This window comes from Malania oleifera, chromosome 10, assembly GCF_029873635.1.
Source record: "Malania oleifera isolate guangnan ecotype guangnan chromosome 10, ASM2987363v1, whole genome shotgun sequence".
NCBI lineage: Eukaryota > Viridiplantae > Streptophyta > Magnoliopsida > Santalales > Ximeniaceae > Malania > Malania oleifera.
The window spans coordinates 36,955,755-37,027,843 of record NC_080426.1 but is presented as its reverse complement, the minus strand read 5'-3'; the positions used below and the strand labels follow the sequence as shown (position 1 = coordinate 37,027,843).

Sequence of the window (72,089 nt, the reverse complement as noted above, 5' to 3'; positions counted from 1 at the left end):
CCCCCCCCCCCCCATATAAATGCCCATAAAATTTTATAACCCCCCCCCCCCCCAATAAGCACAATAATGTGCTCATTAATACTGGATCAATGAAGGGTCAACCTCCACCACTATAAAAATGAACTTGGAGAAGAGGTAAGACATCTCAATCATATTCACTTTTTCTATTATTGCAATTTAAAGCCTCTCATTAGTCCCTTACTTAGGCATCGGAATGATCCCCCGGGGTATTCTCCAGGTCCTCTAAGTCATTCTTATTTTATCCTTTTCAAGTAATCGTGATCAAGGAACGTCCTCGAAAGTCATTTGATATTCAGGCAACAACATCAATAAAGATTCATTGTCATTGCTAGACAAAGTAGGAAAAGAAATTAAGTTTCAAAAATAGAGATCACCTTCACATGCATAAGATGTGCAAATTTCATTTATTGGGATGCTTCTAAATTCAGATGTGTTATACACCACATGTTTATGATGACACGATCTCATATGATAGGGATCAATTGGGTAATGCAGTATGGGCCCACACTACATTACCTAGTTAATCTATATCACGTGGGTCCATATTATCACAGATTCATGGCTCTCTGTAGGGGTGTTCTTGATTCAGTTGCCCAAATCAAATCTCTAGAAACCAAATCAAATCGAAGGTTTTGGTTTGGTATTTTTGTGATTGAAATCACTCTGAACCGATTTTCAAATCATTATACTTTTTTAAAAGAAAAAATGAGATATTTTACATGAGTTTTGATTTAGTGTGTGTGCATTTTCACTTTATTTATATAAATTAATCACCCAAAAAATATTCTGTGCATCCTATTTTGTAACTTTAAGATATATTATATATAATAATACATAATCTCTAGGATTAGAAAGGGGACTCCCCTTTCTTGGTCTGATTTTTGACATCCCCAAAATATCCCTATAACTACCTTTCAAAATTTCAAAAAAGTCCCTCTAACTACCCAGGTATATTTAAAAAAAATATTCCTATAATTACCCATAAACATTTCAAAAATTGTCGTTATAACTGTGCTCATAAAAATTCCAAAAAGCTCCCTTTAACTACTCACATGTATTTAAAAATATCCATATAACTATACATAAATATTTCAAAAAAATGCCCCTAATTATCTATAACTTTCCTAAAATAATATTTTTTACAATATAAATATTTATTATTTTTTGAAACTTATTTTATTATAATTATCACTTAAAATCTGTGGAGCACGCAAGTGACTAGCATAAATAATATATATTGTAAATGAATACATATACTTGTTCAGTTCGGATAACAATTGGTTCATGAATATAAAAATTGAAATCAAATCAATTTTTGAAAATTATAAAAATAAAATAATAATAATAATAATAAATAAATAAATAACCAAAATTGAACCGAAGAAAGCAATTAATCAAAATTTTGATTTAATTTGGATCGGATCCATTTTTAAGTATTTTTTTAATTAGTTCTAAGTAATATATATTGTAAATAAATACATATATTGGTTCAGTTTGAGTAATAATTGGTTCATGAACATAGTAACTGAAACTAAATCAACATCTGAAATTGTAAAAATAAAAATAAAAAAAATGAACCCAACAAATCGATAGATCAAAATTTTGATTCGATTCTGGTCAAATTTTCGGATCAGATCAATTTTTAAGTATATTTTAACAGCCCTAGTTGTATGCATTTTCCTTCTAGGTTTGGCCGCAGAGGAAGAAATTTAGGCATGGCGGGTAACCCACGTTATCCTCGAAGCGGGTCATGCAGAGCAGAGCAGAGCAGGTCCGTTCAAATGATAAGAGCAACAAAATTTAATGAATAAGGACTATGGACTAAGGACTGAGCATGGTTTTCAACACGTCGGGTTGAAAGTTCTGGAAGTCCACCAAACACTATTTCCGGTGGAATTTGCAAAGCTTGAGAAAATCATTGTCCAAAGTAATTAAAAACATCAGTTAATGCAATTAGATCAATTAAAACGATGTATCATTGTGATTTTTGAGTCCATATTTTATATCTTAAAATCATTAGCATTTTTAGAAATGTGCGTGTAGGGCTCACACCGCATATGCGTAGGATTCATATTCGATTTTATGTCTTTTCGAAATGTCTCTCGATACATAATGTATATTTAGGACTCACACCATTCTAGTATAGGGTTCATATTCAACTTTATGTCTTTTCAAAATATCTCTCCATACATCATCCCCGAAAAGGTTAATATTCTTCATTTGAAAAAGAAGATTGATGTAAATTCTTGTATTACTCAATCCACATCTATTTATCTGCGAGGATACTTTTTGGACTTTGGATTTGAATTTAGTTGGATTTAAACAAATTTCAATACAATTTTATATTTATGTCTTATTCAAATTCAATACAACTTCAAATTCAGAGTCATGTTTGGATCAAAAAACTAAAAAGAAAATTTAATTTTTTGTATCAAATACGATTATAAATGAAAGAAAAAATATTATACATCTGCATACATATGTCTTCTTTAATAATTTTTAAAATTAAATTAGTATTAACCAATGTACAAAGTAGATCAATCATTAATTAATAAAAAGAAACTTCCATGAAAAACCATTATTTGACCAATCAATCATGTTTAAGCTTGAATTATTCATGTTGGACAGTTGACTTTATAACTTAATTTATCTCAACTATGTCACAAAATTGAGTGAAAGATAAATAGTTTGTATTTGCGTTTAATCTTTAGGTTAGATTAACACTTATTTACACATATGAAGTCTGCTTGACTGGAATTTTAGGTGACAACAAAAAAACTATGAGAGAAATTTTTAAAAAATATTGCTCTTATTAAATTAGTACAAAATGTAGGAATTCAAGAACGAGAATATTATTTTGTAAATTACTGAGTTGCAAAATTAACAAAATTAGAAAGGATATTGAGATTCTTAGCAAATTAAAAATTTTAGATTTAATTTGAATATCTTGAATATATTATTAACTAATAAGGGAGCTCGCTTTAAAGAAAGTAAATTTCTCTTGAAAAAAAGACTTTTTTAAATCATAATTTTGAATTATCAAACAACAAAAAAGAAAAAGAAAATAAGAGAATCACAAACAAATTGAATGGAGTTGATGGGTAGTTGGTGGATATTATCAAATGACTTGATTTCATTCGGTGTTGGCAGTGGGAATGAACTCTCTAGAAGGCAATTCGTCTTCATCTTCCTTTTGAAATTGGTTGAGAGAGAGAGATGTTTTAATGTCTGCACTTGGAAATTGGGGGTGCGGGCCCGTTTGGGGGTGTTGGGAGAGAAAGTGACCGCCAAAACCGGGCTCTCCAGAGATTGGGCCGGCCGGGTCCCATTGCTGCTGGACCCGGCTCAATATTTTAGAATTCGGTATGACCGGTGCATGACGTGTCATGATTAGACCACGCTGTCGATGGCCCCACCCGCCCGTCACGCTGAGACAAATTCAACCGCCCGGCCCCACTTGTTTTGAACCCCAGCGGTTGAGGAAGGTCACGCAGTCCGTACCTCCCCCATTCCGTACGGAATTTGGTACGTCCTTCGTACCCTCTTTGTACGGCTTGTGCTTCTCCTTTTATTACATTAGGAGTCCTCTTGAGGTTCCATTTTTTTTAAATGCACCTTGATATTTCCGTGTAGATCAACTAGTCAAACCCTTTTAAGACACCTAAATATATTTAAAATATTAATTATTTAATTCGTAATTAGAGGTATAACTGAGTCGATCTTACTTGCGAGTTATTCGGACTCGATTCGTCCCCTAATTCAACTCAACTCGATTCTACTCAAATTTGAATTGATTTCGAATTATTTTAGTATTTTAATAAGTCGAATTCGAGATCAGTAATAGTACTCGAGTCAAGTTTCGAGTCTAATCGAGTTTTTTTAATTTTATTACTTTTATGTTACATATGTAATATAATATATATTTTATAAATATATTTAATATTATATAGACATTATATATATATATTTACATATGTATTTAATATTAATTTATAATCGAGTTGATCTCAAGATTTAAAAACTTATAGTTGAGTCGAATTCGAGTTTAATAATCATGAAATCAATTGAATTTGAGTCGGGTTTCGAACTAAACATTTTCGAGTCAAGTAGAGTTCAAGTATTTTACTGCGTTGACTCAGCTTAACTCAAATACACTCTTTCGAGAAAAATTGAACATTTTACCACTTTGTTGTAATATATAAGAATTTGATGTGAAATTTTTTTTTTTTTTTATGGAAGACTTAGTTCTAGAATAATATATTATTCTTGAAATCATCTTTTGACTTTATGCCACCCTTTATGCAAGACTTAGTTGTAGATGGAAACCCTGTGGTTGGTGATATTTGACCATTCATGTTTTTTTCTTTGGGCAAAGCATGTAATACTTACTAGAAACAAAAATTGTATCTTTTTAATGCAAATATATTATTGAGAGTATGAATAAATAATATACTATTCATGTATCTTTTTATACTATATATAGAAGTATAAATAACTTGATCATTTGTCCACAAAAATATCATTGTTGATTGAGAGTCTAAATAAATATTTTTTAAAAAATAAAATTTATATTATTGAGAAATTTGGCCTAAATTAGATGAAATTACACTTAAAATATTTACAACTTATCGTTTAAACATAAAATAAATAAACTTTTATTTGGTTTTAAAGAAAATAAAATAAACTAGCAATATATATAAACATAGGTGTTTTAGATCTGTGGTATAAATTAATAAAAGTACAAATACAAGAATCATTTTATGAGAAAATATCCGTATATTTTAAAATTAAAACAAAATATTTTTAACACAAAAAAACTTAAATTATTTATTATGTATGAAGAGTGAATACCCTTTTCTCTTGTATAAATTAGATACAGGAATTGACGATGTTGTTTTTGCACAATCATTATAAACAAAAATCAAATAATGAAAAATCTTCTTCAAAACAAATATTTCAATTAATTTGGTGAGTTCAACATTTCAATAAAGAGAAGTCTGATGTGAATCAAAAATAAAATAACCTCAATATAATGTTTTGATTGATTCGAGATTACTTAGTATATGATACATAATGAAAGGTAGACTATCTCTAATCTCTCTTAAAATTCAAACCAAAGATCTTAAATATAAAAGTTTAAACTATCGGGATGTCCCCTGAAGGGCAACTTCAAATGCAATTGATTGCATGGAATGAAAGGGGAAAACTTACTTGAATCAAAATAAGGGAATCCAAGTTGCAAAATATTTTGACTAGAGCTCTACCAAACACCAGAAACAAAATACCTAAATTAAAATTTGTCGGCAACAAATTACACCTAATCGAATTGCTAGATATAGCCTCATGTCTTCTAAAATTAATTGGTCCCTTCCTTCAAGTCATCAAGACCTTGTGGCATATATGTTTTTCCTTCAAAGTTATTCAATAGTTCTTTCCAACATAATCACTGTATAATGAGGTCATAACATTATAGCCTAAAAATTTTATAGTGTTTAATCGGAGACATTGCTTTAATTTTTATTTCAATAAAATAAAATCTTAAATAACGATATAAAGATTTAAGAGTCTAATGTTGGCAATTAAAAAAAGGTTAGGTATGCTTGTGTCACTTGTTCTAATAAAAAATTATCATCATTAGTTGTCTATTTCAAAAAGTTTAAAGGATGTCTTAAAATATGTATCTCACATCTCAAGGATGTTGCTTGTAAAATGTATAGTTCGAAAATAAATTGAGTGATGAAAATGTCATTGCCTTTGTTACTATCTCCGACTTATTTGAATAAAATAGTTAAAAAAATAATAATATTTTTTTAATATATTTATCATTAGTTGATGTTAGAGAACTCCTCCTCAAAACTTAGGTGTTAAGGAGAGAGAGTTAAGAAGATCTTATATTGGTCTTGAAAGTGGACGGACATTAATACTTCCCCTCGAACCCATAGGAGAAATGAGGCGACGAGAGCCCATGGGGGGAAATGAGGCAAGGAGAAGCTAGCCCACGGAGGAGCTAAGCAGCGAGGAGAAGTCCAACCCACGGAGGAGTCAAACAGCCCAAGGCTCAACTCTGATACTATGTTAGAGAACTCATTCTCAAAATCAAGGTGTTAAGGAGAGAGAGTTAAGAGAATCTTATATTGGCCTTGAAACTGCTCACAAAGACGATGTGAGACTGGAGGAACATTAATAGTTGAAAATTTTGCCTTTTATAAAAAAAATGTACCGTACATAAAAGATGATTTCCACCACCAAAAAGAGTTTAAATAACATTCAAAATTCCTAAAGACCATCTCTTTTCTTCTAATAGGGAATAGCCTTGTATGCTCTAATATTTAAAATAACGTATATAAAAGAAGAATTTTCAAAATATTGATATTTTGAAAAGTATAATTAGATAAAAGTAGGTTGCGAGAATTATAATGCAACATTTTTTCCAATTTCCTCCTGCAAGCACATACGTATTTACCTATTTTGCCAGCTAATTCTTTATCTTGTTGCGGTAAAGAGGAACACAAGTGGTGTGGCTATGCTACATAAGGGTGAAAGGCTATGACGGCTAAATTATTGCTTTTGTTGAATTTTGTTGCATTAATGGAGTAATTAATTAAAAGGAAGCTTTTAATTTTCTTTATGCTTCATTTTTATTTTATTAATCTATATAATTGTTTGGTACCTATAGGTGCTCCTTTAAGTTACTCCAGTCTCACAACTCGGTATCATTCTTATATTTGAAGTAGAGAGTGAACGATTTAAGTCAATTAGAACCTTAAAAAATAGAATTGAGCTATTTATGAACAACTTAATTTGTTTGCAACCCTATGTGCGGGAGACTTTGTGTACACCTGCAACGAAAAAGAAAATTGAAAACGAACCACTTACCATGAAAATTATTTTCACTTAAAAAAGAAAATTCATTCGAACATACTTTTAAAGAAAATTCATTTAAATTTGTATCTGTCTACATATATTTGAATAAACCATATTAAATTTTATATAAATTTAAAATAAATCCTGAATTTTATACTTTTAAATACAATTCATACATGATTTATTATGTTTTAGTCAAAATTCTATCTTTGTTTTTGGGGAAAAAAAATCTCGAATTTAAATATATAGTTGTCTACTCAATGAGTAGGCGGCGACAGTCGCCGTTCCTTCACGTGCACGATTTTTTTCTGGTGGACTAAAATAGTAAAATCGAAATCCACGTCACCTTGAATCATGCAATAGACCAAACGAATACAAGCCGTCCGATCATCGCTCAGCGCGTGACGATCGCACCTCGTCAGCTCCTTCCTTTCTTCCCCCTAATTACCATTGGGCCACGTGGTCCCTCATTTTCACTCCAAAATTAAAAAGGTGATATTGCATGTTCACGTGAATCTTATATTTTTTTTTGCCCTTATCTCACCATATTGTAATATTACGTTTGCACGGAAAATAAATTTATTTAAAATAATTTAAATATTAACATGTCTTTAAGCTTGATAAAAAAAATACATAATATTTTTTTTGAGGTTTTAAAATTTTTACATATGCCTTTTAAGCTCTGTTTGGACTTGGAAAATGTAAGGGAAGGAAAAAAAAAAATAAAAATGGAGGAATCCACTTTTTTATATTTGGGTATCAAGAAAAATAATAAAAATATACCAAATTAATGAATGAAAATTTAACTTTATGAGCTATTAACATTTAATTTTCTTAATTTTTAATTATATTAGAACAACTTAATTTTTAATTATATTAGAATAACTTCTCATTTTTGTATTATTTGGTCTAAATTAGAGAAAATATAATGAAAAATAAATTTCTCATCAATTTTCCTTTCTCCCATGAAAATCCTTGATCCAAATGGATCCTTAACGTTTGGCAAAAAAAGGTTTCTCTGATTTGCTTTGTCAGCACTTAATTTTTTTTTTTTTTTTATTACACTTATCCCTTATACCTTCTTTTTCAAAGACTTGAGCAAATTTAGGAAATGTGCCTATTTTTTTTTTAATTCTCAAAATGATTTGTGAATTTTTGAGGCTACACAGGTGTACTCGTTTAAGTAAAATTCAAAAATACATATATAAAATATATAAAAGTTTAGGAGAGGCGTGTATTTCTTCATCAAAATTTTAAGGAAAATCAATATTTTTTTTATCTTAATAAACAAGATCGAGTTAAATTGCAGTTTTCAAATTTAGTGTTCGAGTAATTTTGTTTGGATATGCAAGCATATGAGCTTGCTTTTTACAAATTCATTTGTTGTCTCACCTAATGATTTAAGACTAAAAATTTTCTTCCTTTTTGGTATGACTAAACTTTTTGTTTTTGTTGTTGCAGCCTTGGCTTTTGTGTGCAGTTTCTAGGAAGCAATGTTTATACATTGTACCACCAAAAAAATATTTAAAATAATAAAAATGAAACAAAACACACAAGACCAAAAGAAAAAACAAATTCATTAGGTAGATTTTTCAATATGTTCTCACTATATATTTAATTTTTATAAAATTCACTCAAAGCATGTTGTGGTCACAAGATTAATAGTTATGAATCGTAATCATAACATAATCTACCGTAAGCTGCAGTAATCATGATGAGCAAAATTTATAAAAATGGATTGTATATGTTAAAAATTACTGTCACATATTAAACAATTTATTTAATGGATAGAAAAATAACTAAAAAGATTTAGAAATAAAAAGATTTGCATAATTTTTATTATTATTTTGATTTGTTAAGTATGTTTGAAAAATAAATAAATATTTGTTTACTATAATTTTAAAAAACGAGGTCCACAAATTATTTATTTTCATTCAAGATTTCAATCGTCAATTATATATATATATATATATATATATGTATGTATACACGCGCACGCACACACAAGCACATAATTCTTTAATCTAATTGAGAATATGTTTTATTTACATTATTTAATTGTACATATTTGTTAGTTGTAAAGTAAGAAAAGTATTAGTTTATAAATTATTATTTGTTAAATAATAAATAGGTGTGACTTACAATATATTGTGCATAAAAGCATGCATAGTTATAGATTGTCCTAATGTTTGGTATTGGCTTTTGACAACTCTAACATTAAATACTGCATTTTGAGGACACTCAAAGGAAAATTGACACTTAGATTTATTTCTCTGATGTATTAAAATACAACTTTTTTTATTTGAACTTTAAAAGTGAAAAAGTATGAAAAAAAAAAATTTTCATTTCATTAAGCAAATAATAATAATAATAATGAAGTGTTGGTGATATTTTTTTGTGGTCTCCATAAGGCATACGTTTTTAAATGGATAGTCATTAACAATGTAAAGTCACATTTAAATGTTAAAATAAGATGTGAAAAACGAGATAAGGAAATTCAAGTTGTACCCTTAAAAAATTGCATGTGCCTTACGAAAATACCTTATAAATAGGGAGATGGAAGGAATAAGAATCATAGAATTCATACAAACCATAGAAGGATGATTTAAAATAAGTTTAGAGGAGGAAGAGAAATAGATTAGATTAAGGGACAACATAGAAGATTACATAATGAAATTTACAAAATGGAAGAGAAAAGAAGAATATTAAGATAAAGTAATATCGGGTCATATAGGTTTGTATTCTTGATAATGGTATAGAAACCTATATTTTCTATGATGACAAAGCTATTATAGATTGCCTAGTCAAACCTCACAATTTCTGCTTGCTAGGAATATAAGATTCTCCGAAACTACACATATTATATATTTCAAATTCTTTGTTTCCTTGGAAATTGTTTGACAAAAAAACAGACATTGTTTTAAAGGATGGTGTGTATTTAGATGAATAGATGTTGGATTTGTTGAGAATTCCACTTGTGAGTTTGTCCCACATTGAAAAAATTGAGTGGATGATAGTTGTTTATGTACATGGTTGGACCTAAGACTCAATAAGCTTAAGTTTTTTGGTCAAGTTGGTGTTCGCTCATGTGTATCAAGTTCACCCATAGACTCCTTCGGTGCTAACAAGTGGTATCAGAGCTAATAATTCGTAACTTTAGGTGAGCGACATCATAAAAAGTCGAGACATGAAACTAATTCTCCTGATGTGTTAACAGTTGGAGGACCAAGTGTGTGGTCGAGGCCAATAAGGATCATCTTGGCTGGGGATGGATTAGAATAAGGTCAAGACGTGAGAGGTGGGATTGGTTCAGAGGCACGTGGAATGCAATACGATGCACGTAAGGCGCCAGTGGTAAGGCCCACTTGAACAACTGTTGGGGAATTGAGCTTACTCCTAAAAGGAAAACGATTTCCTTTCAAGGGGAAGCTGTTGAAACTCACAAGTAAGGGGAGATTGTTGAGAATTATGTTTGTGAGTTTGTCCTACATTAAAAAAATTGAGTGGATGATGGGTGTTTATATACATGGTTGGGCCAAAGATCCAATAAGTTTAAGCTTTTGGGTTAAGTTGGTGTTCACCTATGTGTATCAAGTCCACCCATGGACTCCTCCAGCGCTAACAAGATTTGGTGGTGAGTTGATTTACTATGTTAACTTTTATTATAAGTGTAAGAATATGGATAATAAGAACTGTATAAATTGTAGAAGGAGAGAGAAAAGATGGAGTTGAAAATACTTATATAAGAATAGGTAAGGAGAAATAGAGAGGGAAACGACTAAGGGGAGAAGAAAGTTAGAGAGAAAGAGATATAGAGATAAAGAGATAAGAGGAATAAAAGAATTTAGAATTATTTTGCATAGTTTCTTTGCATGATGTTTGTTAAAGTGAGTTGGAGATCTTACAATAACTATTATACATATTTATACCTTTCTCGAGTCAAATTTACATTAATTATGTTGTTATAAGCAAAAATTCAAAATATTAAATCCAAATAATTAAGGATGTTTCTAAACATGAAAACCTAAACATAAATGAGATCATTTTATAACAGTAAATGTCCAATTATTATAGTTGAAAAAAACTTAATTATAATTGATATGCTTGCCCAATACTTATTCGCCTTGATGACTAGGCGACTATCACTTGATCACTAGGTGATCTTCGCCTTATGAGTAGGTGACCATTATCCCTTTACGTGGCCTTTGTTACCTGAGTGGCTACTTGATATTCTTAGGTCGTCTAGGCGACAAGTAATTCACCTCATGCAAGAAACTTTCTGTAGTAACACCTTAAGCGATTTTCCTAATTGGGTCACTATCACCATTCCACAAGGGAATGCACAAAGATGGTACAAATAGTGTCTTCCATGGTTATTCCATTTAATTCTTTTTAACAATTATAACTAAGTAGTTGTAAATTTTTTTTTCTTGTCGGCCTAAAGTGTGTGCTTATTTTCTTAGGCCAAACAATTTCCTTATCATCGATTATTTATAGATAATGCTCACTAAGTAAGTTGGAGCATATTTGAGTGATCAATAATAGGGAATAAATGATGATTACCCAACATCGGATTTAAGCCAAGCTGAAAAATGGTCCATTCCTAACTCAAATTTTTTCCCGTTAAGTTTGCTAAACTCTATATCAAGCTTGAGATCATCCTCATTCTTAAGATTTCTTTGGCCTTTGGTGAGCTTTTAGTCCTCTGACAAAAAGAAATCTTGAATTCTTTGTGTTTGGCCGGGCTAGAGTCTTCCTCTTTCTTAGTATATATCATTAAGGAATCTTCATAATCTTTAGGTTCAACAAAAAGGAGATTATCCATTCCTCATGTTTACTAGAATAAAAAACTTCCTCTTCTTTAGTATGTTCAGTTGCTAAGGAATCCTCATAATTCCTGTTGGTAGTGGGCTCGACCTTTTCATCTTCATATGTAAAATTAGCCAATAGTTCATCCTAAAGATCTTCATAGCCAATGTTCAATATATCAAGAGCGTGCTACCCCCTATGTTGCTGTGTATAGCTAAAATCATCATATGCGATGCTTCGCCCAAGAGGAGATTATAGGATAATGACATTTGTCCCCAATGTTCACCTGCAAAAGGAAAGATTCAACTAATCCATCACAATATTTGTAGAAGATGATTTAACCACTCATATATATAGAAGGATTGTGGGTGATCTATAGTAGAGGCTTTCATGAGAGTTTTTGTTAGTAGTATTGAACATCAAACATGTACTTTTGCAAGTTTTTCATCTAATATTTCAACTTACTCTTTAAATAGCCCACAATTGTCTTCATCGTTGTTGTTATCTTATGCGACTGTAATGATCATATGATAACTTTTTTCAACAAATTGTTTGTCGAATTATTGTCAAGTCACCATTGGCACGTCTAATAGGCTTTAGTGACATAGTGGCTTTACCTTACATTATTGGTAACTGATGACATAAAGTATCCCATGCAACTAGAAAAAAAATGTTTAGTAAGAATTGTAAAAATTATAGATGTTGTGAATTAAATCGCATTTGCACAGCGGAATACAAACGCAGCAACCAATGAAGGAAAAATATAATACATACACGTAGTATATAAGAAAGCAAGAACAAACGCACAAAGATTTACGTGGTTCAGCAATGCCTACATCCACGAGAGCAATCAACAAAGGTTTTCACTATGTAAATGTCAAAAGAGAAAATATAATACAACTCATAATGATCTCTCTTTCTCAATACACTCAGACAAGTGTATAAATAAAGTTTCCTTTAGAGGTTTCCCCCCAAAACCCAACCAACTTAATGTTCAAATTCAAATTTTGAATTTAGCTTCGCTGCCTAGAACAAAATTGTCGATGGTTTCAGGAAATTCGTCGACGGAATAAAATACCGAGAGCAAATTTTTGAGATTTCAGTAAAATCGTCTGCGATTTCAGAAAACCGTAGATTTCCCCAGATTACTGATATTAACTATGTTCTCCTCCTTGTGTATGTTAACCATTCCAAGAAATGAGCCACCAAACACAACAATCTTCACCTTGGTGAACTTCTGCCCCTTAGGAGAACCCGAAAAACATAGCCTGATGCTCCACCTTGACCTTAAAACATTAGGTTGGGTCCGTCTCCCTTCTAGCACTTGGAGACATAAAGCAAGTCCAAGAAATTCTTGAACTTTTCAGTAGTAATCGATTTTGTCAAAATGTCCACTGCATTTTTAGATATGTGAAATGATATGAACCCACAAGCTCCAATTCCACATGTTGATCGAATCTTATTTTGGGTTTGGGGTTTTGATAAATCTGATTTGGGGTCTCCGGACGTTTATTCTTGGGGTTCCGTATCAGGAACCTTCTCCAATACAAGTTCACCTGAAGTAATCAACTCCTGAACCCTGTTGAACCTTATATCAATATGCTTGGTTCTATCATGGGACACTTGATTCTTTGCCATGTAAATGATACTTTGACTATCACAACACAACACAACCCCACCTTACTGTATACCCAGCTCTTTGACCAAATCGGTAAGCCATAAGGCTTATTTTGCAACTTCGGCAACTACCATGTATTCAGATTCGGTTGTAGACAAATGCTACCAAGGATTGTACCATGGACCTACAACATATAGGTTCTCCCACAATAGTAAAGACATAACCCGTTGTAGACCTTCTGTCATCCATATCCCCTGCATAATCAGCATCAACAAACCCCACAACTGATGGACTATCCTGTTGCTTGCCGAACATGATGCCATAACTAGAAGTACCCCGTAAGTATATGAAAATCCATTTGATGGCTTCCCAATGCTATCTACCTGGATTCGATAGAAATTTATTCACCACACTCATTGCATGTGTCAAGTCTGGTCTTGTACATACCATGACATATATTAAACTCCCTACGACACTAGCATAAAGGACCTTTGACATATCCTGAATATCATCATCCGTACTTAGGCATTCAACAGTAGACAATTTAAAGTAACTCGCTAGAGGTGTACATACCATTTTAGCATCAGCTATGCTGAACCTTTCAAATACCTTCTCTATATAATCACCCAGATATAGCCACAACCTCCCTACAGTTCTGTCCCAATGAATTTCCACCCCAAGTATCTTCGTAGTTGGACCAAAATCTTCATGTCAAACTCTTTATGCAACAGATCCTTTAACTGATTTACCTCAGTTAAATCTTTTGTAACTATTAACATGTCATCGACATACAACAATAATAAAATAAGAGAATCATCATCAAGCTTCTTCACATACACGCATCAGTTATACTCACATCTTCTATAGTGTATCTTGATCATATAGGAATAAAATATTTTATACCATTGCCTTGGAGATTGTTTCAGTCTGTAAAGAGATTTCTTCAACTTACAAATCAAGTGTTCTTGCCCCAGTTCACTGAATCCCTCCGGCTGTACCATATAAATTTGTTCCTCTAAGTCACTATAAAGAAATGTTGTCTTGTAACGACCTGCCTATTTTACCATTTTTTTTCCAAATTAATAAATCTTGCAGATCATAATCCACCTGTACCTGTGGGTACCAGGGACATATCGAAAATACAAATGCGGAAGCTTAGGCAGCAGGAAAACATAAAATCATACATATATATATATATATATATATATATATATATATATCCTAAACTATCATTAAATACGAAACCAGAGTTCACTATATCCATAATACAACTCCCAAAATCTCCAAAGACTAGTCCTAGGGTCATATCCCACAACATTCATCTGACCCTACCAAAAAGACTTACCCTTCAGAAAAGGGTAGACCAGCGATAACTATCTTAGTAGAGCTTTATCCTCTCTCCTAACCGGGGCCCCTAAAATAATCAAATAATTTGGGGTGAGATACCTCTCAGTAAGGGAAAATAAACTAATACTAATGCATGACAACATGAGTATTTCGTGTTATACATAAGAGCATACATGAACATATTTAGTAAAACTATCTATATTATTTCTGGGAAAACCTGTATAATCATAGCATAATCGAACATACTGAGTTTCCATAAACATAATCCATCTTTTATAATGATAATAACACGAAAACAACCCTGGTAGGTTAGCTGGCTAATGTCATGTATTATCCCCACATGACTAGGTTGTGAGGCCCGAAGGTAGGACCTGACAATGGCTAGCCGATCACTAGAAAGTCAAAATAAATGTTTGTAAGTACGATGGGTCTGCCAGATTAGTCCGTACACTAGGGCGCCAACACTTCAATAATCACATCGACTATCCATCCTCACGCTGCCTCCGTACGACAGCGATAACACAAATATCACGATCAACGTGACCACATAGCTACGGTACTGTGTCTAGTGTAAGCCTAAACGAAGCCAACCAGATTCTGATACCATATATCATATTACAAACCGTGATACATCATTATTCCATAGTAATAATTGTCAATTCACTATCATTATATCACATTTCATATACAAAGTGAAAAATCATCGGTCCGTACGCCGGCATTTCATATTTTATCAATCATGGCCTGTACACCACATTACATAACAAATAAGAGACTCAGCTCGTATGCCGGCTCAATCACCTCATTAGCTCGGCCCGTACACTAGCATATCATATCAGTAGCTCGGCTCGTATGCCGGCATATCATAACAGTAGCTCGACCTATACGCCAGCATATCATATAAAAATATTCTCAAAAAACAGTATTTCACAATAAATCTTACTTATGCCACACAGAATGGGTAGTAGGTATATTTAAACACATCGCCATTTATCACAGTATTTCCCAACATAAAATATACATATATATTCATTTTCCTGAAACCAAGTATTGTAAGATCATACATTCATTTTCATAAAATTACTGGCTTAACTTATTCCCTTACCTGATTCCAAAAAAGCCCCTAAAATAATCCTTTATAAGAGTGGTAACTAGATTTTCATATGTGTGAGTCGCTGGCAAGGAATTCAATAGTATCAATGCCTTATCATCCTCTTCAAATTTCACATCAACACGCATTAAATCACTTATGATTTGATTAAATGTGTTGATGTGTTGATTCAAGTTTGAACCATTAACCATCTTAAGCCAATAAAGACGCTACTTAAGAAATAATTTGTTAGTAAGGGATTTGGACATGTACTGGCTTTCAAGCTTTTGCCAAATAGTCGCAAGAGAATCTTCCTCCATGACATGATAGAATACTTTGTTGGCCAGACACAATCATATTGTAGCAACAACCTTTACCTCTAATTCTCTCCAATTAGCCTTATCTATACTTTCTGATTGAACACCATACAAGGCCTTCACCATCCCTTGTTGCACAAGAAAATCTTTCACTCTCCTCTGCCACAAATCGAAGTTTTCAGTTCCATTAAATTTGCCAACATCAAATTTCACAAATGAAGTGCCTGATGCCATAACAATAATGCTCTGATACCAATTGTTGTGAATTAAATCGTATTTGCACAACATAATATAAACGCAACAACCAACGAAGGACAAATATAGTACATACACGCAATATATCTAAAAACAAGAACAAACATACAAATATTTACGTAGTTTGGCAATGCCTACATGTAATGCCCCAAACCCTCCAAGTAGGGCCCGAAGGTTACGTGTTTCATTCACTTGTTTCTAATACCATACACCACAATCATGCAGTGGAAATAAATATACAAACTCAATTTCAAATACCAGAGTTTATCTATAAACCCCGAAAAAAAATTGCATCCATCTGTTTATATTACATCCTAGTATTTAAAAACATAAACTATACATAAACTTTTTTTACATTCACCCCAAAATTCTTCAAAATTACTACCCTACTCGGAGCTCTAAGCTCGATCACCTGATGGACTTGAAAATATAATCATTTGTTGGGGTGAGACACATCTGAGTAAGGAAGAATAAATCAAAACAGTGTGTGACAAAAAGTTTAAATAAATACAAAATATATATTCATTTGCAATTCACTATCAATAGCAGCAAAGAAAATGCATCATTAATAACAACATTGACATCTGATATCATACGTACATACATAATTATTTTTAGTGATAATTCCCTGGAATAAGGAAGATTACCTGCCCATGCAAATAGCTTCCTTCTGCTCTAATACTAATATCAAGGCACTCACCTTACTCAGTAAGCCCTTGGGTTATGTATCCAGGCAAAGTCTCCAAGAATAGGGAAGATTACCCGCCCATACAAGTAGCTTCCCTCTGCTCTGGTACCAACTAAAAATTACCAAGGCACTTGCCTTTCTCAGCAAGCCCTCAGGTGGAGAACTTTACTTTGCCATAAATACTTTTGTAATTAAATCTACATGCATCCAATGCTAATCATTTCACATAGATCCACGTATATACGCATATCACAACCAATCCACATATGATACACACACGCTTCATTCACACCCACACAGGGTCCATATCCACATAAGAAATACATGGTCCACATAGGACTCATATCCACACAGGATACACAATTCACACAGGACTCACATCCACATAGGATATATAGTCTGCACATGACTCACATCCACACAGGATATAACGTGGTCCACACAGGCACCACTCCGACCTCTGTAACACGTGGTTCACACAGACACCACAAATCACCAGTACCAATCCCCTTGACCTACCCGTAGTACTATATCAGTAGAACTCCTCAAGCCTGTCAATGCTCTACCCTAATATATAATGATAATATACGAATTCCTCAGGCATGCCAACGTATATTGTGATTATATCTAGGCAATATAACGAACTCCTCAGGCCTGCCAACGTTATATTGTGATACACACGAATAACCACACAAAATGACTCATTCACACACATCACATTATTTGTCGCACAGTAATCACAAGTAGCCAATATTCACAACCAATCTTTATTCAAAATAAACTGTATTCACATCTAGCCAATATTCACAATCAAATAGTATTATTCACCGATCAATACCCACAATGACCCATAATCGTATCTAGTTAAATTATGAAAGTTGTATCTCTGCCACACAATTTTACCTTATATATATCATTATTTTTCAAATGCCTTTCTATACAGAAAATCATACCTATATATATTTGTAACCTCAAATTTAAGCGGTTTAAAATTAATAAAAACCTACTTATAATTAACTCCCCTTACCTGGTTTCTTAAATTACGCCCGCAAAGACCCCAAACGATGTCCGCGGCACTCACCTGATCCCTAATTCAAAAACCTGAGTTTATCGACTCAAATATCAATAAAACACTATTTTATCATTCCCTAGGTCCTATATACATCATATTCATAATAAAACTTAAAGTACACTACTTACCTTGATTTTGGGATGGTGCTTCGGAACCCCAAACTGAAAATCTACTCTACGTAGGTTGCAAAGAATCTTCTTAGGGACCCCGTGATGGTTTCTGATTGTCAATCTAGGCTTTAACAGAGCCAAAATCGAACGAAGAATGGAAGGGGTTTCGTAGGGTTTGGAAGAGAGAGAAAAAGGAAAATTTTGTTTTCCTTTGAAAAATGCTCACAGGACTTTCTTTATATCCCCTCTGCATAGAAAACTGTCGTCGATTTTCTCAGAATTCTAGAAAAGCATTGTTGGTTTTCTCTTTAACCGACCTTGTTTTTATTGTCTACCCCGTTACTGACCCAAGGTAATTTCTCATAACCGTCATCAGTTTCCTCCTCATTCTAGAAAATCGTTGCCGATTTTCTATTTAACCGACCCGCTTTTCACCGTTTACCTATTACCATTTTGAGGTAAATCCAAAACCGTCGCCGGTTTTCTATTCACCGGTTTTCTGCCCTTCCAGCCAAAAACTTCCTTTTCTAAATTATTTTTACTATCTAATTTTTTTGGGTCTCTACACTACATCCATAAGAGCAATCAGCAAAGGTTTTCACTATGTAAATGTCAAAAGAAACAATACAGTACAATTCACAATGATCTCTCTTTCTCAATATCCGTTGACGAAATAAAATACCGAAAGCAGATTTCTGAGATTTTAGTAAAACCGTCTACAGTTTCATAAAACCGTTGATGGATTTCCCCAAATTGTTGATATTAACTATGTTCTCCTTCTTGTATATGCCAACCATTTCAAGAAATGAGCCACCAAACACAATAATAGTAATCATAGGAGGAGGTAAAAAAGAAGGAGTTGAAAATATTTAAATTAGAAGAGGTTAGGAGGGAGGGAGGGAGGGAGAGAGAGAGAGAGAGAGAGAGGAGAACGGGAGAAAAAGAAAAAGTGAGAGAGAAAGAGACAAGAAATATAAAAGGCACCAATGCTTGTTTAGTGATGGATATTGCATGATATTTATTAAGTTAGAGATCTAGAATAACCATTACATATATTTACACCCTTATAAGGTCAAACCTACATTAATTCTACAATTATAAGTATAAATTCAATATATTAAATCTTAATAATAGATGACTTCTATCGCTTGGTGACTACTTGATATTCCTAGGTCATCTAGACAACAAGTAATTTATCTTGTCCAAATAAATTTCCATTGTAACTCTTTGGCTATTTGAAGTATTTGTCTCAATAAGTAGTGTTTGGTTCACACCTAAATAAATACTTCAAAAAGTACTTTTCCAAACTACATTTTTTTTCAAAGAAACAAATATTTTTTTGAAAAATTACTTATGTAGAAAAGTATTTATAATAAGTAATTTCAAACTACTTTTAAACAAATGCTTTTTTAGATAGCTTTTTAAAATACTCTTTTTTTGTAAGTGATTCCAAACCATCCCTTAGGTTGAGTAAAAAAGTATTTTTAATAAGTAATTTCAAACTACTTTAAATAAATGCTTTTTTAGATAATTTAAATTTTTTTTTTTTTTTGGTTAGTGGCTCCAAGCCATCCTTAGGTTAAGTAAAAAAGTATTTATAATAAGTAATTTCAAACTTCTTTTAGACGAATACTTTTCTAAATAATTGTTTTTTTATAAAGGATTTTCTTTTGTCAGTGGTTAGGTTGAGTGATTTTTTAATCGTTAAAATTAAACACTTACAAATAGCATATATAATAATATTCTAAAAAGGCAATTAAAGGAAAAAAAAATTTCACTTACAATATCAAAAATTTTCAAACACTCAAATTAATTCATTATGATAGTTTAATTTCACTTACAAAGGCATAATATTCCGAAAATTCGAATCATAACGTTTAATTGGAAAAAAATTTGTTACATTAGCTTACGTGAAAATTTTCAAACAAAATTATGAATATTAAAAAATATTACTTTACTATATATATATATATATAATATTTAACATATTAGAATTTTTAAAAATTAAATAATAAAAATAATAAATTAAGTAAATAGTGGTAGCCGTACACGCACGGATTGTACTGGTGGAGGAGAAATTGCAAGGAAAGATGGAAAAAGCAACTAAAATCATTTCCCACTTGAAAAAGGGAATAAAAATATTCGATAAGTCAAATGCATGGCCGCTCCCTACTATTCTAATTCTACTATTCCCAACCCAACCCACGCCTTCCCTACCCTCCCTCCATCTTTGACATCTCACCACAATTTTTTCTTTCTATTAAAAACACTAAATAATTTTTTTTTAAAATTATATTACAATATTTTTTTTATTTTTAGGAAAGAGAAAACATAATTAAAAATAAATTTTTTTTTTCATTTTGAACTTTTTCTATGACTATAAAATGTCACTTGTTTTCATAAATTTTTAAAATTTGTGTAAGAAAATGAAAGTATGTTTTATTATTCTCCAGATTTAAAAATAATAATAATTTTTATAATCGGATCAGAATTTTAAAATGAGAAAATAATATTTATAGTTGCTGCCATATCAAACTGCGCCTAATATCACTCCTGTTTTTGTGGGTGCAAATCCTCTGTTTCCCTTCTGCTCCTTCTTCCACCTTACTCCCCTCTCGTACATACCTTTCTTTTTGTTTTGACTCTTCATACCAATTCTTTCTTTATATAAATATATATACCCACTCACATCCTCCATTATTACAACTTGATTCTCAATTTCCTCCACCACCAAAGCCTATTCCCTGAATAACCCCTTTCGATTTTCAGAGAGAGCCAGAAGAAGAAGAGAAATCTTTTCGATTGTTCTTATGCTCGTCTGTGGGTTAGACCCAGAGGTTGCTCATGTCAAACATACCGCTATCCCTCTCTGAGATCTGTCTCACTCTGTTCCGTCTGGCGATGTCCGTCGCTGACCCATGGCCTTTCTCCTAAATGTCCCCAAGCCCTTCTTCTGTCTCCCGCAGTCGCTTCAATTTTTACCTCTAAAGCTTTCAGTTAATTCAATTCCCTTTTTGGGTTCTTTCCTAGTCTCTTTCTGTGTGTAATCAATCAGTCCGCAATATGAGAAAGCTCAGAGGCTTCAAGCTCCGAAAACGGGTCACCGCCCTCTGCCGGTGGGCTTTCCGGGCGAAAAAACACTCGGTTTCCAGCTACCAGCGGCTGAACCCACCCCCTACCGCTTACGGCTCGAAGTCCGCCGCCGCCATCTCCAGGCTCTGGAACTGGGGCCACCGCCTCAAGGCCAGAGCCAAGTCCCTCTGTTCCGCGAAATCTAGTCCCTGTATGACTTCCGGTTCGGGTCGGGGCTATGCGCAGATGGGTCGGGAGAAGCCGGAGGAGGTGCCGAAGGGACACCTGGCGGTGTACGTCGGCCAGAAAGACGGCGACTTTCAGAGGGTGTTGGTGCCGGTGATTTACTTCAACCACCCTCTGTTTGGGGAGCTGCTGAGGGAGGCGGAGCAGGAGTACGGCTTCCACCACCCCGGCGGCATCACCATCCCGTGCCGGATCTCCGAGTTCGAGAGCGTTCAGACCAGGATCGCCGCCGTCCACGGTTCCCGGAAGTCACCGGCGAAGCGTCCTTTTTGAATTCTGCGATGACAGACGATGATGACGATAATGAATGATCGGTCTTAATTACAATATATGATGATGACGATGATGCTGCTTGCTACGAATAGGAACTTAATTAGCAAGTGTTTTTGTTTTTCAAAATCTTGATAGAATTTCTTCTTTTTTATTTGATTTTTGGAATGAGATCTGATAAAGTTTTTAGTTGTGGTGTAAATATATGAAAATTTTTCTGTTCAATCACCCTTGAATTCTCAAATAGGTGTGTTAAACCAAGTGATTTTTTTTGCAAGTCCAAACAAACAAAAAATCTTTAAAAAGAAACCGTTGCAGTAGCATGATTCATGCAGCTTAATGGTATGATTTGATTAAAATTTATATATATAACTTTTACCAAAGTGGATAATCAGGGCTTTTGGTGATTAAAATTTACAAATTTGATACTCTTAAATATATGCTTCCAAAGGTGAATAATTTTAAAATTTGTTTGATTATAAAAAATATCTTTATTTTTATTTTTCAGTTTCTGTATTTCAAAGATTTTAAGCATTGAGAATATTTTTATTTGTTGAAAATAGAATATTATGTTGGTGGGAGGTGATGGTGGCGGCAACATGTGGCCTTTGGCATTGATGGCGGAATGTGGTGGTGATATTAGTGATGACCGCGTCAATAAATAGTGATGACAACCATATATGGTGGTGGCGGTGGTGGCGGTGGTGTCATCCATAAGCGAGCGTGTGTAAGGGTGACTGAAAAAATGGTGGTAATTGCGATGTTCCTGGCGGAGCAGAATGGTTGCCCCAGTGGTGCAAACTGAAAAAGGTATTTTAATAAATGTGATGGAGTCGGTTATTAATTTTTTAAAGTGTGACTAGAATACGTGAATACTATCCAATTAAAAGTAAAATCAATCTGTATTATTAAAGCATATATTGAGAGTTCGGTTACGCAAGGAGAAAGTAATAGCATCCTCTACACGTTCGTTCTTAATCGAAAATTATCTCTCAAATTAAATTTAATAGCCTTTTAAATTACTCCCTTTGTGAATTTACAAAATGTAAATAAATGAACAACACATATAATATACAATATGTACATATTCTCTAGATACACAAAGTTTGAAAAGGTCATATACTTTTGTTGCAATCATAGAAATAGAAAATCAAGAAAATATTATACAAAATATACTCCCAAAATTTTGAAATCTTGTAGAATTTTTTGTAAGTATGAAAATATTATCTTGGGAGGTTTGGGAGCTCATTTGAGAATGAAAAATTTTGCAAAGACAAATTTCCAACGTGAAGGATATTTGTATATTATTTTTTTTGTAATTTTTTAGAATTTTTAAAATAAATTTTCATATTTTTTTCAAAAAAAATAAAAAGACAATTTAAATAAAATAGTAGAATCAGGTCAAAAATATTTTTTTTCAATTTTTTTAATGATTTTTCTTGAGTTTTTGTAGAATTATTAATTGATTAGATAATATAATATAATAAACAAAATCAGACGAACCGGGTCAAGACCGGTTCGAGGGACCAAAACGGTTCAGAGAATAGCCGATCAATGGGGAGGTCAATCGATTTAAGGCCGGGTCAGGGCCGCAGCCGCGTGTCAGCAGCCGAGCAGTGGGTCAAATGTGACCCAGATCGACCACGTGGCTTCATCATGGCCGTTGACACGAGGGGGCGATCTAACGACTCTCAGAAAGCCGTGCAAGGCTGTGCGGATGTGGAGGTAAGGATGCCAGGTGTGGGGGACTGAATGGCGAACGGAGATCGAGGGGGCTTTTGGTATGGTGCCATCATGGCTATTGCAGGGCTGCAGAGATTGGATGACTGAGATTTGATTGGCCTGGATTGCTGACATGGGAGATTTGAGTCGTTGCCAGGAAGCCAAATTATGTGGTCGTCATCAAGGTATACTCGGATTGGCGACGTGGCGAGATCTTCACCGCGTTAAGAAAACAGAGCACGAACAGTTGAGATTCGACCACACAGTCACTTTATCGAATGGAAGATAGAGAGCCACGTGTCTTGATCCTGTGGTCTCGAGGCTTTACCTACTTAAACCCAAATTTTTGTCTCTCACCTCATTTCCATTCCCTCTCCTTCTCGAATACTCTCTTCCCTCTCTTCCTTATCTGTTCTTCCTTTTTCTTCTTCGATCGAAACTCAGAAACCCTAGGGTTTCTCCCTCTCTGTAACTCGCTCTGTCCTGTAACCCTCCCAATCTCTCTTCTTTCGTCTACAACTCTCTCCTCTCCAACTCTCTCAATCTCTCTTGTCTCTTCTTGCTTCGAGGGATCTGAGACCCTAAGGGTTTCAAATCCTATGCTCTCGAAAATCCTCCTTTCTCTTCGTCCTTCTCTGCTTCTGTTTTTCACTGAGGGTTCTCAGAAACCCTAGTCTTGCGATCTCTCACTCACCTCTAAGCTTTCTCTCTTTACCTCTTTTTTCTCTACTTTTCATCTCTCTAAAATACCTACAAACGAAACCCTCTCTTATTCCTTCCAATTTCTTTCTAACTGCACTTCAAACCTAGAAACCCTATTTCCCAGCTTCTCTTATTTCAACTCCTTGATTCGAGCCTACTGAGCGCTTTAGCCCTCTCAACAACTCTCTGAGGAGTCATGGTCCCAAATAAAAGAAACAACTCAAGCTTCCATTAGTTAGATTTGGATGACCTAAGGACCCTTCGGAGAGACCCTGGTGAACGGTGATCATCCACAGGGGCGTTCTGAGGCAAACGGTCAATGGTAACCTCAAGGAGGTTGCTTCGGCATCCAAAGATAAGTTTTTTTTTTTTTATTTTTTTATTTGAAAATTTTTGTATGATTATTTTGTGAATGGCCCAAGTGTGATATTGCTATGATCTGTGTATGCCTGTTCTGTGATTCAAGTCTGTGTGTGAACTTGTTTAGGGCTAGGGTTTCCGTATTGTTTGGATTAGGGTTTTTGCTTCGAAGGTTAGGGTTCAGGGATGAGCTTGACTCGTATGAACCTGGTGAGTTGACTTGGGTGGACCCGAGTGAGTTTAGTGCGCACATGCAAAGGGTTTGTGCTTGTGTTGTGGGCCCGGGGGTTATTTCTAAAAATGGGCTTGGGGTTAAAATGTTCTTGGGGCTTCGGGCGAGTTTAAAATTGGGCTTGGATTCAGTTTTAAAAACAACGGGCTCAAATTAGATGAATGAGCCTCGGGCCCCGGGATTTTTAAATGGGAACTTAGGCTGGGTGTTTTGAAAACAAAGTTGGGCTCGTTTAAAACACACTTGGGCCAGTGCTATTTTTAAAATGAATGGGCTTTAGGGGCTTTCAAAAAGAGCTTGGGCTGGGTATTTTGAAAATGAGTTGGGCCCTGGGTGATTTTTAAAATAGGCGGGCTTTGGGTTTGGGCTTAGGTTCGGGCTTTGGCTTTCTTTTTAAATTGAACCTAGGCTCAGTTAAGAATGGGGAGTGGACCGGGCTGTTTGTGGGCTTGTCCTGGGTCAATGGATTCCGGATCTTCTGGTGGGTATCAAAGGTTTCAAACCCAAGTTCGGGAAGGGGTTCGGGTCTAAACTTGAGACTTAAGAAAAGGGGGGGGGGTACCTACATTCATACCCACATAGAACCAGAGTATGGATTAAACAAAACAGTTAAAGAGCAATTTAGATTTCACCTTCACCTTCTTTCTCCTTTGGTCTTCTTATCCAACTCGTCTATCTGTCTGTGCGCACCTTCACCTTCTTTCTCCTCCGGTCTTCTTATCCAACTCTTGTGTCTATTTATGCGCGTCTAATTTGGTATTCTGAATGTGTGGTATGCCCTTAGTATGGTTCTGCTTCCGGTGTGTCTGTTTTGGGTGAGCTTCTGAGCTCTGCTATCTACTCTTTGCACTTTTCTAAAGCTCTCAATTCCTGCAGAGTCTCCTTCTCTCTCTAAATTTCTGTAGGGTTTTTCTAGCTCTCCTTTTCTCTCTCAATCTCTACAGAGTTTCTGTAGAGCTTCTCTTGTAATGCACTCTGATTATGTGTAGGGTGCACTATGCGAGCCTCCCTATTTATAGGGAGGCTTGGGGTCTGATTTGGCGCCAAATTGGCTTCCCTTCCAGCATGGATTAACAGAATTTCCTTCTTTATTCCCTGATGCTAGCAGGGAATATTTTCTAACAACCTCATTCTCTGTCATTGCACATGTGATTTCAATTTTTGCATTTTTTTCCCAATCAACAACTGACTTTGCTGGTTTTCTTTGTGCGCGGGAAGCTTCAAGGTGTTCTATGGCAGCTGGTAATAGGGGATTGGCTTGGTTTCTTTTGTATTTATTATTTATTATTTTTTGTAATTTTTTTTATGTATAATGGATGTACCCTCATGTTCCTATGTACTACAACATTTCTTTGTACCTTGTATTTGCACCTTTTTTGTATATATTTTTTCTGTATGTACCATGTGCCTTTGTCACATTCCCTTGTACCTTACAATCATTGGGCACGTGCCCCCTCTTCTCAATAAAATATATGACTTGATTTATACATTCCAATTTTGAACCCCCAAAATTCCAATTTCACAAGTTGACCAACCTTGCCAAAATGACATCTCGTAATAAAAAAAAAAAATGATCTTAAGACTTGCAAAAAACCTGGTTTCAAAATTAAAAGACCTAATTTGAAAATTAAAAGACTCAATTTAAAAACTTTTGAAAGGCTCGACTTAAGATCTAAAAACTCGATTTGGCATTTGAAGGACTCAAATTTAGAATTCCTAAACTTAAATCACAATACTTAGCCTAATAAGGGAAATTGGTTTTGAAATTACGGGGCCTCAATTAATAAAAGAGATTAATTTTGCCACTAAATGAACCTATATTAAAACCAAAAAGACTCAATTTAAATATCTAATAACTTGATTTGAAAACTTGAGAGACTCTATTTTGGAAAATCAAAAACTCAAACTAAAAATTACAAAACTCAATTTCAAAGGAGCTCGACTAACTAAAATCAAAAGGAATCAAGTTTTATTTTTTTGAAATTATGGGGACTTAGGGTCTTAGTTTTGAAAAAGGGCTCAATTCAAGACTCAAAGTCAACCCTTATTACACTGGGTCTTCTTGGGGTGGGTTGGTTAAAATTGGGTTGTCTACCGTGGTAATGAATGATTTCAATGATGGTGCCAAGATAGCATCATTTCGGTTAAGAATCATAATTTTTTTATTTAAAATAATAATTTGGGCATATTTAAAAGGAGGGGTTGGTGGTTATGGACAGAAAAGCAATGGTGGTAATGGCAAAGACTACCATTGTAATGACCCGGAGATTAAAATAATTAAGAAATATAATAAATGAAATGGATCAATGGATAATAAGGGAAAAATGAAGGGATTTTTAAAAGAAAAGCAAGCCTCGTCGACGAATGTCCTATCTTCGTCGACAAGTGCCTTTCTAAGATCGTCGACAAACACCAGTTCCTCGTCAACGAAGGAATCCCGAGAGAGTATTTTTGGAACTCTGAATTTTGGCGACGAAGGTATTTTCTCGTTGACGAAGTCTCTACAGTGCCTTGTCGACGAATCCATGTGTCTCGTCGACAAAGCCCTGTCTATAAATAGATTGTTCTTCATTTTTCAGCGTGAACTCTCTCTCTCTCTCTCTCTCTCTCTCTCTCTCTCTCTCTCTCTCTCTCTCTCTCTCTCTCTCTCTCTCTTTCTCTAAAACGGTCTCCCAGCCTTCTCTCTTTGATTTTGGACTGGATTTGACCTGGTTTGATGATCTGGAACCACCACGGGGTTCGTAGGATCATTCTTTGCAAGGCTGTAGGAGCTGATCGTTGGATTGAGGGGTTTGGAAAACATCCCAAAATCAGGGTAAGTGAGTTATTTTGGGATTTCCTTAATGAATAATGTTATTTGGAGCCTAGAAAGTAGTAAATATGTGTTTTTCCTAAAATATGAGGTAGTTGGAATTTATTTTAATTAAATAGGATTTTTAGATTTAGGGTTCAAGTGGACGCTGTGGGTATCAGTTCAGGGATCCTATCAGCATAGCTCAAAAGTTAGGTAAGAGGGAAATTTATGTATTAAATCAGGTTTTTCATGAATTAAAATAGATTATGTGTTATATATATGTGTGTGTGTGTGTGTGTTTATGTGGATTTAAAATGCCAACCATGTAAAACCATGTTTTCTGAGCATAAGAATGCTTATATAGCTATATATGTGAAAGTAAATGGATGAAAGTGAAAAGTAATTTTCTGAGGAATTTATGTAAGAAATAAAATGTAATTTCAGCATATAAATGTTAAATGTGGGTTGACTTATTTTATAGGAATATGTATGAAATTACTGTTAAATTGTGTGGCATGAGATTCTGTGCAAATATATATATAAAATGTATGAGATGCAGGCTAAGCAAGTAAAGTATTGAAAGTAAAATATGATATGGACAATGTTGTCTGTGTATGTTAAATGCAACCATATAAATGTAAGACAGCTGAAAGACAGTCATGTTAGCAGATTCTAGCGTATTTCTATGCGTACTAACTGATGATGACTAAAAACCAGCTGTAGTACAAATGAATGAAATAAAAATATTATGCAATGAAATGACAATGTAATGAAATGAAATGTGAAACGTGAACGATATAAATGGGAAAGAGTCACTTAAAGTGAAATGCAATGTAATGTTAACCTATGAACATGAATGGATGTGTATGATTAAATAAAGATAGAAAGAATGATGTATTATGATATTAGAAGTATTTATGTACGTAGAATATGCTATGATTTGGGCGGGGCGTACTCTTTTCCTGAGGGCTTGCTGAGAAAAGCGAGTGCACTAGTAGTTTCAGATGTGGCAATAGCTGCATAACGTACTAGGGCAGAGGAAACCTACTTGTATGGATAGGTAGATTTCCCTATCCTTAGGACCTTTGCCGGTAAATTATTGTTGAACTGTGTGAGTACGAGATTAATCTAATACTTGAGGGCTTATTGAGTAAGGTGAGCGTCCTGATATGCTTTAGTTGTGACCTTAGGATTACCTAAGTATCAGGGTAGAGGGGTGCTACTTGTATGGGTGGGTAATCACCTCTATCCTTGGGTAACCTCGTGGGTAAAAATATTTGCATGTGATTGTTTAGGTTTAGAAAACGATTTCAATGTTATGATAATGATTTTCAAATGTATTTAAAATGATATCTTTATACCTCATGTTAGCCACACGCTATTTTAATATATATGTTTCTTCCCTTACTGAGATGTGTCTCACCCAAATATAATTATTTCTTTTCCAGGACATCTTTAATGTCGGGCTTAGGGAGCTCGACAATATTTAGTCTTTTTAAGGAATATAAAGCAATAGGTTATATGTTGATGACGTTTTGGATGTAAATATATATGTTTAATGTTTTATGTCGTTTTATGTCTAAGGATGTTGAGGGATGAATGATTGTGAAAATGCTAAAATGATTTTGGAGATATATGTATTTGTGGAAATGTAGGTGTTGGATGAATTATATGGAATTTAGATAGAGATAGTAAACTCTGGTATTACGGTATTGTGGTATTACTGTATTATGGATTATGGAGATTATATTTATGTTTTTTGTTGCGTATATTATGAATTATGGATTATCAGAATTATATCAATTATAACGCACCAGACCCGAATTTAAGGGTTCGGGGTGTTACAACCATAGTATCCAATGTGATGTGGTGGGGAAAGGGAAGGGGGTGATGGTGTTAATAGTGGTGAAAAATAACTATGGTATTATTAACAATTGGGGTTAGGGGCAGACTGTGGTGAAAAAATTATGTTCAATGTAAACTTTAAAATTAAATATTATGGACCATTTAGTGTCATTTATATTGGAGTTTTCATATTCATTAACGACTTATTTAAAACTTAGAAAATATTGAGAAAGAAAAATAAAAATAAGGGGTCCATTTTTTATATTTAGTTATTAAGAAAAATGAAAAAGAAAATAAAAAATATGTTAAGTTAATGAATAAAATTTTAATTTTACACATCCTTAACATTGGATTTTTCTTAATTTTAATCATATTAGAATACTTTTTTTTATTATATTTGATACAGAGGGAAAATCTAGGGATAAATGAATCTCCTTCTTATTTTATTTTTTTTTTTCATTTTTTACGTCTCAAATTTTTATCCAAACTATCCTAAAAGAAAATGAATTTCCTTCTATGTTTTTTTTTTTTTAAATTTTGAAGTTTTTTATTTTTTATTTTTTATTTCCAGGGCTATTTTCTTTTATAAAATTTAATATTTAGGGTATTTTTTATGATTAAATATAGTTTATATAAAATTTTAATGAAAAATAAAATAAAATATAATTTAAATTATATAAAACTGAAACAAATAAAAGTTTGAAAAGATAATAAAAATCATTCAAAAAGTGTTTTCATAATTTTCAATCTTCGGTTTCAATACGATTATCCTTGCAATACTAAAATGTGAATTTAAAATTATGGTAGTTAATGAAAAATAATTACATTAATTTTTTATTTCTATTATAATATATTTTAATTTGTATTAATATCGTGCATTTTTGTACTCTAATTATATTCACTAATTGTTATTTAATCCTAGAATAAAGATAAACATGCATCAGCCACAAATGTGTTAAAAAATTCAGAAATCTACAAAAAAGAAAGTTCATTCTACTAAACACATCCTTATAATAGAAAATATGAGAGAGAGACTTGCAAGAACAATTCCCAACTTTTACTTAGAAAATATGAAAAAATAAACTAAAATACGAGAGAAAAATATTCTTTAACTTTTACTTATGAATATCTATTTTTTTTTAAAAATAACTTATATTGATAATTTTTAGTTCAAAATCGTTTAAAATCTAAGTATATGATTGATTGACTAAAATGTGACATGTTTAGGTAGCCTAATATAATAATTTATCTAATTCAAATACTAACATGATATGTACTATGATGAAATTGGTACATGATTTTAAATTTTATATGAAAGAACCATTTCTTATAAGACTCTGTCAAAATAGAATTCAATTGGTAAGGGCGACTTGTGACCAAAGTCACGGATTTGATTCTCTCTTAAGACATTATGTCGGTGAATTATCAGGAGTGCATCAATGGGCGGACGACTTTCACCCAAGGGTTTGATGCTGCTTCCAAAGTGACACGATGGTGACTTAAGCTCCAAGATTATCAAAAAAAAAAAAAAAATTCAAAGAGTCACATTAATTGCTCAATTTGTTAGACAAAAGATTTCAATAGTAATAGGTAGGTAGATTTTTTTTTTTTTTTTTAAAAAGGACAATAAAAACGAGTACATTACCACATTAAGAAAAGAAAAGAAAAGAAAAAAATGATTACGATCGTACGCTATTATGTATTTTAGTGAACATCACAAGTGATGTGACACCGCTTATATGAGATCTTCTTGTCGATTATGTGTCACAATCTTAACATGTAAAGAACTAGATTGTATGGATACATTGTTGATAAGAGTAACCATTTGGTTAATATATTCCATTTTTTAATGAAAAAATTAAACGTGTCACGATTCATACATATAAATTATTATCTTTTAAACATTTAAATATAAGAAAATAAATTGGGGTGGGTACGCAGTGGTATATGTAAGATTAATATAGTTCTAAAGTCAACATGAATGTAAAATTGTGTATCTTAGGTCCGACATTTAAGGCTCGAAACTTTCATATTAGAGGTATGAGTGTGAAATCGAAGAGGAACAACTACGGAAACAAGAGAGGAGAAAGAATTTCATTTAAAATGATCCCATATCATTAATAAAAAAAAAAACCCAAATTAATCTCGTATTATTATTATGAATATCAAACATTCAAATATACGAAAGTGTCAGGATATTATTTTTCCTCTCATTTTCGCGGTCGAATTTTTTGATTTTTTTTTTTTTGCGATATTTTAAAGAAAAAAAATAAAGTAGATAAATAAAGGGGGAGTAGCGATGTAAGTTTGAGACCACAAGTGTCCTTGTCGCGAGGGAGGAGCAAAAGTATATTTGGTAGATGAAGGTAATGAAGAATCAAAAATGACAATCACTAGTTGCAAGGGGCATAATGCATATCCTCACGCCCTGCCTCCACCACTCCAAAACACATATGGTCCCTTAGTGTCCCCTAAGACTACCCAAATTGCGTGTCCCCTGCGCAAACAAAAGGTGCATGCATGCTTGGACCAAGCCAAGGTGGTCACTATACACACCTTAATCATGATCAAAGTTCTTCTCATGGGTGGTCACTATACGCACCTTAATTATGATCAAAGTGCTTCTCATGAGGACCCAAAATATGTTCACACTAGTCCACGTTCACACCATGTTTTGCAATTGGGATGGGCACCCGGTGCTGATTAAGCTAAGGCCCCTCTCCCTCCCCCTGCACATTGAGAAGGGTTATGTAAACAGGGTGCCGCAAAGTCCTGCAGGAAAGTTCGAAATGACGAGAAATAATAATATTAAAGGTTTAATAGAATCGTCACTAACTTGTTATCTTTTTAGGTGCTGTTAGTTCACCTAATTACTACTTGTTGATTGGTTTTTAGACTAATCTTAAGTCAAGAAATCAGTAGTCTTGATCTGCATTTATTAGAGTTGGGATTGAGAGTTCAATCATGTGAGGGGGATGTACTAGTACCCCCTGCACAACCGTTCTACGAACGATATTTAATTAACCATGATGTATCCTTAAACTAAATTTAGTGTTCTTTAACTAACTCCTTAAAATGTAAATAAATATTAAAATTTTAAAAATAAATGTGAAGTAAGGTGCGATTGAGAAATGTCTAATTAGACATCTAAAGGAGGGTATCTTATTAGATAAGCCCGCCCTCAGAACTAATATAGATGAGGTATGAGACACCTCTTTATCCTCTGTTTAATCATTGGGATGCACACATAAAAAATAAAATATATACAAATAATAATAAAAAAATTCATTGAATTTGAGCAAAAAAGTCCTTAGAAACATTTTTAGGTTTCCAAAAATTTGTAAGAAATTTTCTGGAATTTTTTTTTCTGGAATTTTTAAAGACTTTTTTCTCTATTTTATTCATTTTTTATATTTTATATTTTTATTTTTTTTGTTATCTGAGTAAGAAATAACTCAATTTTGATTATTTTATAATATTTCTGATTTTTTATGATTCCTTAGCGTTGAAAAAGCCTTAGCGTTGAAAAAGCCTCGATCGACCAAACATAGGAAGTCAAAGTGTTGACTTGAATTTGGATGACCGAACTTGTGCGTTGAAAATGCCTCGATTGACCAATCAAGTGAAAAGTCAAAATGTTGACTGTGGCTCAGGCGACTGAACTTTTTTGAACTAAACGTCCACAGTCAACCGAACCCGGGACCTGACTTTTTCCAATAACTCGGGCATCCGAAATTTACGTTCAAAATACCCCCGGGCGACCAAACATGCAAGTTCGGTAGACCAAACTTGAGACCATGCAATCGAACCGCGAACAGTTTGTAAAATCGCCTTGTTCAGCCACTTGAACCTGTCCACGGGCACCAAAATTTCAAAAATGTCTTTTTTCTTATGTGTCTCTTTGGGCGACTGAACCTATGGCTCGATCGATCGAAACTCTTGGGTTAGCCAAAATTTTACCGCGATTAAATGGGGTTAAACAGGGTTAATTTTCTTAAACTCTTTTAAAAATTTTTAATAATTCCCTATGTATCCCCAACGATTATAAAATTGGTCAAGTTTATAAATACAAGTTCATTTGCTCAGATTAAGGGTGATTAACATTTTGATTAGTAGCAAAATCCTCTGAATTTTTCAAAGCCTATTTTTTATACTAAGCCCACTACAAAAAGTTAGGGTATTAGTGAAGGATCAAATTCGTCACTAATACATATAAATTCGTCACTAATACTATTAGTGACAAATTTATAAGTATTAGTCACGGTTTTAAATTAGTTGCTATACCTGCAGTTACTACTAACTATTAGTGACGAATATAAAATTTGTCACTAATAATACATTATTTGTAACGACCTGCTACTATATACCATCCCCCCCCTTAATATATATATATATATAACATGTAGTAAATCTATCAGTAATACTACTGAAAATATCTCAGGCTCAAAAGAGTACTGAGGAAAACTCTGTACACAATACATCCTAAGCAGCGGTAAACATGAAACTGTAATCAATTATATACAAAACCAGAAAATCTAAAAATCCTATAATATATATCACAAAATACCCAATGATGTCATCAAAATCCTGAGATCTACCTCTAACCACTAATACCACAGAAACACCTACCCTTTCAAAAGGGCAGCGCAAGAACTCCTCTACCCGAGAGCCTTATCTGCTCGCCTAACTGGATCACCTAAAAAATAATAAATCACTGGGATGAGACAATACTCAGTAAAATGAAATATGTTATTACTAGTGTATGACTACTGAGTTACACATTTAAATCTACTATTATAGTACTTGAGATTGTAAAACTACTAGTTTAGTATACTGTACAGGTCACGTTTATTATAACTTAAAATATAACTGGATATCTGAGTTTTCTAATCACATATAATTCTAATATTATAATAAAACTACTGCTGCACTATATATCTGTATATATATATATAAACAACTGTGATAATACCCTAGGAACTGAATATCATGATTTAACCCCTTATGATAGGGTTGTGCAGCTCGTAGGCGAGACTTACTCTGGTTGGCTTACCAAGAAAGTCAATCCATATCTCTATCAACTATCTGGCCCACTGCAGTCTCTCATGGCATATTCCTACACTAACTCGTCTAATCGGCCACCTTAACCCAGCTTTCTAGGGAGACTGCAATCTCTCCTGGCGCGGTTAGACGGAATCCACACACTTCCTGAGATATGTGGTTGCACTCTAATATGAAATAGCAATGGTACCGTGCTCTGTTGTCTGAATCTGACTGAATATCTCCACAGAGTCTGATACTATTTAGTACTGATATATATATATATATATATATATATATATATATATATATATATATTACTGTTTTTACCATGATATAGAAATAATCATAACATCTTTAAACTGCTCTTACATAATTTGAATTTCTGATTGAATAGCTGAATAAACTAAATAATTGAGTGTTATGGATTTAAAGTCATGGCATATCGAATAATACTTTAAATCATATATCTGAAATCTGATATCGATATTTTCCTGCTAATAAGCTGTAAAACATGATATTTGCAAAACTACATAAATACTATACTAAACTGTAATAAACTCATGCCACACAATAAAGTAATTAAATCCCATGCTTTAAAATTTGCATCTCCCGATATAATAATAATAAAATTCTAGAAAACTGAATAGTAATACTGATACATATAAAATTTTCTGATAAATTTTCTAAAATTCCTAACATAGCATATTTCCCTTACCTGACTACTGAAACGCCCCTACAGTGTCTAGTCCTACACTCGTAGGGTTTCTTGTTCAACGCCTTGAAAACAATATCCCCCTAAACAAAATTTTAGTATTTCTTCGAGTACTACATTTCTTAATACCATCCATCAAGAAAATATTACGAGGAAAAAGTTAAAACACAATTGAACTAAAGTTTTCTAGTTTTGTTCAGAAGGTTGCTTCTCAAGCATTTTTTATGCAACTTGGGTTGTGCATGAAGTTGTTACTTAGATTCTGTGATATTGCTGCGGGTTTACAGGTAGAAGTTTTTGGGTCATTCAAGACAGGGATTTATCTTCCAAGTAGTGATATTGATGTAAGCATATTGCCTCCTATTTGTTCTCTTGTAAAATTATGAATTAACTCTCTGTATTCTAGTCACATACATTTAAATGCTAGGACACAATTTTTTGCACCATAGGGGCCAGATGAAAGAATCCTTGGTGTTTTAAAATTAAGATTGCCTGGCTGCTTTCTTCAAGTTGTGGATGGACGTAAAAATAATCCTCCTTGATCGTAGTATCATGTCTTCAGGTTGATTTAATAAGTTTTTGCTGTAGTGTCGCTGATTTGTTGAGAGTGATATAATTGATGATATAGATAGGTCAAATAGCATGAAAACACGCACCAACTGAAGGCCATAGTAATGCTTTAATTTTTTAATATAAATTATATAGACATTAATATAGAACACAAATATCAGCACAAGCAATCAAAAATATCAAAACAACAATCCCAAATTTAGGACTTAATGAAATGACTTTTCGTTTAACTTTCACTCATCCTTTCAAAAATATTTTAATATTCATTTTATCATAATTATCATTGTAGATGATTTTTTTTGGAAAAATTTTATTGAAATTTCGATAGCATGCCGTCTGTAAATTGGACATTTCCCTATAAAACATGTACCTGAAATATGGTTGTTTTAAAAAAACAAAACATTTCAAGAATGCATAACCTAAATTCGCTACCACCATGCAATTCACAATGTACTGCATCAGCCATGTAGTTGGCGTTCAACATAAGCATGTATTCCAGTAGTTCAATATACAATTCATATCGCATAATACCATCCATCAAGAAAATATTACGAGGAAAAAGTTAAAACACAATTGAACTAAGGTTTTCTAGTTTTGTCCACAAGGTTGCTTCTCGAGCATTTTTTATGCAACTTGGGTTGTGCATGAAATTGTTGCTTAGATTCTGTGATGTTGTTGCTGGTTTACAGATAGAAGTTTTTGGGTTATTCAACACAAGGATTTATCTTCCAAGTAGTGATATTGATGTAAGCATATTGCCTCCTGTTTGTTCTCTTGTAAAATTATGAATTAACTCTTTGTATTTTAGTCTGATACATTTAAATACTAGGTCACAATTTTTTGCACAATAGGGACCAGATGAAAGAATCCTTGGTATTTTAAAATTAAGATTGCCTGACTACTTTCTTCAGGCTGTGGATGGACATAGAAATAATCCTCCTTGATCATAGTATCATGTCTTCATTCTGATTTAATAAGTTTTTGGTATAGTGCTGCTGGTTTGTTGAGAGTGATATAATTGATGATACAAATAGGTCAAATAGCATGAAAACACGCACTAACTGAAGGCCATAGTAATTCTTTAATTTTTTTAATATAAACTATATAGTCATTAATTAAGAACACAAATATCAGCATAAGCAAACAAAAATATCAAAACAACAATCCCAAATTTAGGACTTAATGAAATGACTTTTTGTTTAACTTTCACTTATCCTTTCAAAAATATTTTAACATTCATTTTATCATAATTATCATTGTACATGATTTTTTTTTTAGAAAAATTTTAACAAAATTTCGGCAACATGCCGTCTGTAAATTGAAAATTTTCCCATAAAACCTATACCTAAAACATGGTTGTTTTCACAAAATAAAAAGTTTGAAGCATGCAACAACCTAAATCCACTACCAACATGCAATTCACAATGTACTACATCAGTCATGCAGTTGGCGTTCAACACAAGCATATATTCCAGGAGTTCAATATACAATTTATATCATATAATACCATCCATCAAGAAAATATTACTAGGAATCCTACATATGAGAAATCCTCGAGATCCAGCACTCGAGCAATCAACAGACTCTCGAAATCCTAAATCTGAGGAGTCCTCGAGATCCTACATTCGAGCAATCAATAGATTGTCAGGATCTTACACCTGAGTAGTCAGACATTCAAAGGATCTGGGGATTGTACACTTGATTGATCATCTCCAACAAAGTAACTCCACCTGAATGCTCGGGATTTTACACCCGATCGATCATTCCCCAATGGAGTAACCATTTTTCAAAAATCGGGACCCTACACTTGAATTCGCAGAACCTTACACTTGAGTGATCATCCCTAATTGGAAGAAATAAACACCTCTTGATTAACTTGAAAGCCATAAGGAGTTGTTTGGTCTGATTAAAATAGGTGTCTTTTATCTTTGCAAACTTGTTGTTATAAAAAACGTAGGAGAGTTCCTACCGTTACATTGAAGCAATAAAGCCTACAAAGAGGGGCAGGTGTCTAGCCCTAACCAGATAGAACAAGGGGTCTCTTATTATTATTATTAGTAGTAGTATTTTTATTATCGTTATTTTATTATTACTTTCTTATAATTATTTTTATTATTTATTATTATTTATTACTAGTTGCATTATTATTATTTCTTTAGTATTATTACTTTGGATATATTTATTGTAATTATTATTATCACTATTTTTTATCATTATTATTATTATTAGTATTTATTATTATTATTATTATTATTATTTACTACTATATTTGTTAGTATTATTATTATTATTATTATTAGGAGTACTTTAGGTTTTGTGGAAGAGCTTATTTATAGGCTCATTCTCGCACATCTCTCTGCAAGAGAGCCGGAAAAATAGAAAAAAAAGCCCGCAGGCCCCCTTGCGGGAACCTCCTTCTCCTGCAGCCAAACTCCCTGCAAAGACCCATTCTCCCTTACCTCCTTCTCTCCTTCGCACCCAGCCATCACCATCCCCCATAGCCACAGCTCTACCTTCGCTTCATCACCGCCGTTGTATCCAACTCCACGCCGCAAAGCAGCCCCGACCATCCATCACGGCTATTCCTCTCGACGCCCACTGCTTCTGGCCATCATCTCTCCATCCTCACTCTGCAACTCCGGCCAGTCCCATCAACTCCGGTGATCGCAGCAGCAACAGACCCTACGGCCAGCCCAGCTTCTCCTCATCTCCACGCTCGTGCCCATCCTGGAGCAAACGACTTTTCATCAACATCAGCTCCGGCATGCTCGACGTTCCTCCAATAGCAGCGGTCATCAGCCTCTGCAACACCCACACCAAGCAGGAACCAGCCACGGCTATCTCCAAGCCGCTGACGTCCAGCAGCAACAGCAGCCCAGAACAACCACTGCCGAGACCTCCGCCGCTGCTGCTGTTTTCCCCGAGCACCAGGATTCTCCGGCCAACCACCATTCTATCCTCTCGCTGGCACCATGGCCCAGCTCCGTCAACATGTGGTGAGTTCTCTGCACACACGCACACAAACACACACACTCACGCACGCAGCAACACACACACCTTATGTAAAGCTTGAATTTTTCTTTGTTTATTATATTAAAATTGTGAGTTGCAGGTTTCCTTTTTATTAATATTCATGTTCAAAAAAAAAAAAGAGTTTTATTGTTGCTTAATTTTTATTTGGTATAAATACTAATTGATTTATTCTTCTTGGGTGCAAAATTTTTGTTCATATTTAAATTTTTATTGTTTTTGTTTATGCATATTAAATAATAAAGATTTTTTTTTATGATCTTTGTTCTTGTAATTAATATTCATGTTCATCCTTTTTATTATTATTGTAAAATTTTTATTGTAGGAATTTGTTTGTATGTTTAAAGTTTAAATCTTGATATCTAATATTGTTGTAGGATTCTTGTATATATATATTAATGTTTGAAGGATCATTATTATTACTTTAGAGTTTTTTTTTTGCTAGAAGTTGTCTTAGTATTTAAGTAAAGTTGTCTGGATATTTAAGTGTAAGTTTTTGTTGCCTTATTTGTATTGTGCTAGGGTTTTCATCGTTGATGTGTGTTTATTTTTAATTGTGAAAGGTTTTCTTCATTATTATGATTATATTTAATGTCTGCCTACTCGTATTAGTATTTTAACATACTTAGTATCAATATTCTAGTACTTTGTCATATTTATATATAAGGGTATCAATTATTAGGTTAAGTTTGACATTTTGGTTTACATTAGGTAAGTTGTTATTATATTTAGTATGATAATATATAGAATATTACGGTATTATTATTATGCTTATATTCGGTATTATCTATTAAGATATATTTTTTATTTCTAAGATATATGGTATTACCTTTTATAGTGTCTTTAGTATCTTGATACATATATTGTATTATGATAATTTGTCACTTATTATCCTATTATTATATATTAAAACCTCCCATACTAGTATTTTTCAATAAAAAATTTCAATACAATTTCAAAATTTGGAAGTGTATTTTCTTAAGTTTTATTAATTATTTTCCCTATGATTTTAATACGAGGGTATAAGCTTTCGGGCATCACGTACCTTTAGTTATGAGGGAATATGTATATATATTTATATATTACGTATATTTTTTTTTGTATTATTTATTTATTTAGTTATTTATTTATTCATTTTACATGGGTATTGGTAAATTCACTATAGGAGTAATTTTAAGGACTTTTTAAATTAACTTAGGGATAATTTCAAATTAATTAGATACCGTTCGTAAGAACGGACGCGTAGGGCGTGCTCGTACCTTCCCATCGCATAACCGAGCTCCCGACCCCAACTCTGGTAATGTAGATCCATTCTATCCTTAGCGGGGTAGTAATTAAGTGTTCTAACCACACTAAACGATTAATGGCGATTTCGACAATTCCTTGTTTTTCATGAAAATTTAAAACATATTTTTTATTTTGCCACCCCAGGGCACACGCGCTCCGGGACGTCGCGACAGTTTTCACAAAATAAAAAGTTTCAAGCGTGCAACAACCTAAATCCACTACAACCATGCAATTCACAATGTACAACATCAGTCATGCAGTTGGCGTTCAACACAAACATGTATTCCAGTAGTTTAATTTACAATTTATATCATATAATACCATTGATCAAGAAAATATTACCAGGAAAAAGTTAAAACACAATTGATCTAAGGTTTTCTAGTTTTGTCTAGAAGGTTGCTTCTCAAGCATTCTTGATGCAGCTTGGGTTGTGCATGAAGTTGTTACTTAGATTATATGATGTTGATGTGATAGATTGAGTTGGGGTTTCTTAGGAATAATTAAATTGACAACACAATCAATAAAGTTCGTGTATTTCCCAACAATTCACAATTCAGCATATGAATACAATTAAACAACAGAGCTACCAGCATGCAGTTCAAATTACGTTTTACATACCTTCTAATGAGAGGAGCCACCCATATCATTTGGTCGAGATTGGTGCATCATTTGTTCGAACTGTGCTTGCCTATTCATCATGACTTCCAACTGGGCTTGAAAGGTGGACACCGTGTCTTTCAATTGCTGGTTCTCCACTACAACGGTGGACACCATGTTTTTTAATTTGTGGTCCTCCACTACAACGGTGGACACTGTGTCTTTCAATTCTTGGTTCTTCATTTCCACCATCTGCATTTGCCGAACCATCTCCTCCGCACGAGACTCGGTGTCTCGATGCGCCCGTTCCATGTCTGCGCGAGCCGCCGCACCCATAGATGATGATGTTGTTGGGGCGATGTATCCACTTCTAAGACCTTTCATCCAGCCCCTGCTCGTTCCCCAACCACCTGAGCAGTTATCTAGAAATCCGTCATTTTCTGACTCCCCTCTGAAATAGATGCATCACTCAACTCGACCATCCGTGCCTAATTTCAATCATGAAAATGATAAAAAAGAATAAGTAAGAATAAAACTTTGATGTTTTGAATCAAGTAATAAACTAAATTTTTATTTGACTTACATGTTTGCCCTGCGCACCCTCGCACCACTCCCCTGATTGCCGTTGGTGTGTTCTCTAAAAAAAGATCAGGCAGCGGCTCCTCTGCGTCAGTCTCGGGATCACGCTACATTATCATATAAGACATCATTAATATTAAGTCATGTAATGGTAAGATAGTTTTATATATAGTAATTACCCGTCGATGATTTACAAATAACCTCGACCCACCGCAATGTGTCGTAGGGAGTTTGCTACAGTTCGCAGCATTTTTTTCACATATAGCCTACAAAAAAGATGTAAAGACTTTTTATTAGCGACATCAATGTGAAAAAGTAGTGATTATAATACAAACACATCACCTGATAGTGTGGTTCGCGGAAATGGCGACACGCCACCTCCCAATCCCCTTGGGATATCTTATCATATGGGCGTGCTTCTGCTTGATCTCCCATCGTCCCAAAATGCTAGCGCATTTTCGAGCGATAGCTCTTAAATTTACTGCACAGTTGGAAATCCACACCCCTCTTCACATTGTCAGCCTCGAGAATGTCCATATCGAACTCCTCCTACATAGGTAACACAAATAGAATGTTAGACAGCTGTTAATTGGCTAGTATATTAAAAGTGAAAAAAAAAAAAAAGGGTTTGGGATTACTTACCAAAATGCGCATGTAAAGAACCATGTGCTGCTCCTAAGTCACTTGCGGCCAGTTGAAGGAGGTGACTGGAGCATACTGTCGGCATATAATGTCAAGCTCCCGGGTTCAAGATGTGCACCAATCCTTAAGCGGGGCCGTGTAGTCTGAAGGAATGTCAATCCGAATCCGCTGCTTAGTCATCTCTAGGTGCTTCTTTAGCGCTATGTTCTTCACTGCACCACGGCCTGACCTCACCGTGGATGTAGATGCTGAAAGCAGAGTTAAATTAAGAACAACATTATAATCATACACGTGAATAACCATCAATAGTTGAAATATAAATAAATTAATCATAGCCTTACCAACACTGCTCATCATGGTTGGCAACTCACCCTGCGTATCAGTCGCATCTATGGTATCCATGTCTGGCCAAGATTCGAATGGCTTAGACAATGATGGTGCTACAGCACCACTAACGTGCTCTGTTGGTCTTAAGGCTGCCGGATCAACTTTGTGATATGACATATTCGATAGCGTGGAAGGAAGTCGGCCACGATGGCCTCCTGGTGCCATGTCTGCAAAATATTAGACAAGTAAATATAAAAAGTATGAATATTAGATGGATGCATAATAAATATATTTTTAGTTATTTACACATGTAAGACACATGGCGACAACCTTCAGTTGCCTACCCCTACACGTCCTCAATATCGGTATCATCCTCACATTCTAAAGTGTCTTCCTCTTCACTACAGTACTCGACCCCTGTTTCATCTTCCCTATCAGTTTCCTCATCGTCGATGAAGTGAACGTCTACAGAAGGTTCAATTGTAATGTCAGCAGTCTTTATGGCTTCTGCCGTGACACCAACCCCTGGCAATGGTATAAGATCGGAGGTCTTCTTCGACAACATTGAAAGCAGATTGCGGTGCTGCACTGATAGATGACTCATCTTTTTGGAATGCAGCCTCACTGGCACTTATCTCCCCATCTGCAACTTTTGTAATAGCATATAAACTTCAGGGAGGAATCTTTTGGGCCACATTCCATTCACCCTTTAATTATGCGTCTTTAAGGTAAAACACTTGTTCTACCTGCGTCGCTAGCACAAAAGGGTCATTTTGATACCATGTCTTACTAAAATTGACGCTAGTAAAGTAGGCATCCGTGTTTATCCGAGTCCTTTTATTGCCAATATCCCACCAGGTACACTTGAACAGGTGGACGAGTGTGTTGGCTCCATAGTTAAGTTCTATAATGTCATCCAACACACCAAAGTAGTGAATTTCTTCATCTCCTTCTGTGTCTAGCACCGCAACCCCACAATTTGGGTTCCTCTATGCAGTTCGAGGGACTTTTTATGAAATCGTAACCCATTGACAATGCAACCGCTGTAGCGGTTAACTCATTGATCGGGGTCACATGCCAACGCGTACAAATTTTTACTTGTCATTGGTTCCTTATTATAATACATGACTTTCATCTATTAAATAAACAAGAGTTTATATGAGTAAACCGTCAATAGTAAAAATGTACATTGCTTCGTACTCAGGCAGTATTTGTTATTTACACGACTCCCAAACAAATTAATAAATTCCTTCTTATGTCTTTCATCAACATTCCTTTCATTTTGGGCCAGAAGTTCAGCTTTATGTTCGTTATATGCAACAGTAGTACATGTTAATGTCAACTAAGTATATAAATATGCATATGTAAATACAATGCAAAGTAAGAAGTTTGGAACCACGTACTCGATATATGAAACAGTTTCATCACAATTATTGAGGACGTAAAAATGAGCTTTTTATAGGTCATCCATATCAATGAAATCGTAAATTCATGCACCGAAAGGCCTAACATTTCTTGAAATATAAAGCTCCTTGGTTCTTCATCTTTGACATTAATCGCATGAACGTCTGCATTTCGCTCCTCACAAATGAACCTTGTGTCAATATCATGTAGATACGTTGAACAAAATGCAAGACATTCACTGTCAATGTATGCCTCAATGATTGAACCTTTCTGTCGTACCTTATTGCGCACATACCCCTTCAAAGTGGACAAGAACATGTGCATTTTACATAGCATTATATTCTTGTAGACACAAAAAAAAAAAAGAAAAAAAAAAAAAGGAAATCACGTGACCATTATACAGGGACTTTATAATTGACCTCTCAGTAGGATACATCCAACAATATTGAACCGGTCCTCCAATTATGGCATCCCTTGGTAAATGGACGGCTAGGTGGACCATCACATCGAAGAATGCTGGCGGAAATATTTTCTTCAGCTTGCATAGTATGATCACGACGTCATCATCTAACCATTCAAGTATGTTTACGCTCAATATTTTGGAGCACAATTATCGAAAAAAGATCCCCAGCTCAATCAGCACCGAGCGAACATCTTCAGTCAAGTGTCCATGAAGGAAAACAGGTAGAACCCGTTGTAGAAGGACGTGACAGTCATGACTTTTCATTCCTAACATCTTCCCTTCCTTCATGTTTATGCATCGAGCTATGTTCGATGCATATCCATCAAGGAATTTCACTGATTTCAACCATTCGAAGAATTTATTCTTCTGATCATTCTAAAATTTGTAACAAGCTAATGGCATGAGAATTTTTTTTCCATCACGAATGTCGCGACGTCCCGGGAGCGCGTGAGCCCCCGGGCGGCGAAATTAAAAAATCAATTTTAATATTTTCAGGAAAAATATGGTGTAGGAGTCGCCACTAACCTTTAGTGCGGTTAGAACACATGATTACCACCCCATTAGGGGTGGAATCGGTCTACATTACCAGAGTTGGGGTCGAGAGTTCGGTTACGCGAGGGGAAGGTACGAGCACCCCCTACGCGCCCGTTCTTACGAACGGTACCTAATTAATTTTAAATTATCCCTAAGTTAATCTAATAAGTCTTTAAACTACTCCTTTTATGAATTAATAAACACACATGAAAAATGAATAAATAAATAAATATATACATATATTCCCTCAGAGCTTAAGGTACGTGAAGCCCGAAGGCTCATACCCCCGCAATAAAATCATAGGGATATACACGCATGAAAATAAATAATAATAAAAATAGATACCCTAATATGCAACACAAAATATAAATATACCAAAGAAACAAAAATACTAAACATATTTAATATTAGTAATAATAACACAGAAATAATAGTAACAACATTGAAAACAATATAATAACAACCTTGTACTAACAATATTATATTAATAATACAATGCAATACTATAATCGTCGTATATAATATCATAATAAGATCATACTAATATATGTAGTAAAACTTCATAACAATATAATAATAATAATAAATAATACATAATAAAATATCATAACAATAAACTACATAATAAACTACTATAAAAATGAACTAATATAATAATGTATAATACTAAACATACCATAATAAAAATACCCTAATGTACTAAAATACTAAAAATAACATAATATATAGTACTGAGTATAAACATAATAATAATACTGAAAATACCATAATATCATATATATATATATATATATATATATATATATATATATATACATACTACCATAATAAGAAACTACCATAAACAATAATAATAATTACATAATAGCAATTATATAATAATAATCTACCATAATTAATAACATACCATAATAGTGAACTACTTTCCTACATAATAATGATACCCTAATAATAAACTAAAAATGATAGTAAATACAAACATAATACACTAAAATAAAGATAATTATACAATAATAAACTAAAATGCTAAACTAACATAATAACACTATACATAACTCTACACTACCATAATATATAATAATACAAAGAATCATGACAATAAGCTACCATAATATACAATTTATAACACTTACCTTAAAACAAATACATGCAAAAATGAATAATTAATTAAGGAAATAAATCAAATTTAGAATTACAATATGGAAACTGATGGAAAGGTAAGACAATGACATACTTTTGGAAATATATTACATTCTAAAATTCACATGCAAGGACCACCAAAATTAATACAAAATTCTAAATATATAAAAACATTGAATGAATGCGATAATAACAAAAACACCAAACACGTGCAACAATGACAATCCGAATATAAACTGATAATAACATTAACATTTAAAATGTAACCAATATGAAAACCCTAGATATTGAACATACAATATGAACATTACCCATTTAATTATAATATACTAATATTACATTGATAATAACAATAATAACAACATAAAACCTAAACATGATTATTAAATATTAAAACAAATACAACAACAATTATACAATAATATTAAATATTTAATATGTACAATGACAAACCATAATATATATGAATACGTATATATGATAATAAAGCAATATGAAACAATGATCCTTAATATTACATGATAATACAAAACAAATGTAACAATAAAAGCATACCATAAGAAAAAAATATATATATATACATGCTGATAACACAATATTAGATAGTAAACCATAACATTACATGTTTAAAAAAAGATGACTAGAAAATTCAAAATTTGACGCTTGAGACCCGATCAAACAAAAAGGAATCCTACAAAAACAAAATAAACCAATTAGTATTTATAATAAATATGACCAAAAATCTGAACATGGATATTAAATACTAATAATAAAAATCCTGCAATAATAATATTAATTATTCAGTATACATAATAAATACCACAAAGATTTAAACATCCCTAAAAAAAAAAAAAATCAATACGTGTGTGTGTGCTGTGCATGTGTGTGTGTGGGTTAGTACCGTGTGTGTGCGTGTGTATTTACGGGGGCTTACAAAGGGGTGCTGCCGGAGGGAGGCCGGGAGAAGGCTGGCTGTGGAGAACTTACCAACAGAGGGGCTGTCGTGGCTGTGTGTTGGGGAACTGGCCGTGGCTGATGTGGTGGCCGGAGGTTGACGACGATTTTTTTTATTTTCTTTTGCTGTCTATGCGCTGCTGTGGCCGCCTGTGGTGAGGACGGGTGACGGCCGGAGTTGGAAGGTGCGTGGCAGTGGACAGCGTCGGTGGCAACAGCGATGGCGTCTGGTGCTTGGGTCTGAACTGGAGGCTGCCAGAGATTTTGAGAGAGGGAGGTTGGATGGCTGTGAGGTTCTGCGGGTGATGGGGTGGCCGGAGAAGAAGAAGAAGATGGAGTTTTTTTTTTTGGCTCGGCTCCTTTTGGCCTGCTGCGCTGTGGCTGCCTCCTCCTGTGTTCGCCGCCTCCTCCTTCTTATAAAAAGGAAAAATTTGAAAAACAAACCCTAAAAAAAAAAATTCCTTTTTCAGTTTTTGGTATTTTTCTTTTTTTGGAAATAATATATACTACTATTATGGTTATAAGGAAATAATAATAATAATAATAATAATAATAATAATAATAATAATAATAATAATAATAATAATAATAATAATAATAAGTATAGCAAAATAATAATAATAGCAAAATAGTAATAACAAAAATACATAAATAAATAATAATATAAAAATAATAATAATGATAGTAAAATAATAATAATAAATAAATAATGATAATAATAATAATAACGGGATAATAGTAATAATAATAATGATAATAAAGGTAAAAATACTAATAATAATAATAAATAAATAAATAAATAATCATATAATAATAATATTATTATTATTCCTAAAGATAAAAGTACTAATAATAATAATAATAATAATAATTAAAAATAATATTAATAATAATGAAAATAATAATAATAATAATAATAAGACTAATTAATAGTAATAATAATAATAATAATATGGATAAATGAAATAATAATAATAATAATAATAATAATAATAATAATAATAATAATAATAATAATAAATATATTGGGCCAGGGTAAAAATGGGGTGTCTACAACGAAATAGGTGCAACTCAGGCCGTATTCCCATATCTTCCATATCCCGAAGAGCATTTGCGGTGTTCTTTGTCTTCCTATTTATATCCAGCAATGTATAAATAACATTCTCATAAATATTCTTTTTTATGTGCATGACATCTAAGTTGTGGCATAGTGGAAGATCTTTCCAGTATGGCAACTCGAAGAAGATGCTTCTATTTGTCCAATTTAACTCCTACTTAGCGCGTTTTCTTTTTCTACTAGTCGGTGGTTTCCCAAATTTCACATCTCTGATCAACCTGAGCTGGTTTAATATCTCTTCCCCACTTAGTCGCTTTAGCTGCAACCTTCGTTCAGGTTTTTCATTAAAGCTTCTAATACCACGAGTCCTCCAAGGATGTCCAGTTCGTAGAAAACGACGATGACACATAAAACATAACTTGCAGCCATGCTTCAAGGATAAGGATAAAACATAACTTGCAGCCATGCTTCAAGGATAAGGACCTAGCATCCTTATTATATATTGGGCATGCTAAGTAACCTTTTGTGCTCTAACCTGACAGGTTGCCATAAGCAGTGAAATCATTAATTGTCCACAACACTGCAACATGTAATTAAAATGTTGTCCCGATTTCCACATCGAATGTCTCCACTCCTTTTTCCCATAGTTCTTTCAACTTGTCAATTAATGGACATAGGTAAACATCAATATCATTACCAGGTGCCTTCGGTCCAAGAATGAGCAGAAACATATAAATTAAAGGTTCTTTCATACATCGCCATAGCGGTATATTGTATGACATCGACATAACTGGCCGCATGTTATACGGGTTATTCATGTTACCGAAAGGATTGAACCCATCTAAAGCAAGGCCAAGTCCGATATTGCGAGGATCACTAGAAAATCACGGATGCATTTTATCAAAATTGGCCCAAACTTCGGAATCCGTTAGATGGCTAAGGGTGTTTCCATCTTGAAGGCATTTCTCTTGATGCCATCTCATATATGTAGCAGTCTTTTTACATATATACAATCGTTGTAGTCGCGGGATTAATGGACAATATCACAAAACTTTTTTGGGGATCTTTTTACCCTTCTTCTGATTATTTGTATACCTCGGTTCACCACATTCTGGGCACTCGTTCGCATTTTTATGTTCACCATAAAAGAGTGCACAATCATACCTACACGCATGTATGAGAGTGTAACCGAGACCCAATTCACGCATGTATGTCTTCTCCTCATAAAAAGACTTCAGAAGTCTTTGACCATCAAGTAGTGCCACCTTAATGAGGCTTAAATGCATGTTGAATGCGCTCTGAGATAACTCATGGATTGTCCTTACATGAAGCAACTTTATCAGAAAATCTAATTTTGAGAACTTTTTATAGTTTGGATATAGGGGCACCCATGCATTCCTCATGAGATTGGAAAATGGTTTATCGAGTCGATTCAACGTACTAGGATCACAAGGTATGGTACCTGCTGAAGTAGATTCATCACTAGTACGCGACACACCGACATCGCCCGTGTCCACTGCAATCCCTCTTTGCAAGTCACCTAACATTTCAATTAATCCTTCCAAACATGTATCACCACCTGCTATATTTGCCCCCTCATCTTCATCGTTATCATTATCGCTCTGAATTGCGTAATCTTCACCCTAGAACACCCATGTTGTGTACCTTTTCTCCATTCCAAAGTCTAATAAATGTGAATGGACCAAATCAATGTGTTTGAATGTTATGTTTTGGCATTTCTTACAAGGACACCTTATTCTAGTGGCTTTGTTTGCACGAGGACGCGTGAACTCTATGAAATCATGTACTCCTTTCACGTATTCTGGAAAAAACCTACCCTAAGCATTCGTCCAACTCTTATCCATGTTCATTAATTACCCTATAACATGTTCAAGTAAATTGTGTTCATTACATTCTCAAAATGTTTATAATGCATGCATCGTGAATCCTATAATCAACCATCATACTCTAAAGGGTATGGATCCTATCCTATTCAGAAATGTTGTGGTGAAAAGCAATTTTAACATGTTCATTATTTATTATATTTGAAAAGAGTTGAATGTGTCCTAAGTTCACTTGTTATAATGAAGTAACAAGTGAATGTGTACTAAGTTCAAGTGATTATTCCGTAGGATAAACAAAATTATCGCCAATCTATATTTTCACAAAATAAAATAAAAATGAACTTTTTGAGAATATCTAATGAATATAATGGAATGTTCACTTGTGAAAAAAAAAATTATTTTTCATTTCTTTCTTTAAAAAATTGCTAAAACATAAAAGGTTATTTTAGTTTTTAGTTTTTCAATATTTAAATAGAAAAATTAAACATTAGTTATTTTATAATTTTCTGCAATAAAAAATAATAATTAATTAAATTTTATATGCGAGACCAATGACATTTTTGAGTTCCTAAAAGTCAATTTCATAGTCTATTTACAAACTCAATAATGTTCGCTGAAATAATCACAGTTTTTTACTAAACATCCTTTAGTACTAATTTAATTTGTTTCCAAACGTTACATTTTTATTTGGATATACCCTTTGATAGAGCTCTTAACTTTCTGGGCAAACACATTCTTTAAAAACATAAAACAATTAAACTTATTTATAAAATTTTGCCTATAATCTCAATTCTTACTTATATAATATATATATATATATATATATATATTGTAACGACCCAAAGAATAATGGTATTTAAATAATAAAGAGGGAGGAAAATAGAAACAGTAACAAAAGGAGGCAGTCAACTTCGTCGATGAACATAGGGGATTCATCAATGAGGGTACAAGAGGGCCTCGTCGATGAAGACAAGTTTCATCGTTGAGAAGATACCGAGAGAGGACTTTTGGAAGTCTGAAATTCGTTGACAAGGGTGTAGGTTCGTCGACGAACTTTCTACAGGACTTGTCGATGAGGTGACGTGTCTCGTCGACAAATCCGGCTTTATAAATAGCTGAAACTTGGACTTTTACGCAGCAAATTCACCAAAACTCTCTCTCTCACGCTCTCTCTCCTCTCTCTCTACAGTCCTTCCCTCTTCTCTCTTCGATTCGGGCCCCGTTAGTCGCCAGATCGACGATCTGAGGCCACCACGATGCTCCTGAAGAAGTTCTCTTCAAGTTTGCCGGAGCGGATCGTCGGTGGGACGAAGTTGGATTTCATCCCAAATTCAGGGTAAGACCTTTTTGTTGAAATTTGATTTTCCAGAAGTTGTAAGAAATGCTGTAGACATAGAAATAGTAATATTTTGTTATGAAATATATGGTTTTCAAGGTGTTAAGTGGAGAACCCTGCGGGTGTAGGACCTGTCATAGTAGGGGAGTTTTAGTAGGAATCAGGTAAGGGAAATATGCTATGCTAGACAATTCTAGTATGTTTTCAGTATAAATTATACGTTATTACCAGATTATTATTCACAACAGAAATTTATACAGTTTATCAAGTATGTTTAATATATTTTAAATTAATGTGTGGCTTGAGAATATAGATATAGTACAGAAACATATTTTATAGTATTTTTCAGAGTTATGTTTTACAGAATATATAGACAGTGGATATGTTTTACAGTAATTACAGAATATCATGATTATACAGTTTACAGTACCATGACATATAGTTTTACAGTTCATTTCAAAAATATAATTGATATAGATACAGTTTATCACAGCGTCATGGTTGATACAGTTATTACAGAATCATGGAAAAATAGATAGTTATATATAGAGATGTATTATATAGTATCAGACCTTGATAGTCCATTACAGATACAGTTTATAAAGTACGGTACTGTTGCTATATACAAAATAGAGTGCAACCACCTATTTAGATAATATGTGGTAAGTAGGTCGATCAAATGCCCACGTGTGGATAGGTTCCCCATTAGATATGGGTTGAGGAGGACTTATTAGACTGATGGAGTATAGTGGTTTATCTTAGTCGGCCAGCCAAGATAGATCTCGCCTATGGGCCGCACAACCCTATCATGAGGGGTTAAATCTTGACATACAGTTATCCATCCAGGGAAGTTTTCAACTATTATGATGTATGTACAGTTTCACAGAAACAGGGAATATATGCATATCTATATTAAGAGTATTATGCATAGAAACCTAAAATACAGATATGTTAAGCAACATGGGAAAGGTGATGGTTATATTATCTGTACTATATTTATAGATTCAATTATACACGATTATATAGAAACAAATTTTCATAATATTGTAACTCATTTGCGCACACTAGCAATAGCATATTTCGTCTTACTGAGCGTCGTCTCATCCCATTATTTTAACATTTTTCAGGTGATCTAGGTAGGTGAGTAGATCAGACTCGTAGATAGAGGGGCTTCAGTACTGCCCTATCAGTAGAGTGAGTATTTTAGGGAGTATTTATGTATAGCCCTAGCCTAGTTGAGGGTATTTTGGGAAACAGTCATATATGTAGATTTTGGGGAACATTTTAGCACTCTGGTATTGTATATTTTCTTGATTGTGTTTATATAAATTCCGCTTCTCGCTGCTTAGGTTGATGGTTTGGTTTAATCTAGTAGGTATCAGAGCATTATAAATTTTACAGTATAAAAAAAAAAAAAATCAGAACTGAAAAATAAATAGCAGGTCGTTACATATATATATATATATAGAGAGAGAGAGAGAGAGAGAGAGAGAGAGAGAGAGAGAGAGAGAGAGATTAAGTTTAGATTAACTTTGGTTAGTTCATTTATAAGAAAATTTAACCTATTAATTTAATTAAAAGGTCACTTGTAATTATCTAAGTAGGATGTGAGATTAATGCACAAATGTACTAAATTATTATTTTTAATTTTGGTAGATTTTGTGTTATTATCTATAGAGCAAATAATAATAATATATATTTTTAATAAACTCATAGTAAGCAATAATCATTCTCAAATTCCTATTCCTAAATTTTAACATAAATTATTATATAAGTCATTTTCTTTTCTAATTGTTTTTATAATAAATAATAAATAAAACTAATGGAAGTATACCGCCATGATTGAAATATTCCAATTCCACCTGCAATTTCCAATCAAACCCTAGTTCTAAAAAGAGAGTGCAAGGAGTGAGGATGAAGAAAAATCTTAGAGAATTAGGGAAAGTAAGAGAAAATGTATAAAAATTAGAGGTAACTTAAATTAAATTTGGAGAAAAGAGGAAGAAGAAGAAGAGGAGGAAGAAGTCTTATCTAAGAGCGGCGGAGGTGGCGTTGGCAGGAGGGAAAGACACTGTGATGGGGCAACGTGGCGACGGTGCGACGAGGCGACGGGCTGCAAGAGGGAAAGGCACTTTAATGCAAGTACCCTTTGAAGATTGCACTAGTAAAATGCATGTGTGCTCATATGGTAGGCTGGCCTTTGGGCAAGTAAAGATTTCAGGTTGATGTTGTTATTGACACCGAGAAGGTTCATGAACCACGATTGAGCATTAGGGTTAATTTTCCAATTTCATTCACATTCTCAACGTCTTGTGAAGGCTACCATCCATGAATCACAACCATTGGGGACCATAAAAAATTCTCTTCTTTTTGGGAAGTCTTTAATGAAAGGAACAATACATTTGGATTGTGGGAAATGGTTTTAGAAATTTTGAAATTTTGAAAGCTCAGCCTTTGAAGGTAGGGTTTCTAAGAGAAAACCTTTTTTGTACATATTTTCTTATGTTACTCAAAGTACCTTAGTACTCATGGTGCACCACCCCCCAACCTCTAGCCAAAGAGTCATCACCTCTTGCTGAAATGTTATATGAACTGGTTGTAATGTCTATTATTTCTTAAATACTCTAAAAATAATGCTATCTCTTAAGGACTTAGGAAATAAGTTTTTCCTTGTGAAGTTCTACAAACAAATGTTAAACATGTTCTAATGGAGGATCCACAAATGACTACTTATCATTATCTTATAATTGGAAAATGACATCTAAATTTGAATCCACTCACAGTCCTACATTTAATCAAGAATTGTATAATTTCTTAGACTACTTGTAAAATATTATGACAATTCGAATAAATTTTTTTTTTTTTTTTTTTTTTTTGAGGAATCATACTGAAGAAGGGAAGTTGGATGGTTCACAAAATAAAAAAAAAAAAAAAAAAACAAAGTTGCAAAACCAACCAATTTTTGTTTTTTTTAAAAGTATGTTTGTACATGAACCCCACGGGGGCAGACACCAAGCTCGGACCCAACAACCCAGTTAACCAGACCATGTTGTCAAACCTAGGTGTAAAGCCTTACCCCCACCACCTTACCCTACCTAATGCTACACAAAATTACTCTTTAAAATTAAATTAGTTTGCATAATATTATCGGAAAAATTGAGTTTTTTTTTACACCATAAAAAAAAAAAAAAGAATTAACACTAACTACCTATTACAGAGTAGGAGGCCATTGAAGGCATTATCTCTAGATGTTTGTTTCTTGTGTTCAGCACTTCATCCACAATGATGCTATTTCTTTTAAAAAGACAGTTTTAAGTTTTAACCTAAGAAGCGCCAATACCAACACAGGACGCATATACCATACAACACTGACATGGTGATATATTGATTTTGTAAAAATAAGGATGTAGACCTGTTTTTCCTTCTAGGTGGAAAAATATTGTGGTAATTTCAATTTAAATGAAACAAGCATCATTCATGCTCAATTATGAATTGCATAATCACTAAAAAAATTCAAAATAGAAAACGCAAGAAACATTCGTTCATTCATCAACAATAAAAAAATTGATCATCAACAACCAAAATACAGAATTTTCATTCAAGTTCCTGAAGATGCATTTTTTTTACATCATACAAAATATCAAATTAACTAAGTTAAGCTAAATTCGATTAAATGCTTTGAAGATCAACCAGAATTTTTACTTAATTAGTCAAGTTCCTGTGTATTTTTTGGTTTCCGTCAAAAGAAACTTCAAGGCCAGTGGCCAATCGCCATCAATATTAATGAAAATTTTGGGATCCAAGCAAAGGGTTCAAAACAGAGGAGAAGTATCAAACATAAAGAGTTGATCAAATGAGAAAAAAAGAGGCGACTCACGTTGAGCAAAAACCCAAATATTTTGACCCTTCGAGAGACAACTCGGAGAAAAGCTTTGATTGAACTCTTCTACATAGAAGAGGCTTGGAGCCTAGCCAAGATTGTCGTCGAGCAAGCCTAAGATGGTCGCGAACAGGGTGAAGAAGGTTGGCAGCAGTGAGAGACAGGGAGAGGGGTTCAACAGGGGTTGCGAGTCGGCTAGGGCTCCGATGAAGCCTAAGATGTCCAGCGAGAAGAACGAAGAAGGTTGGGAACAATAGGAGACTGGGAAAGAGGTTCGATGGGGGTTGTGAGTCCGCTAGCGCTCCGACGAAGCCTGAGATGTCTGGTGAACAGGGCATAGAAGGTTGGGAGTAGAAGGAGACTAGGAGAGAGGTTCGACGGGGAACGCGAGTCCGCTAGGGCTCTAACGAAGCTTGCTTTCTATCTACGGGGAATGCATATGGCTAGGGCGGCAAAGATAGATTGTGGTGGGAGGAGGACGATGTGTGCAGGGAGGAGGAGGAGCTAGAAGCAGGAGGGAGGAGGAGAAGCGAGGAGCAGAAGGGAGGAGTAGGTGGGGATTTGGGAAAGTGAGGGAAAATATACCGCGGAAAAGGGATTAGAGTTTTTGGGCATTAGTGACGGTTTCAAGACCGTCACTAATACTCTCTTTCTAATTTTTTTTATTTTTTAAATAATATAGCAGTAGTGACGGTCTCCAATTCATCACTAATAATGGCCTAGTTGTGACGAAAATCTATATTCATCACTAATACCCACCTTCTATTTTTTTTTTAAATAAAAGGACAGTAGTGATGGTTCCAAATCCGTCGCTAATAACGGCCTAGTAGTGATGAATGTCAAAATTCGTCACTAATACTCGCCTTCTAAATTTTTTATTTTTTTAAAATAAAAGGGCAGTAGTGACGGTCCCAAATCCGTCGCTAATAACGGCCTAATAGTGGCAAATGTCAATATTTGTTATTAATACTTGCCCTGTAATTTTTTTTTATAAATAAAAGGGCAGTAGTGACGGTCCCATATCTGTCACTAATAACGATCTAGTAGTGACGAATGACCAGATTCATCACTAATACTCTACTTATAAATTTATTTATTTATTTTTAAATAAAAGAGCAATAGTGATGGTCCCACATCCATCATCAATAACAATCTAGTAGTGATGAATGATCAATTTCATCACTAATACTCACCTTCTAAATTTTATTTATTTATTTTTAAATAAAAGCGCAGTAGTGACGGTCAAACTTCCGTCACTAATACTCTCCTTCTAGATTTTTTTTTTTGAAAATAAAAATGCAATTGTGACGGTCTCATATTCGTCACTAATAACGATCTAGTAGTGACGAATGACCAATTTCGTCACTAATACTCTACTTTTAAATTTTTTTAATTTTTTAAAAATAAAAGAGTAGTAGTGACGGTATCATATCCGTCACTAATAACAACCTAGTAGTGACGAATTTGCTCATTCATCACTAATACTGGCCTCTAATTTTTTTTTTATTTTTTTAAAAATAAAAGAACAATAGTGACGATCCTAGATCCGTGACTAATACCGCACAAATCATCGCTAATACTTTCCCAGGATTATTACTACGTCAAAAATATTTTCCCATGATTTTTTCTAGGGTTTAGTGATGAAATTATTAGTGACGGACACAAATCCGTCACTAATAGTGTAATATTAGTCATGGTTGCTAAAACCGTCACTAATACCCACTTTTTAGCGACGAAATTTAATTCGTCACTAATAGTTTTGTCACTAAATACAAACTATTTTGTAGTGGCCTATACTCTCTCATACAATCATTCTTTTGCTAAATCAATCTTTGTGAGAGCTCTTTGAGTGATTATACATTGTTCTATTTTGCTAGAAACTCTCATTGTATTTGTTGTTGTTTGATTTTCAGATTGAGAGTTGAACAAAGATTCCCCCTCCCTCGATTTTATTTAATAAATCTGTGTGTGAGAAAAATCTTATAGCTAGTGAGTCTTTACATCTTCATTGCAAGACTCATTGAGCTTGTATTTTTGTTTAAGTAAAAATCTTTTTACAAGCTAACTTTTGAATATCTCTTTGTGCTTGAATTTTGAGAAAATGTTTTTGAGATATTCTGAATACTCTTGGTAGAAACCTTTGAAACCCTAAATTGTGATTGAGATTTACATTTATACATAATTTCAAAGATTAGTTTGTTGATACACTCTTGTGCTTGATTTGATATAGTCATTATTGTTAAGTGTTGATTGCACACATATAGCACCGAACTTATAGTTTTTATATTATTGATCTGCATTGATTGATACTGGTACAAATCTACTTAGTTAAGAAGCATATATTTTGTACACATCTTGTATTGTAATTTGGTTGTATTCCAGGTGTGGGTCTGAAGAGGGAGATTAGCCCTGTGAAAAGTCTCGGACTGACTTCGGCCCAGTTAGGAAAGTTAGGTGCACCATCCTGGTAAGGTGTTGTATACGGTGCTACTCCAGCCATGAAGTGAGCCTTAGTGTAATCCTTGTGCTTGTGAGCCAAGGCGGGGACATAGGAAGTATTGGCCAAACCTCGATAACATTTCTTGTGCCTACTTTTAATTTCCACACTTTAAATTTCAACACTTGAATGTTTGTGTTTAATTGTTTAAATATTTGATTGGGATTGCATAAAAAACCCTAGGTTGTGAAATACTACTAACATCTAGTTTAACCTAGGAATAAGTTTAAAATTCCAATTCACCCCCCCTCTTGGGAATACACCAAAGTCAACAGTGGCGATACATGGCATTGATATTTTATATTTTTATATATAGATTTTCTAAATTTACTGCAGCAGAGTGACATCATGTAGAGACCCTAAAAATTTAACTTATGAAAATAATAAAGGAAAGGAAAGAGAAAGAAAAGAAGGAAAAATGAATTTAAAAAGGGGTGTCAGTAGGCACTCGTCGATGAAGAATTGTCGACGAACCCATGGTCTTCATCGACGAACGTCCTTTTATGTTCTGTCGATGAGTACACGTGTCTTGTCGACGAGAGGATACCGAGATAAGAGAATTTCAAGCCACTAAGGGTTCGCCAATGAACCCATTGTCTTTGTCGACGAACGGTCTTCTGTGACTCGTCTACAAACCCATTCTTCGTCGACAAATGCCCTTCTATGACTCGACGACAACTACACGTGTCTCATCGACAAGGCCACGTGGATAGCCATCTATATAAAGGTTCAAATCATATTTTCAATGAGGGTTTTATTTATTTTCACTCTCTCTCTCTCTCTCTCTCTCTCTCTCTCTCTCTCTCTATATATATATATATATATCTATCTATCTCTATCTCTCTAACTTTCGATTTCCTCTCCCTTCTCTCTTCAATTTCGGCTTGATTCTCGCCCGAATTGACGATTAGAAGTTTCCACGATGATCAAGGGGTGATTCTCTGCAAGTTGACCGGAGCGGATTGTTGATTTGAAGTCCTTGGGCAATTAGGCTAAGTGAGTTATTTTAGGGTTTAAATGATTATTTGGGATAAGTGGACCCAAGAAATGTGTTGGATGATAAACATATTGGGGTTGAGTTGATTGAACTATGGATAATGCGATTTTAGGGTTTGGAGTTCTGAATGCCACGGACGTGGTTTAGGGTTTTTCAAAGGGTTTCTCAGGAAACAGGTAAGGGGATAGATTAAGTTAGGTATTTTCAGAAAATTAATTATTGAATATATACAGTATTTGATTTCTAAATTTATATATGGTTTAGTATAATTTTTGGGAATACTGATGTTGAACTAAGGAAACCTTGAAAATAGATTTAATATTATTTTGTCAATAAAATATGTTTTCCCAACCAGATAATATATATAATAGTGTAGTACTCACTTATGTGTGGCATGAGTATAAATTTTACTATAAATAGTGATATGTCAAAATATTTATGATTTCACGGAACAAACATGATTCGATGGAAGTTTTTAGAAAAACTATAAACAAAATAGAAATTATATTTTCAGTATATTGTGATATTCAGCCAACACAAATGTCGTGATATTTAGCCGATGCAGGTGCTATGATATTCAGTTGGTGCAGATGCCATGATTTTCAACCGGCGCATATGTCGTGATATTTTAGCCGACCTAGATGTCATGACTAGATGTGCTATAACAGTTATTCAAGAAATATTATCATTACTGATGTTATACAGAATTATGAAAAAGTTATATAAAATAATTATGAAATATATTATATGATAGTAGAACCCGAATGACTTAGTTTAGATTCAGAGCACGGTACCGTAGCTATCAGATCAGGTAGTGCTACCACATGTCTCAGATAGAGTGTGGGAGGTGGATAGTCGATTAAGCCTAGAGTAGAGAAGTGTGCCCCCCCTGGCAGTTCAGACCAGGCTAGGGAGGCTAGTGGTACTTACAGACTAATCAATTTTGGCTTAGCATGGTAGACCAATCATTGCTAGGTCTCGCGTACGGGCCGCACAACCCAGTCTTGTGGGGGTAATACATGAGATCAGCTAACTATCTATATAGAGTATGATTTTAGAAATATACAGATATAACAGATGATTTGTATGTATACAGTAATTTAGTATAACACAGTATGTTATGTTGAAATATGATTTATTCAGACTTCTACATAATAGTTTTACTTGATTTGTCAAATGTAGATAAACTAAGTATAGATTTTCCTTATTCATTAGACACAGTTTATCACGTACAGTATATGTTTATAACACAATAATACTCCTTTTACCACACACTGATTTTAGTTTATCTCTCTTACTGAGAGGTGTCTCACCCCAGCAATACAAACATTTCAGGAAACCCATTCAGACGAACGAAACGAGCTCTGAGATAGAGAAGGCTGTTGTGCTACCCTGGCTGAAGGGTAAGCAATTGGTTTGAGATCAGGATGGATTTTTGGGGTATGATCCTAGGATATTTTTGGCCCTTTTTGGGATGTATATGTGCATTTTTTGTTATGGTAAAACTCTGGCATTGTATATAAGGTTAAGGATAGTTTGGTTTCTGCTGTATAGTTGTCATGCATGTATAGACAGGTGAAACTCGTCGAAGAGGAATAAGTGTTTGTCGACAAACTCCCTTCATGGACTCGTTGACGAATTTGTGTTTTATAAATATGTCAAACTCGGCTTTCAACGAAGGAATTTAATGCAAGGTTTTTTCTCTCTCTCTCTCTCTCTCTCTCTCTCTCTCTCTCTCTCTCTCTCTCTCTCTCTAAAACGTCTTCCCCTCCTTCTCTCTAAGTTTTTGCCTTCATCCTTCGCCGGTTCGACGATCGAAAGCCGCCACACTACTCCTGAGAAGATTCTCTTCAAGTCTACTGGAGTAGTTTGTTGGTTAGGCCAACTTGGGCACCATCCCAAAATCTAGGTAAGTTGGTTATTTTGAGTTTTATTAGGTAATTGGTGTTTCTGGACTAAGGACAATGCTTTAGATAGTATAATATAGAAGTTGTTGTTGGGAAAAATGCAATTTTTGGGTGTTAAGGTGGGGAACACACGGATGTAGGTTTGGAATATTTTGTGGGCTTCTCCGTGAGTCAAGTAAGGGGATAAATTAAGTTAGTATTTTTCATGAAATTATTATGAATTAAATAGCATTTATTTTCAGGAAAATATGTATGATATAGAATTATGTTTGGGAATTCTGATGTTGAATAGGGAAATGATTTGTTTATATGAAAATATGATTTTTGAATAAATTATGAGTTTATAAGGCCATGTACATTTGTGTGGCATGAGTATAATATTTTCATGAAAATTATGTCATACTGAAATATTATGATTTTTCCATGATAAGCATGTTAAAACAGTTTTCAGGAAAATCCTAAAAACAGTACAAGAACTATGATTTTAAGATTATGTTAAATAGTGCAAGAATTTATGTTTATACATTATGAATTATGTCAGCGTAAATGCCGTGATTTTTACGTTATGAATTATGCCAACTTTGATGTCATGATTATGTATGATATGTAAGAAATCATGGAATATGTTTATGTTAGATATTACTCTAAATTACGAAACAACTATGTTTTAATATGGAATGTATTATATGTTATCCGAACCCGGATAACTTAGTTCAGTTTTATGAAGCACGGTATCGTAGTTATATGTTCACGATTATGAATATGTTAGTGCTACTACACATCTTATGTAGAGTGTGGGAGATGGCAGTCGATGTGACTTTATGAGAGTGTCGTAGTTCTCCTGGTAGTCCGGCACAGGTGGAACAGACCCATCGTACTTATACACCTATGTTTGACTTAGCATGGTCGGCCAGCCATTGCTAGGTCCCGCCTTCGGGATGCACAACCTTGTCATGTGGAGGGGGGGGGGTAAGACATGACAATAACTAACTAACTATCTATCCTGGGTAATAATTCAAGTATAATATGATTATAAAAGATGATTTTTCAGAACATAAATTTAGTACGTTATGTTATGTTAAATTTTGTTTTATTCAGATTTGATACAACTGTTTATATCAATTATAAATTATGTACTGTTTATATGTATATCACGAACAATACTCATGTTGCCACACACTGATATTAGTTTATCTCCCTTACTGAGAGGTGTCTCACCCCAACCATACAAACATTTCAGGAAGTTCAGGGGAACTACGACACTCCCATAAAGCCACATCGACCGTCATCTCCCACACTCTACATAAGATATGTGGTAGCACTAACATAAATGTAAACGTAAACATACAACTACGGTACCATGTTTCGTGAAACTAAACTAAGTTATCCGGGTTGTGATAACATATAATACATTTCATGATATTGAACATAGCAATTTCATATATTAGTGTAAAACATAACATGATAATATTTTCTTGAAACTTGACATAATATGCATAATTACGAAATTTTATGCCGTTATATCATAACGTAAAACTCATAATACTGGCGCCAGCATAACACGTACTTGTACATGAAAATCTTGCACTTGTTATTATAATATTCTTAAATCATAGTTTTTGTACTATTTTTATGGTTTTCCTGAAAACTGCTAAAACATGCTTATCTTGGAAGAATTATAATATTTCAAAATAGCATAATTTTCATGGAAATATTATACTCATGCCAGACATATATAAATAACCTCATAAACTCATAATTTATTGTGAAATCATATTTCCAAATAAAATGTGTTAAAATCATTTCTCTGTTCAACAGCAGTATTCCCAAACATAGTTCTATATCATACATATTTTCTTGAAAATAAATGCTATATAATAATAAATAATTTCATGGAAAAGGCTGAATTAATTTATCCCCTTACCTGACTTACTAAGAAGCTCACAAAATATTCCAATTCTACACCTGTGTGTTCCCCAGCACAACACCTTGAAATTATATTTTTCCTAACAAAAATTTAATATTATTATACCTAAAGCATTTTTCTCAGTCTAGAAATACTAAATACCCTATAAAACTCAAAATATCCAACTTACCTAGATTTTGGGATGGTGCCCAAGTTGGCTTAACCAACAATCAACTCCAGTAGACTTGAAGAGAATCCTCCCAGGAGTAACGTGGCGGCCTCTAATGGTCGAACCGGCGAAAATTGAAGCCAGAAATTTAGAGAGAAGGAGAGAGGAATGGGTTTAGAGAGAGAGATAAGGATTTTGCATGAAAATCTCAATGAAAACCTGAATTTTGCATATTTATACAGGTGATTTCGTCGACGAGACACATCACCTCGTCAACGAGTCCAAGAAGGAATTTCGTCGACGAACTCCTAACCTTCGTCGACGAATTTCAGGTTTTGCTATAACCTCTCTTGGTATTTTCCCGTCGATGAGACACATGGCTTCGTTGACGAAGTAAAGAAGGTGGTTCTTCAACGAAGAGAACAAATTCGTCGACGAACCCTGCTTAATCTCCTTTAAATTTATCCTTCTTCTCAATTATTTAATTATTAAAATTTTTGAATCTTTACACAGATCATCGGCACTGGGATGGGTCTCTGCTCCTCTAGCAATTTCGTGGCCATCCACCATCTCTCGGCCTCTCCTGCCAACTTATATGTAGCGTAAAGGACCATCTGCTTGTCGCTGCAGTGGAGCACCGTCAGTATCTTTTCTATCTACTGCATCCAATTCTCTGCAACTGTAGGATCAACTATTCTTGAAAATGCTGGAGGGTTCATCTTTGTGAATTTTTCTATCGTGCACCTTTATGTAGTAGAAGGACCTCCTTGCTCTCTGGAACTCCATGCAATATCAGCCATGACCTGTTGAGCTACGCTTCGTAATACAGCATCTGAGTCCCCGCCTCCTACACCAGAAGGCCCTGCTACATCGTCTCCACTAGCATGTGCGCTACTTCCTTCTGGATCCATTTTACAATAATACTAAATTATTCTGAGAATCTAAACCTTACAATACTGCTCTAACTAAAATACTCCATACCTCCTATCAGTAATTTAAGGTCTAGTCCCACCATATGGAAAAAGAAACTGATGATAGTTTACTATGGTTTTCCTAAAATCGGCACCCTAGGAAAATCACAGAAACCACCCCGAAATTCCTGCTTCCAAACTGTAGAAAAGAACCTTAATTTCTCATCCTAATTTCCCAACATTATCTCACTAATATTCTATTCTATCTCAATTCCTATTCTTTCTCAAAATCCATTCTTATATTCTGGTATTGTTTTTCGCTGCACTCTAAAGTCTATAGAACCTAGCAACCTAGGCTCTGATACCAAACTGTAATGACCCAAAAATCTATACCATTGTTTTTTCAAATAAATAAACTTTACTTTATACTTTATTTTACCCTAATAACCTTGGATTATCTACTACAACATCTTAAGCCCCAAATGAGCACTGAGGAATTCATGTTCATTTTGCACAACTACGCAGCGGAAAACATAAATTGTATATCCATATTTACAATACTAGAATTCCATAATTCCTCAAAATATACATACACAAAAACACATCTCCTAGTAACATCCACCAAGACACTGGAAAACTACCCAAAAACACATCTCCCTGAAAACACTTACCCCTCAACTAGGGCAGTGCAACAACCCCTTTATCGGTGAGCCTGATCTACTCGTCTAGTTGGATCACCTGAAAAATGTTAAATCACTAGGATGAGGCAACGCTTAGTAAGAGGAAATATGCTATTACTAGTGTAGTGACTGAGTTCCATAAACACTATACTGATAAATATATGAAACTGTAAAAGCTGGTAAGACAACATACAGTACAACTTGCATCTATCATAATTTAAAATACAACTGTCATATATGAGTTTTCTACTTTTTCATACTTCTAGTATTATACTATATCTGCTGATATTCTGTAAAACTACATACATATACATAACTGTGATATTTATCTTGAAAAATTGTACGTCATGATTTAACCCCTCTTGACAGGGTTATACGGCCCGTAGGCGGGACTTAACTCAGGTTGGCCCACCAGGATAAGTCAATTGTAACTCTACCAATCCTCAGTCCGACCATTTGGAATCACTTCGAGGCACGATTCTGGTATCTATCTCGTTAAACCGGCCACCTCAACCCAGTCTCTAGGGAGCTTGCAATCTCTCCAAGCACGGTTGATAGAAATCTTCCACACTTTATCTGAGATGTATGGTTGCACTCTAATCAATAATAGCAACGGTACCATGCTCTGCTAATATCTAAACTGATTCATTAGGGTCTGATACTGAATAATACTATTTTTTAATATATATATATATATATATATATATATATATATATATATCTTACTATTTTATCATGATTCCAAAATAATGATAACATCGAAAATTGTTCTGAAAATACTGTGGTATCTGAATTGTAATAGTTATAATAACTTATCTGTAATATCTAAATTGTATAAATTGTAATATCATAGTGTTATGACTTTAATATTTTAGAAATCATGGTAATTTGTACATGCTATAACATATTTTCCTGTAAAATATATCTGTCTGTATAATATCTATCTGTAAAATATATCTGTCTGTATAATATTTATCTGTAAAATATATTTGTCTATATATACACTGTCATTCATAATTCCGTATAATCTGATATAACATATCTTTACATGAATACTGTAAATTATAGTAATCTGAAAACTATACGATTTTTGTACTGATCTAATAATGTCTCATGCCACATAACTAAATAAATAAATATTCCATATTCTGAAAACTATATCTTCTAATATACAAATAATTTGCATACTAGATAATAATCTGGAAAACACATAATTTACTTATAAGCATTTCCCAATTCCTAGCATAACATATTTCCCTTACCTATCTGACTAAGAGACTTGCCTCCAATTCAACCTTCATGCCCTCGGCGTACCAACCTCTAAATCCTGTAATTTGTATATACAAATTTCCCAGAAAATCATCATACTCACATTTTCTGAATCTGCATATTCATGATTTCCTAAACTATCATTTACGTGGGTTTTTGGAAAAATATCTGCTCGGATCGTCAACCTATACTTTTAGGGTTCCAAAAACACCCTAACCCTGAAATCATAACACCCTAATTTTACTCCACAAAAAACTAGTATATTCTTATACAACACAAAATATGGGCTCAGATGAACCTGGTAATACTGGAAATACCAAAATAATCTACTTACCCTAAAATTGGGATGGTGCCCAAGTTGCCCAAACTAACAATCTACTTCGGCAGACTTGTAGAGAATCTCCCCAACATCATTATGGCAGCTTCTGATCATCGAAACGAGGAGAAATGGAACAAAAATCGTAGAGAGAAGGGGAGGGGACTAAACTAGAAAGAGAAAGAAAACAGGAAAATGAATTTCTCTTGCTAAAAATGAATTTTCGCCTATATATAGGTGGCTGACCACGTGGCCTCGTTGAGGAGTCATGACACCTCGTCGACGAGTCCAAAAAAGAGGTTCGTCGACTAACACATAACCATCGACGACGAATCTCAGGCCTTGAAATTAGTCTTCTCGGTAAGTTCTCGTCGACGAGACACGTGTCCCCGTCAACATGACCCTGCTGAGTCCCCCTTTGAAATTTCCTTTTCTCTTCTTCTTTTTATTATTTAATTGCAATAATTCTTCAGGTCTCTACAATAGCTATACCGACTCGAACCCAAAGTGGGGTACCGAGACACTTGCACATAACTTATATTAAACAAAACAGCGGAAACATAAATATAAATAAACCCCGAATACAAAACCATAGTTCTAATGTCATCATAATTACATACATATATCCCCAAAATCCATAATACATCCCCAGATACACAAAGTATATCCATATACATAATTGTGTCTCACAAGTACTTACCCTGAACAACACTATCTAGTCTTGCCCTAGAGCTCTCTAGGCTTGGTTCCTTGGATTTGCTAAAATGTTAGAATTATAGAAGTGAGAAACCTCTCAGTAAGACGGAATAGATTATTATCAGTGTGTGGCAACATGAGTTTTAGGGTGGCATAAACATATCCTTTAAATAATTAACTTTAACTGGTAAATCATGTAAATCAGTACTCTCACTTAGCATCATGTAATAACTCCATATGATCGAGTTGTGTGATCCGAAGGCTGAACTTTATACTAGTTGGCCTACTAGGTTAAGTCAAACATAACGTGTCTGTAAGTACGATTGGCCTACCCAAGTTGGTCCGTACCCTAGGAGGGTGCTCTACTCTTCTCTGACCCAATCGACTATCCATCCACCAATACTTCTTGAATAGTGTGGTTCCACTGACTATCATAATAGCTACGGTACTGAGCTTCCTGAACATATTCGGTCCATCAGGGTTCTTATACCATATACTACTTATTATAGAATAATCCTATAACATAATCTTATTTTCATAATTCTATATAAAACCTGTCATATTCATAATTCCATATAAATCCTATCATAATTATAAATCTTCCTGAATCATGTCTTATCATAAATCTATATAAAATCATACTTTGTTGTTTATCATCATAAAATATTCTAACAAGTTTATTCATGCAGTAAAAATAATCATATTCGTGCCACACAATTTGAGTGATAATTCATGAAATAATAACTGCTTGGGAAAAATATATTTTGCTGAAAATAAACTTCTAATTATCTTGTAGGATTTACTTAACTCAAAGTACCTCATTTTTCCTAAATACACGTATATATAATATATCAAATTATCACTTTCCTATGCCTGATTATTCAGAAAAAATCATATATAACAATCCTGTAATCATAGACTTCATTTTAATCAGTTGAATTTCCAAAAATATCTGACATAATCTATTCCTCTTACCTTATCCCTAGAGTGGTACCTACGATCCCCAAACGACGAATCCACTCCGGTTAAACTGCTTTGGATCAAAGCTAGAATCCTGAAATGGTGTTTACCCTTCAATTTGGCTGAAATCAGGAGAGAAATTTTTCAAAGAAAATGATAGAAACCGTCAACGGTTTGATCTTTAACCAAACCGTTTTTCACTATTTTACCTTTACTGGCTCTCGATAACTTAAAATCGTTGACGGTTTTCGTGAGCTCCACCAAACCATCAACGGTTTGGTCTGCACCAAACCAAATTCCTTCCTTTTATTGTTATTATTAATATTATTATTATTATTATTATTGGTCTCTGCAAATTATATGCTCAATCATTAACAAAATAAAGTATAGAATATAATGTTCAAGTGAAAAAAAACTATAAAAAACATCACAATCATGTACATGCAAGGCGCATATTGAACAATAAGAAACAACCATGTGATAAGTAAGAGCAACAACAAACATATATTTAGGAAAAAGAACCTATAAATTAGTCATAGTTGAACCTAAGTACATAAATTTAATGCTACTAGTGCAATAATCCATGTTATTACTAAGCCTTTGAACCTTCGCCTTCAACTCATTTGACAACTATGTTAGCATATCATTGAGGACCTAGGAAATTGTCTCAACTAAGGGAATAGCTTAGATTTTTAGGTAATGTTCCAAGATACATCAACACGACTAGAGCATGGAAAAGACTTTTATGTTGTAAGGTTTAGCCTAATTTTGACCTTTGGTTGGCTGCCCTATAACTCACTCTAAATGAAATTCCAATTGAACCCCAACCCCCCCCCCCCCCCCCCAACCACCTCCCAAAAGAACCAAACCTTTCATAAAATGTGATGAATTAAACTGGCTCATTTTCACCTAGAATAGAGTAGTTGGTCACTAAATCAAAGTCTAGCTAGGCTAGCCACCTTTATTAGAGGGAACAATGGTCATTCTTATGTTATATTTTATAAATTAACATATATTATCAAGTTTTTTCTTAATTTTTTAATCTCATATTATGTTTTTAATCATACACATAGCAAGATAATTTTTCAAATAATTGTATTTGTCTTGAATTTGTAGGCAACTCTCCATCTATTTAAAAACACAAGAAATTGATAGCCAAATAATTTATTATTTCTGTGCTATGAAAACAACATATTAAAATGATAAAATATACAAAATTGTATGAATAAATATGTTACTATTTTGGAGTTTCGACCTTGTCCCAAATGCTCACTAAGATCACTAGTAAGTGACACTATATTTCAAACTTTGCACTTAGGCCCTATTTCTAGGGGATATTGGGAGAAACAAACCTTTTGCATTTGGTAAACTTTTACACATCAAATAGAGGCTTCACAAAAGCATATAAACTTGAGCCTTTACTACATGTTTGGATGTAAGAATGGGATGGAGTCTAACATAATTGGTTCAAATTTTTATTTGATTTCATCATGTTTTCCATTTAAATTTTCATTCCATTTTTTTCCTGCTCATATTCTATCCACAAAGCTAAACATAACATAAATAGTTTCTGATTAACCATGATTTCACGACAAGAAAACCTTCTCTTTAGCAATAAGTTCTTTAGTGATGAATCAAATTTTGTCAACAAAAATAACTTTTAGTGACAAAATTTAAATTTGTAGCTAAAAACAAGAGAACAAAGACATTTGATGACGAATTTTGTATTAAGCAAGAAATTAGAAGTTATCTCACTGACTCAGAAGTTGCTTTTAGCGAAACCTATGAAATTTTAGGTGAGACAATTTGATTATCACCAAAAAATTCTTAGAAGATGACTTCAAAGTGGCATTGCTTTGGTATCCACTTTCCATAACGAAAAAAAAAATTTTGTCATTTTGAAAACGTGTTTGAAACCTATGTCCCCCTAATTCCAAGTGGCACTATTCTTCGTCCCCTCCTAACCTCTTTTATCTCCTTTTGAAAATCTTCTCCCTGTAGCATTAGTGTCGTTATCACAAGTCAATCTTGTTTAGGGCATTATCTTTGCCCATGACCATTTGTGTTGTGTGCATGGTATGGGTTGTTATCATGTAAATACTAGTATAGGTTTTAATTCGTTGATGTTATTTACATCCTAATATAAAATAGGAGTATGACTTCTTAGATAGTTTGATGTTTCCTAGTGCTAGAGCTAAAACAACATATAAAGCCCGTTAAGGGAGGGTGAGTATTCATTAGTCTTGTAAAACTCACTAACTTCGGTAAACGTGTTTATCCTATTTGCCCCCCTTGCTATATGTTGACATCGGATTCTATTCGAGGTGTTGACGAAGAGGGAATGATAGTCCCCAAATGATAGAAAAAAAAAAAAGTTTTGATGAAAAATGGGTAAAAACAATTAAAAACAAAATTGCCACTTTATTTAAAAAAAAAAACATAGGGAAAAAAAAACCTATAAAAGGTATGCAAAAACTAGAAAATGAATTCAGGAGTACATTTGTGTGTAGAGAAGGTGAGAAGTTAACCATTTCAACAATGATCATCCTTTCAACGGCTATAATGACAACCGTTCACAAAACAATTATCGCAATTATGTAGGCATTTTAAAAAAAGAAAATAAAATATAAAATATAAAAAATCCCCTTTTGGTCATCCAATAACAAAATCACTGTCCAAACACTCCAACATGTTTTCAAAAAATCCAGAGTATTATTGTAAAAGTGATTGCCCCACAACCCCAAGTTTTGATGAAAATATGATAATTGTTGGCCTAACAAGGCTTCATCTCTGTTTTGATGATAAAAAACTAAGGTTTCTAATTTGTGCTTCAAGTAAATATACAGGTATCATAACTCACAAGCACATTGGATCATACTTAAAGCTCAAAAGCCATAAGGAACAAAAGCTAAATGAGGATTAGTTGAAGCTTGAATGAAGATAAAGCTTCAAGAACATGAGGACTTCAATCTTATTTGATATGTAATGTTTTAGGAGTCTCATGTCAATACTTCTCTATATTTAGAATGTGTATGAAGCTCTTAGGATATAATTGGACTTAGAGACCTATTTCTAAAACTTGAAAAATGTCTTTTCAAAGTTGAAATATGTTTTAAAAGGAAAAAAATGAGTTTTGAAATAAAGAATATTGAATTTCACAACAAACTGGTCTGAAATCAGTATGTTTGGGCGACTGGACTCTAGGAGTCAGCTGACCGAACAGGTATTGCCAGTGAACAAAATTCAGACAATATAAGTTCGGGCGACCAGATTGATAGTCCAACCGATTGAACATGCTCGGGCAACCGAAGGTAGAGGCTCGGGTGACCGAAGTGCTACTTCCTGTTTTTCAAATTCAATTTCTAAATGGTTCAGGCAATTGAGGCATACGTTCGGGCAACCAAAGGTTCTCAGCTGAGTTTTTAAACAACGCGATTTCTTACCATTTTGAGAATATTCTATTTTTGCTTGGTGAGGCATAGAAATGGCTATGGGATTTAAAATATGTCCCCTTTATAAAAGAATTATTTCTTTTAACTCCAAAGGGTTGATTTGGGTTATCTTTTCATTTGTGGGTTTGAAAATCATTTTAGAATAGTCCTCAATTTTTCTCTTCAAGTAAACAATTTTCAAGACTTTCTTTTCAAGGATAGCATGATATTCGTTTAATTCTTTTAATTGTTTAGCTATCCTTTTATTTTCATTTTTCAAAAATATTTTCTTCTTAGGTATCCTAACTATAAATTTATGCATTTTCAATAAAGCAAATTCTAGTTTTTTGTTAAAGGCTATGCTTTCATCATTGATTTCAATGCATGATTCATCATAAGATTTATCATTATAATATTCATACGAATCAATGCATGCAGTAATATCATAAGAAACAATAGATGATTCGTCATAAAATATCTCATAGGATTTGGCATAAGAATCATCCATAAAGGCAGAGTTAGGATCATATACCTCTTTTTCTGTCAATGTAATTTCCCAATTGTAACGACCTCAAAATTTACATCATCATCATCATTTTTTTTCCTTATTATATATATATATATATATATATATATATATATATTAACTGGTCTGATACCCTCTGCTATGAAACGCGAGCCTTAGCAGGCACGGGGGTAATCCTGTATATAGTATTCATACCTACGCAGTGAAAACATAAATCATATAACCATATATACTATACAATACCAGAATCCAGTATATACAGACCATAGCCATACAAAATAATTCCCTCCAGTATCATCTACCCCAAAAATACAAAACTTTGTCAAAAACTCACCCTACAACTAGGGTAATCAAATAAACTCCCTATCCGCGAGCTTGATTTGCTCGCCTAGCTGGCTCACCAAAAAAATGATGAAGTAATGGGGTGAGACGATGCTCAGTAAGTGGAAATATTCTATTACTAGTGTGTGGCGACCGAGTCGTGAAACTATAATAATAGTATGTAAAACTGCACGATCTGGTAAATCTGTAAAACTCATATATCGCATGTGTAGTAGCTTAAAATATATGTATTATCTGAACTTTTTATCATTCATATTGCTAATATCATACTATATACAATAAAAGCTGTAAAACTGTATACATACACATAACAGTGCTTTATTCCTAGAACTCTGTATGTCATGATTTGACCACTCATGACAAGGTTGTGGGGCCCGTAGGTGGGACTTAATCTGGTCGGCCCTCCAAATAAGTCATCATACTCTACACTACCTCAGCTCGGCCAAACTATATCCACTCCTAAGCTTGGGAATGGCTGCTACCTCATCAAACTGGCCCCCTCTACCCAGCGAACTGGGGAGCTGCATCCTCTCCGAGCACAGTTTGACGACATTCACACACTATCTGAGATATGTGGTTGCACTCTATCTATATTAGCAACGATACCGTGTTCTGTATTTTGTATCTATATCTGTCTGTAATCATTTCT

The 72,089-nt window shown here is 33.9% G+C and overlaps 2 protein-coding genes across 2 annotated transcripts; both read left to right on the top strand.

Moving 5' to 3' along the window:
- Positions 1-20,606: 20,606 nt before the first annotated feature.
- LOC131166083 (auxin-responsive protein SAUR36) lies at positions 20,607-22,007 on the top strand. Its single transcript, XM_058124337.1, has one exon. It carries the CDS (start codon positions 21,255-21,257, stop codon positions 21,780-21,782), a length of 528 nt encoding a protein of 175 aa, XP_057980320.1. The 5' UTR covers positions 20,607-21,254; the 3' UTR covers positions 21,783-22,007.
- A 1,326-nt stretch (positions 22,008-23,333) lies between these two features.
- On the top strand, positions 23,334-52,288 carry LOC131166616 (uncharacterized). The gene is made up of 5 exons (XM_058125201.1): positions 23,334-23,504; positions 35,477-35,533; positions 36,449-36,527; positions 38,096-38,755; positions 52,081-52,288. The coding sequence occupies exons 1-5, from the start codon at positions 23,334-23,336 to the stop codon at positions 52,095-52,097; spliced, it is 984 nt and encodes a 327-aa protein (XP_057981184.1). The 3' UTR covers positions 52,098-52,288.
- The last annotated feature ends 19,801 nt before the right edge of the window (positions 52,289-72,089 follow it).

Coding starts and splice junctions, on each gene's coding strand:
- LOC131166083 (XM_058124337.1), top strand. CDS start 21,255: ATGAGAAAGCTCAGAGGCTTCAAGCTCCGAAAACGGGTCACCGCCCTC.
- LOC131166616 (XM_058125201.1), top strand. CDS start 23,334: ATGGGGAGGTCAATCGATTTAAGGCCGGGTCAGGGCCGCAGCCGCGTG. Junction 23,505..35,476: donor AAGGCTGTGCGGATGTGGAG/GTAAGGATGCCA, acceptor GCGGGTTTACAG/GTAGAAGTTTTTGGGTCATT. Junction 36,528..38,095: donor AAGCATATTGCCTCCTGTTT/GTTCTCTTGTAA, acceptor GCTTATTTATAG/GCTCATTCTCGCACATCTCT.